A 72,089-nucleotide genomic window follows, 5' to 3' on the forward strand; every position below is an offset into this window, starting at 1 on the left:
CTTTATTAATCTGCACACACATATCTAAAGAACTGCAGAGCATTCATCAACACTTCTCTTCAGCCAAATCACGTAGTAACTCCAGTAAGCCATAACCCATTTTTTTTAAACTAAGGAAGTCCATCTGTCCAATACAAGATGTGTTCCATTTGGTTTGTACTCTAGATGAACTTGTGCCATAGTGAGAGGTCCTTGTGTGGGTTGGGAAGGCATACTCACAGACACTTAGCAGATGGACCCCACTTCAGCTCATCGACAGGGTGACGGGTGGGGGGAAATAGTAGGTCCAGAAGGCTTGAAGACCCCACAAGTCTCTGGTATCGGTGGCCATCGCACGTACACAACCCGCGCACACTGACAATCCCTTGTCTTGGTGACAAAAGTGAGAAACTTCACACTTGATCTCAGCGGATGCAGGACAGGTGGTGAGGAGGATGGAGGGAGGTGAGAAGAGAGAGGAAGAGAAAAAAAAAAGAGACAAGAGGAGCAGGAGCAGCTGAAGGGAAGGAGATTCTTGCATACAAAAACTGTCTTGGCGGTGATTTAAAAGTTGGCTGTGCGTAACTGTTCTCTGGCTTAACCACAGTTTGGCTGATCGACACAATGGCAGGAGCTCAACTTGCTCCCCCAAAGGTGGCAGCAGACGTTCAAGCCAGGTGGAGCAGTTACACTGGTGTCAGACATCCCACTTGGAATTCAAGTAAGGAGGGAAATTGTCATCATTCTTTTGCTGGCTGAAAACACCCAATGCTACAGGTCTGTCTGACTGTAGCCCGATAGATTGCATTGTTTTGATGTTCAGCCACAAGTTGAGGAGAGAGCCCTACATTTTTTCCAATGTAGTAAAAGAATCCAAAGCCGTGTGAAGAAGGCTTGTACAGCAGGGCCAAAAATAAATGTGCATTCCACCATTGACGCAGCTACTCAAAAATGACGATGATGATGATTTACATTTGCAAGATGAGTAATTGTACTCGAACTGCAAATACCTACAGCTATGTGTAATGGTCCTGCTGATGCCAACTGTTCTTCTGATGAGAAATTGTACTTGTTTTTTGCCTTTCAAGCTTTTCCAGGCCTAGTGAGTTGTAGAGCATATAAACAAGTGTTTATGAATATTCTTAAGTATGAATATCTTTCAGATTATCTAACGTAATCTGTGATATGTTGAGTGATGTAAGCAGATGTATATTTCAAAGGGCCTGCAGGCATTAATGCTTTCCCCTGATTAATCTTTGGTACTCATTTGCTTTCCCTTTCCCTCAATCAAACGAGTTGTGTTTCACACTAGCACTCTCGTCTGGGAGAATACACGACAAGAGTATTTCACCTTATCTCTGGCCAGGTTTTTCTCCAATCCAATAAACATAGTTCTCGTTGCCTTTTGAAAAGAGGGATTCCCCTGTTGAGCGCAGCCATAAATTGGCTTTGTGTGGCGTGCGAATGCCTAACAATGGTGCACACAATGGAGGTTAATTGACATATTCAGAGAATGGGAGGGCCGTGGGCATCAAAGGGTGGGCATCTTCTGATCACACCCCTTACTTAACAACCTCTTCACATCCTCCCACATAAATAGTGCATGCATGCTGTGTTAAAGTATGTGTTATGGCTACTGTTTGCTGTTTAGCAGATAAAAGAGGAATAGGAAACTGTTTTAAGAAAACCAACTTTGTAAAGAAATGTAGCTTGCTTCAGTTACAGGTGTCAATACTCCCCCTCCTCCACCAGCCCTTCCACCCGTCATCAGCACCATAACCACCAACAGCCCAAGGTGAAACCCTGATAATTGGTCATATGGGTTGGGGGCTGATATCGCTCTGGCAAAGCCACTTGGTGTGTCGCTGAACGAAGCAAGTGATGAAGCCACTGCCATCTGCACTGCATTTCCACCGTTAAGCACATTTCGATGAAGCGATTTTTCATCACCTCTAATTTGTGACACAGTATTTTAACGCATTTGTGTTGTGTCAGGGTTGGAATTGCAAGAGAACTAATCCCTCACTGATTGCACCAGGCTTTTAGTGCCACAAATTGCTTCTTTCGTTATAAAAGAGATGAAATGAAGCAGCTTTCTTTGCTTTATAATAGAGTAATTGTAAAGCTACTGTGCATGTTTTTTTGTTTGCTAGGTTAGTGTTCCTCCCAGGTCTCTCCCTCGCCATGCTTTGTTCAGTGAGTTATGAGGTTCAACAGGCTACCATATGGACAGTAAATGTGCTTCCTGTCACCGCGAAACTCTCCTACACTTTACTAGTGCTGTGCTTTCTTAATCATGAGCGCCATTATCATTATCGTTGATGTAGCATTTTGTTTTGGTCGTTAGACTCTGGGCTTTGCATGATTAAAAATAAAATATATGGCACGGTGCAATCTGCGGCGTCTGTTGTGCCTGCCGAACCAGCAGTTCTGCCGGCATTGTTATTGCTCTCATCAAACCCTACAAATGTATGTTTCAGACATAATGCCTCCACTGCAAGATTGCGGTCACATGGCAGGTTTTTATCATCTGGTTGGTGAAGCCGCGTATGAATATTTAATGCCCCTTAAAGTCAACAGTGTTTGTAGCAGCGTAGAAGACCTTGTGTAGAGCTGGTTTTACAGCAACAATGATGGTGTTGATGATGTCACCTGTCGGCTGATGCCTTTCAATCATTTCAAAGCAGTTCACTTGATGGGCTGAGAGATCTGCCCCGCTATCACACCCATCAGGCTACCTGAACGCTGCACAGCAGTCATGTGTCACCGACCTTTTACACCATCCGCTTCCCTAGAGTATTTTCCGCTTGCATCAAAACCTTCTACATTCTTTTTTCTCTCACTCAATATTCCCTCTCCCCGCATTTCATCGGAGGGGGTTTCTTGGTGGTGGAATTCTTCGAGCTCCATAAAGCCAGAAGACAAGTAAATTAAAATATCAAACTCAAACAGAGCGGCCATAGTGACAGGATTATGGCACAGAAAGTCCACTTGCGGATGAAGGAAATGAACTGAAAATAGGACAGAGGGGAGAGCGGCCACAATTCTCTTGGCAGAAGGGACTTACTGCATGAAAAAGCAGGTGCTAATAAAATAGCAGCTTCTGTTGCGGTGCCTCACTGTCTTCAATCCTGAAGCAACGTCCCCATACATTAAAGTGACGTCTGTTAAATATGGCCAAATATTCTTAACGTGCCCTATATGTTAATTGGATGTGATAGGATGTCAAGACAGCATGAGGCAAAATTATTGTCTCCTTTTCAGAGAGGTGCATCCCACATTCGATGACAATCATTGACAATAAGAAAGTTAAGCTAAAGCTGGAGCTCTAATGAGGTGTCATAGCCATCTGAGTCGCCGTGGAAACAATTGTAGGCACAATAGTGAGACAGAAGCCTCTGCATGTTCTCTGATATCACTCACTCTTCAGGAAAAAGTGGCTCACGGCTTAAGTGCAGGTTTCAAATGCAGAAGAAAATAAACGACTGATTGGCTAAGTTCACAACACTCTGCTCTTTTCGTTAGCATGCAGCACACACCCTTAATATTCCCGCTTTTATCAGTGGAGACCGCTCTCCCCAGAAAGACAAGAAGATATGCAAACGACCCTTGACAGAAGGTATTTGATATGCTAAAGGGTCCTAATAAATGGTATTAGCCCAGCTAGGCGCTTTCCAGAATATGAATAAAAAATGGATTTGAGGGGGAACAACAATATTCCATAACTCAGAGAAAGGAAAAAAAAGGGTGAAAGGAGCTAAGGCGCATATGGGAATTGTATGAAGCCAAATGCAGCTACGGATAAAAATCTTAAAAAGCCATGAAATCAGCACTTCATCTTCCTGGTATCTGCATGCTGGAGTTAGGAGCTGCACCACCACAGTCTGCATACAAATGTAAAATTACATTTCCCCAGACAATGGCAAACAGAGCCAGCAGAGCATGTTCTTAACACACTTACAAGTTCCTACGAATGCCCTTTGGATTCTAATATTTATGCCCTAACCAGGTGTTCGGGGAGTTAATGAAATCAAGGCTGGATCTAAGAAAAACCTTCCTTTCTTGTATGTAACCCAATACCCATGGAAAGGTTTAGCTTAAATGAAAAGACACTGTTGCCTAGCAGAGAGCACCATTTGGTCACCTTTTGTTCTAGCCAGAAATTGGTTGCCCTTTCTTATCTCAAATGTTACATGCCTTCTTGCCCCCACCACTCCACCCTGAGTACCTGTCAATAGGATATTACCATCTTACACTTGCTTCTTTTGTGTGATTCAAAGTGAGGTTGGAAAACCAGGGTGATTGATCCACAGCGTTTATCAATAGCCCAACATCGAAATACTCAGCACTTTTCAGTAAGGCTGCATTTCCGTTTTAATGTGTGGGCTTGAAAGCTGAGAGGTTGAATTTGGATTGCTGCACTGGTGCTTTTCCAAGTCTATTTAGTCATGCGAGATAACGTGAGTTTTACATCCATGTTTTAAGAGACAATGCACTTTGCTGTGTGTGCAATAGAGGGACATTTTGATCTGGTGATCAATCATTTCCCTCCTGCTGATCAAGGCGATTGGTTAAAGGGCAATGGAAAACTACACATTGACTTCATTGTCCTTTGTAATTCAGTCTGAACATGTTTTAATACTAAATGAATTCAGTCAATGGCCAAGCACTGAACCAAACAAATCAACAGTAAAATTCCCACTGCAAGCTTGGGGCAGCTGTGGATCAGTGGTAGCCTTGGTTGTCTCTCAACCTGAGCGTAGGGAGGATTGATACCTAGCTCCTGTAGCCACTTCTCCGTTGTGTCCTTGGGCAAGACACCTAACCCCAAGTTGCTTAACCCCACCTCTTCATCAGCTGCGGTGTGAATGGATTAGTTAATGCTGATGGACAATTTACGTAGCAGCCTATGCCATCAGTGTTTAAATGGGTTTGAATGGGTAGGTGTGACCTGTACTGTTAAGCTCTTTAAGTAGTCACAAGTCCATTTGCAACATTAGATATTATGAATAAATGTCACTTAATTTAACTTTTATATTGAGTTCTTAGTGGTTAGACTGATGCTCATACTAAAAAGCCAAACTCTGATTCAACAGTTTGACAGGGATAGATAGAGGAGTTCTGCAGTCAGCTCAGTCTTGCCTGTGGGACTTCGAATAAAATATGAGAGGATATGAGAGGTCTGATGTAATATTACCAGCCGGAGACAACATTCCTTTAGTGTACGATGTTGGAGAATTTGACTCAAGCGTTTGACCCACAATCTTTGAACAGATATGTTACAGTCTGGCCAGTTAAGAATCTTTGCATTTGCTCTAAATGATCTCCGGCTGCTGAGAATACATTACGTCTCTTTCTATGGACATACTCTTTATGCGCACTCATACATAAAGCAGCAGTGTCTACATAGAAGCCTAAATATTTATGGGAGGAAACTTGCTCAATATGCGGCAGGGCAGTAACTGGAGGAGGATATGAATACACTGCAAGATTCCATGATTATTCATGCCCTAAACCATACCTAACAATGTAGTATCGTCCGAAACTTTACAAAAATGCATTTTGAATAAGTCACACAATCATCTGCATAATGTATAAAGAGTGATGGGGAGCTGTGCATTAAATAAAGATTAACCTCCAGTTTGAGCATCGTTATGGAGAAATCTTGCTGAATTTGTCTGTATCTAAAAGAAGTAAGTTATCTAAGCTGTAATTTTATCTTTTTATAAAGCTGCTGTCGCTCAGTTGGTAGAGTTGTCATCTCTCAACTGGAAGGTCAGGGGGTTCGATCCCCAGCTCCAGCAGCCACATGTCCGATGTGTCCTTGGGCAAGACACTCAACTTGAGGTTGCTCCTGCTGCTTAGTCGGCGGTGTAAAAATGTGCATGAATGCAATTAGTTACTTTAATGGACACTTTACATAGCAGCCTCTACCATGAATGGGTGTGAATGGGTAGGTGTGACATGCAGTGTAAAAGCGCTTTGTGTAGTCAGAAGACCAGAAAAGCAGAAGTCCATTTAGTCCATGGATGAAGGGATGGATGTAAGGAAAGAAGGATGGATTAATGGATGCTCGATGGAAGGATGGATGGATGGATAGATAGAAGTCAAAAGACTAGAAAATTGCTATACTGTACAAGCTCAAGTCTATATACCATTTTCATAAATTGATATGTAAAATGGAAACATTAGCAACCTACTGACTATGTGATCTTCTGAACCAAAGTTAGGACTTAGTCTCTTTAGAGTAATGTGTGTCTACACCAAACTTTCCAAAGTAAATGCACTGTTGCATCTTGTTGCCATCCTCTCTCTGATTTAAATATTTTAAGGCGCTAATCGCCTGCTTAACAGAAGCATCAGTTCATTCCAACTGCATTGTTAAAACCAATTTGGGAATGTTAATTTTTAATGCTATGATGTACTCCTAAACTGATTGGCTATTTGTTTCTGCCTGTGTTATAGGTAGTAATGCAGTTGTATTTTTTTAAACACACTATTAACAATAAAGATGGCTTCTAGTCCGTTACCACTGGATGAACCATGCTGTGCTGAGAATGCTCTGCTGCACACCTAAAGCCTATGGCTGTGAAGTTAAGGCAGTGTAGTTATCCATGAGCATCATAAAGCGGGAGGGCCCCAGCTGTGCCAAATGAACCCCAGCTGATTTTGTCTTGAACAGGCGTAAGAGCAGTCACCTGTATACCTGCCTGGAACCTCAGGCAAGGGGTCCACTTCAGCGATCTGATGCTCCATTGGGGGTCATGGATCACAGAATCCATGTTTTTCTTTTCCGCCCTGCTGGTGGTTAAGATAGTATGGAGAGGCTGGCCATGGCGGTGGCACAGTAGGCATGAGGGTTTGTCCCCCTGTGTGCTTTAGGAGCCAGTAGCCTCATTAATTCCACCACCCACTGGGTGAGTCTGTACCATCACAGCAAGGGGTGTGGGTCCCTTTTAAATCTCATATCTTCATTTGGACAGCCTGATTTCAGATCCACATATCATGCAGGTGAACAGCTCATGTTGTTCTTAAACAATGAGGGATGCTGAAATTGAAAATAAATGTCTCTGAAATGTGACATGTTTGCCAACTAAAACGAAACTTCTTCAACTGCCAAACAACGTTAGGATGCTACACAGTAAAAACAATTAGTCATGATACTGTCAGGTTTATTGTCAGTTAAACTAGGAGATAGTGAAAAATGAAGTGATAACACTGTCAAGGTTTGGACTCTTTGTTTCTTTTGTAATTTTATAGTGTATTGTTTTTCTCATACATCTGGTGTTCTTAGGGCTTTTTTGTTGTGTGTTTTTTGGTTCTGTTCTTCCTATGTTTCTGGTTTCAGTGGTGTGGGGCGTTCCTGAGCGCTGGGGCCTTCTTTCACAACTGCAGACTATTTGGCTCATCAACGGCAGCACTTATACCCCACCTCGTCTTCCAGCAAGCTGCCAGATTGTCGTCGCAACTTTGTGGTATATCGGCCCTCTTAGAGTCTTTGGAGATTGATCCTTGTTATTTCTGTTAGGATTCCAACTATTGTCCTGTGTTTTCTTTTCCAGTGTCTCGCTCTGATTGTCCCAGCGCTCCTGAACGCCACCAGCCTCACCACCATTCCGAACTCTCACTTCAAGTCACTGTTTGCAACACTTGGATATCCTTTTCCCTCAAGACCCTTCAAATTACCTTCAGCTATACAGAGACTTTTTTCCCCCCTGTTTTCATTCATAGCCATAGCAATAAACCTTTTGAACATTTCATCCTGGGTTTCACTTTTGGGTTCAGGACAGATAAACCATCACATAATCAATATTTTGTGTTCATGTCATCTCAGTTAACGTACAATTATCCAACTTATAAACATGATTTGACTGGAATTAATAATAAGCACCAAAAAATGTACCTTATGTTATATTTGGCCCAAATATAAACATGTAATGAAGATATCATTATATGAAGTGGGCTAACTCATTTTTTTACATTTATTTTACATACTTTATTAATCCCCGAAGGGAAATTCTGGTTTACATTCTGTTATTGAGAGACATGCTTCACACACACATAGGCCCAAATTACACACATACACAAACAGGACCTGTGGACATGCATTAACCGAGAGATCCCACAGAGTGGGGGTACGGTTCCTTGCTTGGGGGCACCTCGGCAGTACCTGGGAAGTGACCTGGCACCTCTAGCAACCAGACCAACTTCCATACTTTGATCCCCAACAGGACTTGAACTGGTGACCCTTCAGTCAGAGGTGCTGCTTGTGAAAAGGCAAGGCAGGCAAATGCCCCAGAGGGCCCCAGAGGGCTGACAAAATGTCAACAAAAGCAGCGACCCATAATTTGCAAATGTTGCAATGACTAATGACAAATTCAGTCAATGGAAATTACAATTCAGCCTTGAGACTCATAAGTTTAAAAAACTTTTTTTTTTTAACCTTTGAAACTTTTTACTTTTCACAAGCTACCCATTACTTGAAAGTGATGGCATTAGTTAGACTACAGGAAAACAACCTCAGATTGAAAACTAGTTTGGTATAATAAAGCTGCTTTGGGAAAAAATATGTTGAAAATACTTTGAAGGAAAAAAAGAGACTGAATTCTCAGTAGCATGCCAACAAAAATGGCTTGCTGCCCACCTTTACTGGCCATGGATATTAAAAGAAGCAATTTTCTATTGGCATGGCTTAAAAGCATTCGGAATGGACAAGAAATGGTGAAACTGGTTGAGTGAAATTAAGAGTTGGAAACAATTGTAAATGAAAAATTAATTTGCCTCTTATCATTGCTTGATTTGGAATCCATTAATCGGTTCATTTATTGGACATTTTAACCTCATCAGTCTTTGTTGGCTGTGAAGCGCTAAAGATAACTGCAGTAATAATGACGGAGATCTCCAATGGGATCTATAAATTTCAAAAGATATCATCGTTCTTTATTTTGGTAATTTGGCTTATGTCCCAAAAAAAAAAAAAAAATCGGAGTAAATTAACACCCAGTTTCCTTAAGCACTTCAGTAGCATCGAACATTCGCATCAGCACAAGTGCACACACACACTTATACACACACTTACCTTCCTCAAGGGCATGAACAATAGCACACAAGAGAGCGGGCTGTGTGGAGCGGTGTGGCATATTGCTGGGACTAATTTACCAGCGGTGAGGGGAAGTGCTGAGTGGACACAGCTCGGCGGCTGATTCGGGGCCAGGGCTGGGGCCCCTCGGCGACAGGCGGACAGCGCCAAGGAGCTGATGCAGCGGAAAAAGTGTTTCGCACACAAACACTACAACACGTTTGCACGTTCTCCTTTCTTTCACACTCTCATCTTTCACTTCTTCATCAAGGGAAGGCGGGGGTGCATGTCAAGGATATGCCACCCTCAGGTGCCAGCTGCAAGCTCCTGTCGATCCATGTACTTTTCTTTTTTTGTTTTCGCTGTTTTCTTTTTTCCCTCTTGCTTTTCATTCCTTGGCATCTGTCGCCTTGCTCCTTGTGCATGTCCATGCTGTGTCCCCATCAATGACAAGGGCATCCCATGGCGCCAGATGGACCTCCCACCTAGCCAACCTACACTTCTTGACAGTTGATGTTGTCACAATTTTGAAAAAACAAATAGCAATTTCCCACCTCACGACATTCCATAAACACATTCTTTCTTTGCTGTGAATATTTTAGGAACATACATCATCAAGTCTGGGTTACCAGGGACACTCTCTACAACTAAAAGTATGGCCGTAAAATAGCATGTATGCATATCAATTCTGCATCATAGGCCTACACGTTTTCCTGCTATAGATTTTTCAGGATTACACACCATTTACCAAGATTTACAAAGGAGAGCTCGCTAAAACATATCTTTGAAGTTTATTTCCAAAAATCCACTCCCATCCTGTATGTCTATAAACCCCTCTATTTCAACCCTGCTCAGAACAGACTGTTTCTGTGTCTGTAGCTTTAAATATAAATGACCTCTGTCTGACCACGCCCCTCTCTGGAAGGGCTTGGGTGCCTTGGGCTTTCTTGCACTAGCCCTATAGTTAACGACGAGCAGGCAGACTCAGAGGTCAGAACAAACTACTAGCTGTGGGAGTGTCACGCACCCGGGGGAGGGGTTACTGCCCTTGGTGATGTCACAAATGGATAATCTCCAAATGGCCTGTTTGAGCACACATTTTCTGAAAAGTGAAGCAGGCAAAAGATGGAGAAGATGGACTTTTCTCACAATTGGGGGCTTTGTAGACAGACTATGGACACATATTAGTGTTTGAAAAACATGGTGTATTACGCATCATTTTGTGAGCTTTAAGTTCAAAGTTTCTAACTTTAACATTAAACAAAACACCTAACCATCCACTCAAAGGGACTCTGCTGCAGCTCTGACACAGATTCAGCACCATGGACAGCAACAGCCTGGCCTTCAAGGAATAGCAGAAACGACTTTCTATTAACTTTTCATTATGGCTTATTACATTTACTTCTGTCAGTTTATTTGAGTGTACAAAACTCTGCATTACTTTTACTCAGTACAGTGCCCTAAAAAGTCTCACAATGAAACTCTATTAAAGAGCATAGTGCATAGATTGACCTGGACCTTGTTATAGATCATTTTACCGTACAAGTGTTTTTAAATAGACATTGTAGGGACAGTTATGACACAATATTTTCAAGGTCTAATCTGTGTATGTCTGCTATGCTTTGTAGGTAGTGCAACACATAGTGTTGAAAGCCTGCCTAGTACAGAAAATCATAGTGATTTCTACTTTGGTTATTTCAACTTGAAAACATTTTTATTGATCCACTAAGGCCAACATGATTAAATATTTATTTGGGGGGCTTTTTGTGCCTTTATTGTAGAGATAGGAGCGTGGACAGAGTCGGAAATCAGGGAGAGAGAGTGTTGGGAATGACATGCAAGGCAGGAGCTACAGGCCGGACTCAAACCACAGCCACCCACTGTACATGGGCCGTGCGCACAAACCACCACGCTATCTGCGCCCCAGTCCAACATGATTATACTGAATGATGTGATATTGAAATTCATTGAGATTATACTGCAGAGTTTTGGTACAAACATTTATATTCATTTAAATCCATTGTTTTGTTCTATTTAATCATCATTGTGAATACAAATGAGGCAAAATATATGTTTTTTTAGAGATGCATCAGACTCTGGTAATTTAACAACGTACATTTTTTTTTTTTTCTGGTTTCAGTTTTACTTGCATTACCGCCTTTAATCAATGCAATTTCAAGACATGTCAATGCTATTATCATACCATACCATAGGCATAATAGAGGCATTGCTTAATAGAAAAAGAGTGTGTGATCATGTCATTTCATCTCTTTAAGTGTCTGCTCATTTTTTGCAGACAAACAGTGATATGACCCGAGTTTGGCATCATGTCGCTTAGTTGTCTTTATCTTCTCTGCGTGTCACTGTGCTCCATGCTGAGCCTGTAATCACAGCCGATCCTTGACCAAAGAGACCTTGCATACCAATTGCTTGTTTTAACTACGTTGGCACGTGTTGGTCTTTTTTGCATTTTAAGTCATATATCCATTAAATGTTAAAAGCTGCTCCCTGCCGTGCACTGTTACTCTCTGAATAGGAGGAAGTAGATCCCTGCTGTCACCATGATGATAAAAGCACGGTGAGAAAAAGCATAAAAAGAGAGTCTGCAGGTATTTTAGGCCTAAATGCAGCGTTAATTAGTTATGAAACAGATAGTTTCAGGCCAGGATGTTCTCTATGGCGTGCCAGCAGGGGGGGGGGGGGGTTCAACTCAGCGAGGTATACAGTATAGATCTGGAAAACTTGAGGATTGCGGGGAAATGGGTGCAAAGGGCCTGCCGTAAGCATTGCTGGTCTGAAGGCAGCTGGCGGCCCTTTCCTTTAGAAGCTCTGGGGAAATTTATGATACCTGCCTCCCACCTTGAGGCTTCAGCTTGTACAAACCTGTACATTGCTCACCGGGGCACAGAGATGTAAGACACACATGCAGAGAATTTAGTTCTCCCTGGACCACCCTGCTCGTCTTCTTCAACTTAGGTCCTGCTCCTGCTTGTGTAATTCCTCTGAGTTCTCTGAGTGAAATTTTTACCTACTTAACAGTTTAAAATTCTTCAGTGGAAACACGAGGGCCTGTTTTTGCTCTTCATTTGCGTTGCCTATATGACTGCATTATATATAGTGACTATACGCATGACTGGAGAAAAGTGTTAAGCCAACATAACAAGTGTGTACTCAATTATATTCTATATTAGACAACATTCAAGTTAATAAATTCTGTCTGTTATAGCAAAGCTGCTCAATTCTGTTTCGGGAGAAAACTTTGTGAAAGCAGTATCACGCCTACTGCCAATTTTCGCCGCAGTCCACCATTCGCTGCCACTCTAGTCAATGCTCACGTTTCCACGGAGACTTTTTTAAGATTTATTTTTGGGCTTTTTGTGCCTTTGATGGAGGGATAGAGTAATGACATGCGGGAAAGGAGCCACAGGTGGGATTCGAACCTGGGTCGCCCCACCACTTGGAGGACCAAGGCCTCCATACATGGGGCTGGCGCACTAACCACTGCCCCACCAGCACCCCCATTTTTTGTCTTTTTATGCCTTTATTTAGAGGTAGGACAGTGGATGAAGTCGGGAATTGGGGAGAGAGAAAGTGGGGAACAGATTCATACAGGTCAGATTCGAACCCAGGCCGTCCGCTTGGAGGACCTTTGCCTCTGTACATGGGGGATATGTACAGACCACTAGAAAAGAGCAGTTAAAGTGTTCTGTTGTCCTCAACATCGGCACACCTGTGACTATCTTAACCACGGTTGTGCTGCTTTTCAGTACAACAGCACAGCCTTCAGTGTGACGTCCATGTTATTAATTTATTCTCCAGCTCCTCTGCTCTCATCATTTGTATTATTTAAACGTTTTTGGGGTTCATTTCACACACGAAAAGACACAGAATCCAAGGCACAAAGAGTCACCACACGAACGCAAGAATAAAACGAGTTCTGATTTGGCCAGAGGATAGTTTCACCAAAGTGTTTCTGTTTGTCTCATACTGACTTCATAGAGGAGGAAAATGTGGCATCATCTACTATTAAATCTTACAAAAGAATGTATGAATTATTCATGGCCTTTTCGCCTTTGGTAAATTGAAACAAATTCACTGTTTGTGCTGCATAGATCTGTAACTTCTGTTAGAAGACATTTTTTCCGACAGTTGTTATATCTTTGCCTTTCTCTGATTTTGCTGAAAAGATCAGAAAAGGAGATACGAGGCTGCTATGAATATGGCCAAGTGGCCTTGTGGGAAATCCCTCACCGCGCTTTGGAAGCACAACTTAAAAAAAATAAAATAAAAAAAAATAAAAAATCACAGGATAATTTCACAACAGACCAGCAGTTACTTTGATAAATGGACACTAAGTCTGTCTCTCGCTGGTCATTTGAGGCAAACTCACATCATTATCAGGCACAATCATTGCTTAACAGTCCATAGACTTCGCATTGATCAAACAGCACAAAGCAGCAGCTCCACTTGTTAGTCACAAACTGCCGCCCAGGGGATCTACCTCTGGGAGTCCACAGCCCTGAGGGCAAGATGCTCTGCAACATTTGGCACAGCACATTTTTCACTCTGACACAAACGCACAATGTGGCAGTCTGTGTGAGCCACTGCTGTCTAAATCAGCAGAGATCAGTAGAGTTGTTTGCTTGCATCTAAAATTAATTGGTTCACATTTACACAGTGACCTACTGGCAAAGTGGCCTCGTCAGCTAGTTTCGACTGTGGCCTCCCTTTTGGGACACTTTTTTTTTGTGGTGAAAGCTTGGGAGGCATCCCGGCCAAAACTCTCAAACACGGCGTCTTAACCTTTTTCTTTGGGGAACAGGCTGCTGCTGAATGCACAAAAGTGGCTTGACATTAAGGAAACTGAAACTGCTGGCATCGATGAGTAGGGTGGGGGGGGGGGGGCTAGGCAATACGGTTTGAGGACCTTTAGCTGAGGAGTGAGTCAGCAGAAGTTCTTAAGTGTATAGATCTGACCTTAGAGGTCAGGAGAATTCCACGGCCTATACACCGTCTCTTTCACACTAGATAAAAAGGTTAGATAGCAGCTCAGGAGAGAGCAGGGGGGCTGAGACCAAGGCAAATCTGTATCACTTTTAGTATTCTATACAGCTGTTCAAAAAAAAAGTCAAAAGGTTCTTTGATAAAAGATTTTAGAAAGGATTCCCATTTTTTGCTTCTTTTTAACTTTCCCTAATAATGTATATGGCTTTCTCCACCAAGGTCACATTTGCTCAGTTAGACTTACAATGATACTTCAAAGTCACGCACACTTCACCATCGTAAAAATAAATCGAACAAAATAACATGTTTGTACTCTTGTACCTTTCAAAAGTGGGTTAATGCTTATATCAGATTTTTACATTTCAAGGAGAGGGTTTGTGGAAGACAAGAGGAGGACAGGGTACTAGGTAGATGTCTTTATTCAAGACACTCAGAGGTTGAAATGAATTCAATTCAAGATGAGCACGATAGAGAATATTAAATGTGCTAAACTGGCAACGTTGGATTGTGCTTTTCCTTGAACATTATTGAGGTGGGGCAAAGATAACCCTGGTTTGGAACAAGTGGGACAAAGCTGCATCCAGTTTATCTTTGACTCCACAAAAGTGCTCTCAAGTCACTTACTTCCTCCCATTAGCCACCTGTATGCTAGATAATCATGGCCAATCTCTCCTAACTAGTAAGCTAAATCTTCTGTTTTTGTGTAGTAAAACATAAACAACTCTTAATTGCGATAGATTGTAAAGGATGTTTTTATATCTCTTTTTTTTAAGTAAAAGTTAATCTTGCTCAAGAAGATTTACTCTTTCTGAGAGTTAGCTACTTGTTAGCCTTTGCTAAGCCTTCTTAACAGTCAACATTTTTATTCAAAGTCATTATCAGCTCAAAACATACATAGGTTTTTATGAATAAAGTAGTGATAAAGCTACCAATGTGAACCACATTTGCTACAAATTCTATTATTTTGCTTTTTAAATAAACCAAAATGTTGAAAAGTAGGAGTATGCCTCTTAGTATTTTGCCTTCATGACTTTGTTTCTTAAGTTCTTTTGTTTCCACTGGTTTAATTTATTCCTTTCCCGTCCACCTTGGGAGCTAGAAGTCTCTAAGTTGAAACTGCACTTGCTGATTTATGTGTTGGAAAATAAATCCTAACAAATTATTCTTTTGCTAGCAAAGCATTTTTTGAGGGTAGCAGATTTGGAACTCCAGAAAACGCTAACACAACATTTCTGCAAACAGGTTTCTAGCATATGTTCCTCGTCTAAATAAAGGCGCAGTATAGTCGAGGTGAGTCCTTTTCTATGTTGCATGAGGTGAATTCTGTATTTATTCTGAGCTGTAAATGACTGCAGCAAAAGTTGCATTCATAACTTGGCGCCAAGGGGACTCACCACCATCTGGACTTCCTTACTTGTAGCTTGCTCAGCTCCTCCTTCAAATGCTAATCAGCTATTTCAGTAGCCTTCAAAGATATTTTTTATTAATCAAAACCGAGGTGTGCCTTAAAACAAAATGTAGTAATTTCTGGTATATCCCACTCAAGAGTGAAAACATTCAGAGGCACTTACTTATACACACTTACACAACAGTGCATTGGCTATCCTACTCACACAGGAGCGTACTCAGTGGAACACTTTAAACCAGTACAGCATCATTAGCGCGCTAGGTTGCCAGAGGCTATGGGAAAGGGCTACCGCACACAGCTCAGGCAGCTCGCAGTGTCTTCTGCAAAGCCCATGAGGTTCATTACTGAAGCACAGGCTCCAGTAGCCAGCACAATGTGAACAAGAGGGAAAGTTATCATGGCAATGATTCACCTGCCTGTATCTTTCACTCAAAAATGGATTTCCTGAGCTAAGCTTGCCTTCCTTAGGCTCATTTAAGAAACAGCGGGGGAGAATCTTGAGGCAGTCTGTCACTTGTTGTAAAGGGAAAGTGACCACTTGAAATAAGCAAAATCGACATTTTGTCTTATATTGTTATGTACCCTTAAGCGAAAATATGTTATATATATATACACAGATAGTGCCACAGAGGTGGGTATTAGCACCTACACACATTTACACTCCAACAGGCAGACACGCACGCACGCACTGTTTGTTCCAAGATGCACAGTCTACTTGTCTCTAAAGCTCATCTATTAACGCTGATGCTTGGCTTTGACACTCAGGTAAAATTACACAGGAATATCATTATCTGTTAGCATTTGCTGACCTTGACAGTGCATGAAGTACAGCTCCTCTCGTCTCCTCCTTCCGAACAGGAGAACAGAGCAGTGAGAACAAACACGCCGCCAAATCCGTGCTGGAGTCAGCGCTCTCAAAGAGATGAAATGCAAAAAAAAGCAGAGTTCCCGAAACCAAAATCTGTTCACCCCCCTCCTCAAACTCCCCCATCTCTCTCTTTTTCTCTCTTCATCACCTTATTTTTTCTATTTTCTCTCCTTTCTCGCCACCTTTCCTTCTCAAGAACGGTGTCATTTTCACTCTTGGAAAAGTGCTGTCAGCGCTTGTCTCAAAGTGCTGAGAAATTTCAGAAAGTCTCTGAGAGTAACCCTACACGTGTCAACTCTTAAGTGGTACATATCCGGTACACTGCAGTCGGAGAAAGTGGGAAAACTAACACTAATGGGGCTCCTGCAGATTTAGCAGTGTCCGATGTCCAAAAACTCAAACTGTAAAAGGAGACTTGATTCAACTTCATGGCTGCAAATAGACAGAATTCTTCAGCTAAATCTAGTTAGGTTAACTTCATTTTGCATATTTGTATTTGCAGTGGCTAAATCTTACAAGTAAATTAGGAACACATTTATTTTAACAACTTATTTTAAGGAAACATTTTCTGATAGTAACTAAAATTGTGTTTTTTATTTTCAGGCTTAAAATACCAACAAGATGATGATTCTACATCCCTTGTTGATGTGCTGTAGCTTAGCATGTCCTTGAATTATCTCAAGACACTTCGCAAAACAATTGCAATAGAAATTCATTTATAGTAGACTATACATGGTGTTATATACTTTTAAATGCAAGCAACATCATGCTAACATGACTGATTTGCATCCGCCACAATAGGGTGAAGTAACCTCCATCTCATCAGGATCTCCGGTGGAAACTGATCGCTGATTGAGAAGTTGGATCCCCTCAATTTTCTGCCTCTCCTTGAATAGAAAGCTTCCTCTTAGAATTGACGACTTTGGCAACAATAGGTTGGTCTGCCCGATCCTGGCGAAGCAAATGGTTTCCAGCTCACTCTCGTCCATCTTTCAGTCGTCTTTCATAGATGACTTCACAAGCAGCTCCGTGGATTGGTAAGTTTCTTTGTTAGCTTCAGGAAGCCCATGGAATACTACATTGTCTCTCATACGCCTGCACGTATGTCATTTGACATTTTAAAGTCAGGACCCTCAGTGAGGCGTTGTCACATATGTTGAGTTCATCCATTGATATGTTAGAGTCATCAGGTTCACTCGAGCTAAGCTGCTTCCTACCACGCGTTTCCGTCGTGTCCTTTTGACATTTTGCTGTAAACTGTATCTATGTAAGACTCTAACTCCTCAATGGATTCATCCACAAACGGTTCCAGTTTGATGTACACAGAGTTGATCTCAACTCATGCTTAGTTTAGCAGCATGTTTGGGAAGGCTGGCACAGAGAAGTGCTCACAGAGTCATGCCAGAGGCAATCTTTGTATCAAGGATGCAGCCTGTTCATAGCAGATGATGTCTCAGATTCTACACTGGACACATGCAAGCTTCCCATCTCTCATTTGCAAAGATGTTCACTCATAGCACACCTGTTGATCCTGTATTGTCTTTTGTCCTGTCGTGTGATATTAACGTGTGTGTCACACAAGCTAGCATTGGTGAAGTCTTTTAATGGATCCCAGAGAGGCACAAAACAATCTGAGTAGTCAAAACTCACAGCATTAGAAAGATAATGGATGGAATATGAAAATCAGGAGAGAGAGGGGGAATGATATACGGCAAAGCACGGTGGATCAGAGTTGAACCTGGGCTGCTTCAGGACTATAAGCTGTGTGGGCCACACTATCTTACCGCTAGGCCAACATGCGCCCCAATTAGAACTTCAGACATTATCAATGAATATTTATTTGTATAGCTCCAATTCATAACAAATGTTATCTCAAGACACTTTACAAAAAGAATGTGAAAGACCTTACTTGGAGGTCCATATTACAAAGACCATAGCGTTAATCCATCATGAGCGTAGCACTTTAGCAACATTTAGCAAAGTTATTATGGCAAAAAAAAAATCTTCTTTTTAAGAGGAAGAAATGCTCGGCAAATCCAAGGCACAAAATGTTTGCTCAAAATGGCATGAATCACTGCATGATGCTGAATTGATCCACTCTGACTTTCTTAAACCAACCTTGATTTAAAAAGAATCTAAAGTCATACTGTAGTATCCTTTTTGTTCCGCATACAGAGTAGCAAAGAAATGTTCCAAGTATCAATAAATTGCAGCTCTCAACTTCAGCGTTGCCTAACCTAGCCCGTGCCTGGTCAACTACTTTGTTCATCCCTCTTAGATTACAATTCTACAATTCACTTAGCAGACGCTTTTATCCAAAGCGACGTACATCAGAGAGTAAACAGAGATTACAAATATTTGTCTAGCTCGGAAGTAAATCTGTTTAATTGTGAAGTCACACCCTCCTGAAAAATTACCAGAAGAACTTAAAAAACCTGATAAAAAAAAACAAGAAAGGGGAACATCTGTATTGTTTCTCCCTGGGGACTAACAACCTACAGATGTTTGGTAAAAACAAGGGTTTAGTGACAAAAAAAAAAAAAAGACTACACACTATCTGCATGACCTCTTCTTTCCTCCTCCATTTTGGCTCGTTCAACCCGGACTTGGTTTCATGTCTGTGCGGCCATTGGAATTAAATCGATATATGCAGCAGTAAAAAATATCACATAAGACATTTTCGGAAACAAGAAATTACCTTCGACAAAAAGATGTAGTTTAAGCAGAAAGATTCATCAGAAAAAAGAATAATAATTTGGATTTGTTAACTTTTTGCGTTCATGGTTATGCAAGACATTTTTTGAATTAAATTTCACTTGTAAAAAGATTTAGATTACATTGACTTCGATTGTTATGGTCCCAAGATTTAAAAAGTGTGTTCTCAGCATGCTCATTGGGGAATAACATGATTAATGTCGAGGTCAAATGAAAACAGCCCTCCTGAAAAATGCGTGTGTCACCCCACCTTTGGAAGACTTCCTGTACACGCCAGCGTTGGTCGCACCCTGATGAGTGAACGATGACTTGTCTGATGTCCTCCTTCTATAAATTTGCTCCTTTTCTTTTTTGGCTGGGGTTTTCTCCTAATTAATTTCCACCTCTAAAGGAAATTAAATGGGTTTTAGCGCTCCTACACCATCTATATACTTCTCATTCCCCGACAGTATTCCATAATCATTAATTAGTTTGAGTGTTTTATGCATTTGCTGTGATTTGGAAGAAATGCCAGCGAGCAAATAAGTAAGGATAAAGGAGGGGATGGAGAATGTGTCAATTATGTGCTATGGTATCTCGAGCAAAAGATGGCAAGTTTGTATATTATTTATCGAAGCTAACAGACGTAGCTCAAATGCAGCGACGACATGAGTAATCACGGCCCTGGGCATCTGCCGAACAGTAGATCCTAGACGTGCCAGGGTGCCATTCATGACACGGTAAACGCTCCTCTCTCTTTTGATATTAATCATTTCTTGCATTACTAAAGCAGATTTCCCCTCTGTTCTTATTCTCTCCCTCCCCCCCACCACCACCACCCGTCCCCTCTGCTACATCAGTTCTGCCTCTCACTTTCTTCTCCCAGTCTGTCTGAATTTTTTATGCTCCGCTCTCTTTCTTTGGCGCCTCCAAAAATGTGTAGACAAGACAGTTACGAGGCTGTCAAAAAAAACTAAATGTAACAACAGAGAGGGAATAAATAAAGTGAAAGAACATCAAGCACATGCTTTTATTTTATCTTTTATTCAACTGTAAATCAGCTACTATTTTCATCTGAGCAGAAGTACTAATTAAAAACAAGATGGAAAGGTCAGTGTAGCAATACCTCAGGCAAATGTCAGGGAAAACAGCAGCGAGCCACAAGCCCACATTCTTCCTTTTTTTTTTCTCCCCCGTTTCTCGCTTACAGCACACACTCATGCAACGATTTTTTTTTTGCCTGCTAACCTGTTCCCACTCTCACAAATGACCTCCCGCCCACCCTTTTTTTTTTTTTTTGTCGAATATAACGCACATCTCCTCACACTTTGCTGCAATTTTCTCATGTGATAGTGTGTTCCACTCCCTGAGCACCTTTTTTCCCCCCACAATGGCCCACTGAATCATGTGACAGAGCCCCCTTGAGCTTCTGTAACACCACTTCTTTAGCTCCCAGCCACAGAGAAAAAAGGGGGAGATGACTCTTTAAAGACCCGGCAACTTCAGGGAGAGGAAGAATATACCCCATAGATGGCCACTTTTATAGGCTGGAGCTTTCCATATCCCCCCCCCCTCCCCACTATTACCCTGACTGTAGCCAGAGACGAGGCACCGTTGTTCACCCCGCAACAGTGGCACCATGCACCTTAGTCTCAGAGAGCTGCAGTAAACGGGAAGGAGGGAGAGGGAGAGGATGAGAGAGGAGTCAAATGATCCATAACATATTATTCTGTCATTTGAAAATAGCATTATAATGCGCCCAGCCTCAGCAGCACCTAATGCTTTCCCTTCCCCGAGGCCCCTTAGGTGACATTTCTTGCACACTGTGTTCTCTGACGATTCCTTATGTAGCCCTCAAATTAAAGCTATTAATTTATAGTCACTGGAGATGGCTTTCCACCAATTAGTCCGGTTCTTTCAGGAGGTTTCTGCCTGATTTTTTTTCCCCCTTTGCTTCTGTTACCAAGTGCTTGGTCACAGGTGGATTAATAATGACACTAAATACTTGCATACATTTTACATCATTTCATGTCAAACTTTATTTCAAGCCTTGATGATCGTGGAGGTTTTGCTCATTTGCAATGACGTCGAGATTCAAAAATGAAGCTAGATTGCGACAATTGCACACTGCAATGAAGTGCCAGGTAGTGCCTCGAAATACATGAAACAATGTCAAACATGCAGATAACAGTTGTAAATGATTCCACATTTCTGGAGCGGAAACACTGAATCCTGATTTCCCCAGGTTCAGTAAACCTGCGGGACTTCAAGCAGAAGAAGGTCAGCAGAGCAATTCTGGTAGGGTCCATTGGTCAAATTCACCATAGATGTTATATTAGACAGCTATAGTATGGACCTGCTCTATACTAAAAGTGTTATCAGATTGTTATGAAGAATGCAGACAGACCCACAATACGAACACAAATACTTCTGGAGAGAGGTTGGGAAGTTATTTTGTACAATGTCTGTTATTTTGGATACTGGCTGGGAGTTTCATGTTTTGTGAGAGGGGTTCTGGTGTTTTAAGTCTTCAGAGTTAGAAGCAGTGTTGCAGAAGTAAGGGCTTGGATGCTGGCCGTCTTATAGCACATAAATCTGGACTGAAATCAGAAGATTAATATAGTCAATCAGAAGTTTTGCAAGATGCTTACAATAGCCGCCTGCCTTGAATAACACAATGGGTAGAGGGCTGATCTGGTGACCAGTGTGACTGAGGCAGCTTTTATACTGTGGAGTGTGTAGGTAGCTTGATTGCAGATGAGCGGAAGGTGTGCAGGCCCTAATGGTGGCAAGGTATGTTGATCCACACCTGTCTCACTGAACACACACACACACACACACAGAAACAGAACAAACAAGAAAACACAAAAGAGAGGGAAAAGAGGCAGGAAAACAGACTAGGATCCTCACATTGATAACTTGTACTGTAAGGCATCGTGTGTTCAAAAATATATAACCAAAAAATGTCCTCCCGCTTCCTTTTAACAGCTAAATGTATCACTCATTGAGAAACTTTGCTATTTGCTATTTTTTTTAAAAGGCTGTTTCAGAATCATGCTGTTAATCACCTACCCTGCGGCAGCAATTTCAAACATGAAGATGACTGTACTGATGAAATCAATCTTCTTGCTGATAGTTTGGTTCGCTTTGTAGGTCATAGAGAGACATCAGTATACATTTCAGTGCGTTTCATGAACAATTACAAACTCCTCACAGGAGCTTTAATGGTCGCCCCAGATGGCTATACACCAATGAATCTGGTACTGCTCAACGAATCTGCCCGTTAAAAGGATATTTTTTCTTGCCATTGTAATAAAAGTAAATTTTTCGCTGCCAATGTGGCCAAGAACATGCCCAATGCTGGATTTATATTGTGTCAGTAAGTACAGTCTTGACCCTCCCTATGTGCAGAGGTGGGACAAGTCATTGTTCACATGTGTCCTCACAGATCACAGACTGTGTTCTGATGCACTAAAAGTAAATGGATGCAGGTGATGGCTGGCATTCCTTTGTGTGTGTATGTGTATGTTGGTGTGTGTGTGTGGCCAACATGGCGCTCTGACACATGCATACAGCTAAGGAGCAGGAGGAAAAACTCTGCAGGTACACCAAACACCTAAAAACTGACTATATAAACATCGCACAAAAAGTAAGGAAATTTGTGTTTGGTAGATTATTTCTTTGTTGTAACAATGCTTCTTAGCAATAAATCGTATACCATTGGAAAGCCTGATTATTTCCCTTGTAAATGGTACCACATTTGTAAGAAACATGCATTTGTGGGATGAGCAGCAGAGCTGAGTATGTGGGTTGCGCCCATGAAAAACTTGGCAAATCTTCCCTGCCAATGCCAAACAGCTTATTCTGCTGTCGACTCTTTTTTGCTTTAGTTTGGTGGCTTGGATGACTGAAGTCTGAAGAAACAAGACATATTGGCAATTCAACAATATGTTTATATATATATATTAACCACTTAGATTAGTAGGAAAAAACAAGATTTGTTTTTAAATCACACAAACATTTAGGCACATTCAACGATATTCTGTGTGTTACGGTTGTTTCTCATGGACACATTACTTGATTTTGTGTTTTGCTTATCGGGGTAATCATAGGACCCTTAAATTACGTGCACACATTCAAATCCCAATGAGGCTCAAGTCCATGTCGAGTTGTAAGTCCTTTATGATATCGTCAAGTTGAGTCCAAAGGCAGCAAATCTGTGACTCGAGCCTGACTCAAGTCCACCCCTCTGCCTGATTTTAAATTGTCTCAGTTTAGTTTTTTGTGATCATTGGAACCAGTGAGCCTCTCCTGGAGAAGATATAGGTGTCTTACTCAAGGACACTTTGTCACGGTTGGACACTCACTTTCTTCCAATCGATTGAGTGACCTTTTGGTAAAGGGAAGAAAAAAAAAGCTCCGTCTCCACTGGCCCGTTCTTTTATTTCACACATCCATAAACAGCGTAAGAGGTGAACTTAAATGACATCTAATACCTTGAACACGATCCCTTTACTCCACCATTTAACGCCGGCTTCCACAAATGTGTACGAACTGTAGTTCTAGTGATCCCATTTGCACCAAGAATATGGTGAAATCTCTAATCCTCTTAACGACATCCTCCTCATGTGGCAAAAAAAGAAAAACTCTACACCCTTGATGTCTCACGTTCAGCCAATCAATGAATGTTTCCCCACCCCTTTTTTCCTACAAATAAATCTTTTAATGTACTCCTATTGATTGCACATACAAGTGTTCAAACGTAAAAAAAAAAAACTTCAGAGCACTTTGAGATTCCTTTGTGGGTCTTTTTCTGGTATACTCTCAAGCTGGAACAGATCTTTCCATCTCAACAGGCTGTATCCAATCATTTGTATGCGCTGGTCTGTTTTTTTTTTTTTTTTTTGCCGGGCTTCATCCGACACTGATCGATGGAAACGGGTTGTGAGTGAGCCAGGATTTCTTGTCATTCTGCAAATTAGATCTTCTTTCCGTCAGCACTTCGCCTGTTTCATCTCTGAGCTCATGTTTGGAGAAAGCAAGAGTAGGGTACCAGGGAGGCGGAGGGGGTGGGAGTTGGTAACATACCATTTGCAGGCGCACAGGTTTCCCATTGACGCTTTCCACCTACACATTGAGTATAGACGGTGAGAGTAGATGAGTGGCATTCGGCAGACAAGAGGCAAGCCTTTGAAAACAGAGAGGGAAAAAAGTGTTTACAGTTGCCAGGAGGAGAAGAGGCTTGAATATTAATGCGAGCCAGGGTCATCAATTTATTTATCTATCCTGTTAGGCAGGTGGATGAGGAGTCAGGGTGGGTTTTTGCATGGTTAATTATTCTCAGTTGTCCCAGTTAATCCTTGAGCACTGAGGTACAGGCAGATGCAGTGAAGAGTGCCGCTGCCAAAAACTCACATCTGTGCTTCAGGAGGAAAAAAAATAAAAAATACTCAAAGAGTAAAAAAATAAAAAAATGGAGGGAAGGGAGGATATTCATTGCTATGCACACACTTTTCCTAGGTAGACGTTTCTTGGCACTGGCAGGTGTAATTTAGAGGGGATTGCATATTGCAGACTCTTGGATTTGCATTGAATTGTGGGAAGTAAGCAGAAAAAGTGTAGAGGCGTAACTTATTAAGTATTGAATAAGACATGCATGTTTCGACTCAAAATGCACGCCTCAGTTTGGACATAATAAGTGAAGAATAGGCATTATTCTTATGAGGCTGAAGTTGAGAATATTACGATCAATATTGTTCTGATGTCTCAAGAGAAGAAAAAATTAAACAAGTTAACTGCTTTTTTTTTAATGAATTGTTGCGCAGCAATTTTTCTTCATTAGTAAGGATTTAATTTCTTGTAGGTTTATGACTTATCCTTACAAACAAATAATTACAATACATCCTACTGGGAATCGCACACATTTTAATCAGTGCAAACCTCAAGCTTTGACATGGAAAACTCATCTTGCTGCGTTTCTTTTTTCTTCAGAGATGCATGCATATTCAATAGTCATTTGCGTTATTGTCTTTACCCCCAAGATGAATAGCAAACAGCGCTGTTGGAAAGGGAGCCGAGGAACAGAGTCGTATGCACACAGTGGTTTATTCATTAGTCAATACTGAGCGTCATTTCTTTATGTACTGCTGTGCTGTCACTCATGGCATTTGAGGTCAGAGGCAGCGTTGTTTAATATTCTTAACCTCTTAAATCCTGCATAGAAGGGGAATGTTTGTGCACGCCGCAATACTGTTATACTTATTCAACTACTACTAAAAATCGTCAATTAACCAATAATACAAATAAAGTAGTAATAAAGACATTTTACATGAATTGTGTCTAACCCAGGACTTCTACTAGGTACCAGTGCATTGCATGTCAGCTCAACTCCAGTCCTGTGCTCTCTTGTCAGTCAACACCCACAGGCTGCGTTCTTAAAGCGCAACATGGTGCAGCACAGCCAGACAGCTGGAGTCCCGAGACCAAGAGGTTTGCACTGTAATTACTGTATCATGAGCAACAGCGTGAGATATTATGATGTATGTGGTGTAAAACCGTATAAAACCCTTATGAACCCATCAACAAACACACATAAGGTCTTTGTTCTGAACCGTCAAAACTGAGTGTCTTATTCTGAAAATAAAAAATTAACAGATGTGTTAAATTTGTTTCGATGTCTGACTTCCTGTCCCGATGGTCTGCTCTGTGGTAAATAGATGGGTTGTCTACAGCATGTGGCATATATAGAAGCCTTGCGTATCTGCTACGGAGGGCACACACACACTGACTAAAGTAAAAAAAAAAAAATTTACTACACCTGCTGTGGCAGAGCGACAGACCAAACACGCATCTGGTGAAATTCAGCAGTAAAAGGAAAGTCATCTAACAATACCATAAAGTCAAGGTAAGAACTGTAAAGCATTCAACATAAAGGTAAACTATGCTAAAACAAAACTAACTGACTTCATATAAAACAAATGAGGACAATCAGAAGCCGTTTTTAATGAGGCAATTTTAAGAAAAGTACATTTTGTCCTCTGAAGTACCAACTAGTGTCATTACAACTGTTCGAATTGTGGAATAAGAGGACTCTGCTTTAGAAAAACATGTTCTTGCAGGGTTTTTAATGCGGCAACTATGAAACTGTAAATGGACTTGAGCTTGTCTTCTTACTACTCAAAGTGCTTTTACACCGCAGGTCACACCTACACATTCACACCCACATTAATACACCGCCGCTGAAACAGCAGGAGCAACTATTGTTTAAGTGTCTTGCCCAAGGACACATCAGACATGTGGCTGCAGGAGATGGGGATTGAACCCTCCGACCTTCTGGTTGAGAGATATATTTTTCAAATGTATATAAAACCAACATTTTAACACAGCTCACTGTGGATCTATGTGAGAAAAAAAAATGGGGGCTCTTTTGTGCAGCTACTAGAGCAGCAAATAGCAGGCACTCGTATTATTTTCAATCTGTTTGCTCAGCTCCAGTGGCAAAGATGTTGACAGAACAAAGTATCGCAGTATGCTGAAATGATGTGCTGTCCAAGGGAAAATTCAGTCCACGGCAGGCCGTCTCACCCCAGCTGTGTGGGCACATGTGCATTCCCGCGAAGACTCTCTCTCACACACACACACACACATTCAGAAATATTCACACAGGTGGAAAAAGCGCCGTCCCCCGTGTACCTTTGGCGCCGTGAGATTTGCCCATCCATGTCTAATGCCATCAGCGTACGCTAGAGAGAGCTGATAGCATTTTGTCCTGTACTCGGCTCGCTGAAACTCTCCCCGGGTGCTGCCCAATGACCCGTCCCTTTTGCTCTGTCACCTGGAGACCGAGGGGGCCCCTCTGATGTGACATCACTTTTTTTTTTCCCCAGCCACTGAAACACCATGCCATTATTGATGAGAGAGGACGAAGCAACAGAGGACAACTTTTAGAAAGCATTAACTGTGGTGTAAAAATTCACAATAATTAACATGCGCTGTATCCATTAGGATCGAGTCTGGCTGTGTGGACATTGGAGCTTTTTCTATAGAATACATTTAGACATTTAACAGCTGGAAACACAAGGCTTAGGTCCTCAATATCAATGATGGCTTTTTTTTCCCCGGAAAAGAAAAAATCAAAGTTGTATTCATATATTTGGTTGCAGGTTTTGGGTCATTTAAAGAGGGGAAGTAATTTGCTCACATTTTTATAGTTAAGTTTGAATTAAGCGTCTAAGCATACAGCAAGATTAAAAAAATATCCTCCTTTGTCTACCTTATTGTTCGACAAATGGATGTTTGTCAGTTCTGATTTAACCTTATACATTCTGTAACTTAACAATGCCGTCTTTTCCATAAAAATCAGAAACAGGCAGATTTAACCTAAATAAAACACATAAATTGATCAGTAAATTCATTTGACATATTTCCGAATAGTTTGATTTCAGTCACCCGTTATGAAAGCAAAGCTAGCTTGGAGCCTTAGCTGTTAGCTAACTGTAAGTTAGCATACTGTACAAATTTGCATTTTGGCCTCTTAAGAGCGTTCCTGCCTCTTAAATTGGGTTAACAATTATTTTATTCTCATTCATCTACTGACAAAAGACAGAACGTTCCGGAAATAGTGTGACTAAGTAGCGCTAGCATCTCCAGTTAAAGCTTGTTTGCGCATGAGTTACAGCATAGGGAGCAATTCCAAGGCTTCTAACAAACAACAATCTTAAGTATTTTCTTTATCTCATTTTCTGTTTTGACTTGACCTTTTATGCATTTCATTTATTCAATGTAGGTGATATACTGGGAAGCAAACAAGGAACATAACCCTTAATGGTATACTTCAGCTTCTCTTAGCTTGTACAAGGACCCTCTCTTGAGATCTTTGATGCATTATAACAAATATGGCCCTTACGATCCTGAAATTTTCAGATGTGTTTTGTTGTAGTGTTTGTACGAAAAGGTTATTTCAAAGTGCTGTACTCTCCTCTCAGCCGTCTCTCTTTCTATACTCTCCTCTTCCCTATCCTCTCCACTCCATTTCCCTCCTCTCCTCCCCTCTCTTATCCTCCCTCTCTCCCCCTCCCGTCTCCTGTAGCATTCTGACCTGGCCTGTCAGGGGTGTCAGCTGTAACTCTCGAATTTGAAAAGCACCCATCTAGCTGCACACAGTGACGCTATGATTACCCTTTTCATCATAACTGTGAGGTCTTAACTTGAGCTGATTCCTCTCCCCTGAAAGAGCTGCATGGAGCCATGGGGCGAGTGAAAGACAGGGAGAGAGAGAGAGAGAGAGCCATGGAGACAGCAGCATGACAAAAGAGATGCTAATGCCAGGACGCACGCAGACAGAACTCTATAAATAAGAACAAACGTTTAAGTATAATGACCTATGTACTGGTTAACTATTCATATCTCTTAGAGGGAATGATTGGGCCTTTAGCCTAATACATCCATCAACAACTCTTTGAAGCACCTTCCATTGGAAACATTCAAAAGTTTTACAGATTTGTTTTTATGTTTTTAAGAGCCAAACGCCACAGTACAGATTTATACCTTCATTCAGGTAATGAATAGAGCAGTCTAAATATTTTCAGCCAGAAGGTGTAAGCCAATGAAAAATCATGGTGATAATGAAGTGTTAAATATTTAACACAGGCAAAAATCACTCACATGTGGAAACACAATGTATCACATACTGTCAGAGGCAAGTAATTATTAAAAACAAAGTGTTTTTAAAGTGTTGCCACTATTCTGAGGTGCTAATAAGTGGTTAGTTCAGAGCTACTCTTGAGTAAGAGGTGACGGTTGTAGTTTTGCTGAGATAGATGGGCTTTGATAAATCATTTTAACGTCATGCTAGGAAGTGTTCAAGAGGTCAAACTAGCACACTTCCCATGTAGGGAGCTACTAAATCACATTGATGCATTTTCCCTTAGCACTTTGCTGGTGAGCTAGCTAGCATCCATGTCCCATGAGGTTTAGCACGCCATTATTCTTTAATTGGTGCTAAGCATCCTGGGCTGGAGGGAAACACAGTAATAATGCAGATTTTTGGGGATGAACCAAAGTGATGGAAAACATGATGTCAATGAAACAGTAGAAACAAGAATATTGTTGGCGGCGTGCTTCATATCAGCTGTTGAGTCAATTTCCATCAGAGAACTGATTACTAAAACACCTAAATATTAAAAAATGACTTTGAAATGTGTGACTTTTCACTGCACAGTTCTACCACAGCAACGCCAGAGAATGTGAAAGTTAATATGAGAATTAAGGCAAAAACTGTAACCCTAATGTACTTTTCCAAGTAACTAATTACTTTTTTCATGCTGTAACTCTGTTAGTAAAACAGTTACTTTTTGATAGTAGTAACTAGTAACTACAATAAATTAAGAATTTTCAGTAACGTGCCCAGCACTGACTTTGACTCATTCTTATGACCCAAAATGGGGCAAAAATTCATGGATTCCATCTGAAAGTTATTGAAATAGTTTAGTCTGCAAAGTTGTAGAAAGTAGTAGAATAACCACAAACAATATATCTCCATCCCTCGAACCATTACATTGGATTAAAGTCTTTGCTACTGAGCCTTTTTTTACTTCACCATTTTTTTTAAGAAGGCAGCCTGAGGCTGAGAAAACTCACAAAGTCCCAGTTCACACACCAAAACCAGTGTGTTAAAGTTTTAAATTTAGGGTGCTGACACACTACTGAGATACCATGTGAGCACATAGTACCCCACCATCCTCTCCTCTGTTTGTCTTTCTCCACGGATTGGGAGCATCATTAGCCCAGATTCCATCAGTGTCACTAGATTTTGTCAGCTGCCATCTGCTTCACTCAGTTACAGTCGGGATTAATGGCCATGGGGTGAGACGCGACCAACACCCCTCCCTTGCTACCAATCTACAGCTGCTAATCTACCGCCTCCTCCTAATCCTCCGCCACCACCTCGTATCCTATCAATCTGATAAGTGTGGGTTTATGCATGGGTGCCCTTGTGGGCATTTCCACATCATAATTTAAGAAGAGTCAAAGTTGACAGCCGTCCATTTTCTGTATTGGACTTAGAAGCAGTAAAGTGTAAAAAAAAAACATTTCCAGAATGACCTCGATGATTCCTGTTACAATCTACTTTTTGGATTGGAGAAAGCATTACGTTTTGTATATTTCTACTTCAAACATTCAGCTGACAAACTTGTAAAAACAGGAAGGAAGAATGAAATAGTTTGGAATTCCACTCACATTTTATCGAATAAAAGTTGTTGAGTTTCCTCCTGGAATGGCTTCTATTTGGAAATGAATGGCTTCTGGCTCTGAAAAACCCATTTCCGGCGTGTAATGAATACACTTGAATGTACATTGTAATATCTGGTTGGTAAAGTCAGTGTAATAGATCTAGTGCCTGTAGCAGCTGACACTGAACCCAATAGTGCGCTTTAGCCACACTGATAATTAAAAGACGCATTGATCTCTTTTCCCATTGCGTGGACCCCCTCCCCTCCGAGATCCAGTTCCCATTTCCTGCTGGATTTATTTATCACCCACAATGCCACTGGGGTGCTATCACTCACGGCATAAAAAGGGGAGAGAGCTCTAGAAACAAGTCGAGAGAACTGAGAAAATGGTGCTCTTTGTGCTCCTGCGTCAGCATACAGATGGATGGGCCATTAGTGGTCATGGGAGCATGGTTCAAACCTTGTTATTAACACAGGTGAGAGAGAGTGGAGCATGGAAGGAACAACTACAATAGTGTATCGTATCATACTGCACTTGTATCAATACTCAACCTGCTGTGGAATGACATCACTGTAATGTTAATGTATTCACTTTAGTTCCACTGGCTGTTACACACTGAAAGACAGATGTAGTATATCATTGCTTTACACTTTAGGTTTGAGGATTAAACAATATTTGTCAAAACAAAAAGTATTTTTTTCTATAAGAAAAACACGCAAAAATAGCTCTATATTTTGGTTCCATATCTTTAGACAAAACTCTTGATGCCTCTTAAGCAACTTTTCAATGTTCAAATTGAAGTAATAGCATTTAGGTTTACATTCAGTCGATTGAGTCATAAATTAAGTGAGATTGAACAACAAAAAAAAGTTTCTATCTATCTTCTATCTAGATCTAAAGATCTCTATCTATGTCAGATATCAAAAAGAAAATCCACAATCATCAGCTATGCTGAATGTATGAAAGAAAACCAGGCCAAGGCCAGCTTCCTGTGTGATCTGTTATTAATTTTAAATCTGTTCACCTTTTTGTTTAGATGTGTGAAGCTCTATGGTACAAAGAGATAAATTGGCAAGCCGGCCTTGTTAAATTAATTGGATGAAGCTACAATGAAATAAGGTTCATTATACAACAGTTAGTTCCGACCGCGCAATCAGATTGGACAAGAGGCATTCCATGAGTAATGATATAGGAGTACAACATCGCTGGGACTTATTACAATATGGATCACTCGTCCTAAGCCAGAAGTTCTGATTACTTTTAATTTAAATTTACAGCTGATGGTGTCTCTCGTACTGTAGAATCACACAACAGACTCTAATTTCACTGGTTTCATGATCATGCTTTCTTTTTAACATTACAAGTAAACTCCTAAAACCGCCAACTCCTTCATGAAATTTGTGACCCAAATGTCTGATAATTTTTCAACCAATCAGATTCATTGAATGAAAAACAGTGCACCTTGATGGACCTGAAATGGTATGAAACATACCAAACACAGAGCACAGAGAGGGAACAAAACCAACACGTTTTAAGAGCGCATCATAGACTTTTGACACTTGTTTTCCCTCTGTCACATGTCCGTGACCCACTGAAAACAGCTCTGTGGCCCACTTTTGGGTCCCAACCCAGCAGTTGGGAACCACTGGGCTAGAGGATAATCTGGCCGATTTGAGGTCTGATTCCCCCTTTCCGACAATCGCAGGATTGTCCCAGAGCCGAGGCTGCTCAGAATCGATTATCTTGATGGTATAAAGATCCAGTCTTAATTTCCCCGATTTGCTTGGAGGTCATGGCCCCGATTTGCATCAAACATGTTTGATATTTAGGACTTAAAACCTTGAGGATGATGTCATGAATTGCCTGGCAGAAGTCGTACATGACTACAACGACCACTAGAGACAAAGGGAGGACAGTAATACATGGACAGTAGTGGTGACTGGTGGCAAGACGTAACACAGACAGGTGTGCTGAACATCTGAAATTCATGTGAGAGTTACAATCCCCCCCCCCTTTGCACATAGAATTATAATCGGAAATTTAATTGCCGGCTCATTTGTTTTTGTGAGGTCATGTAAGGTAGTGCGTTCTTCCAGTAGTATGAAATTTGCCATTATTTTTATAGTGTATGCATGCTTGAGATTATGGAGAAATATATGTGTTAAGATTCTCCCTTTGTGTGTGATGCTACCCCATTTCAAAATCGTCTAGGATTTGTATACTCCTCTAGTCTGAGTTTTTTTTTTAACCACTATTTTCTACTTGTATAACTCTTGTATGGAAGCAATATGACACTCGAGGTCGAGATATTGTACTTGATATCAGCACATCTTGACCTTGAGTGTCATATTGCTTAACATTGCACATTGTTTTGATAACTTACAAATCCAGTTTCATTTTCCAAAGCAATTAGTAAGACACTTGGATGACATGTGAATGTATTGTCATCACAAAAGCTGCCGTTTTGTAAGTGTAACGACTCATTTCTACTCACAATGGAGAAAAAAAATATTTTTATATTCTAAACCGTTCAGGCTCTCCAATTAATTTACACGTGGCACAAACTGTATGCAAAATAAGAACATAATTCAAATGTGTCAAATATGGCATAAATAGAGTGTAAATACAGGAACATATGCATGGATGCACAATGGCCAAGTGCACATATAAAGTGCATGCAATTGCACACAAAATGCAATTATGTTAATGCAATGGTAATCAGTAGTTAATTAGAATCACTTCAGTGCCCCTACAGGAACTCAATACAACTAATCCATCAGGAGTTGTCTTGTTTATCTGTTGTAGTGGGCGGATTTTCACACATTTTTACAAAGACAGGTTTAAAAAAATCAGACACAGAACAGTTTAGAAATTCCAATTTTTATTATTCAAATTTTGATTGTGGATTTTTATAATGAATAAATGCATTTTTATATCTCTCTGACCTCTTAGTGGTTCAGGTTTCCCCTTCCTTTCTATGTGACGTTTCCTATGCTGATCCTTTAAAAAGAAAGATATTTGATCTTTTATCTGTTTTGTAAGATATTTTGCATTACATCTGTGAACAATGTTAATCTTCTTGTGTTATGCAAGGCGAAAAGAGACAAGACAACTGCACTACACGTTACAAAAACATTCAAATACACGGTTATAATTTTGTATCTCCTTCCATTTGTATTTTAGTTGAACTACGTATTGCTTTAGTATGTTGTTCACCAATTCAGTTTCAGTTAGAGCACTATATGTAATTTCTGCCCCATGGGGTCCCTCAATGAAAACCATTACAAGTGGTTTATAGTTGTGAAGAAGCATGGGATCATGGGAGTTGATGTCTCCATAAAAAGTAATCAAAATTGCAGGACAAGTCTATCTGACTCAGGCCTGAATCTGTGTTTTTTGGTGTCGTAATCCATTAAATGTACCTTCATGACATGGAGGTTATGCTAAAATAGCTCCGACATGTGTTAGCTAAGGTAACTTATTGTGCTTCAACACTGATCAAAAATTGGGATGCATGCGTGAACACTTACCGCCATTTTTTCTTACTCTGACTTTACCCAGACTATTGTCTGACATCCCCCTGTTAAATTTTGAAATATTGGTGTGAGTATGCGGTGGTAGTAGCAGTGATATAAAAGCAAAAATTCTCACTGGAGCGTCAGAATTTGTTGCTTCCTCCACCTCTTCGGCGTCATTCTTTTTTAAGTCATGAATTGCATCCCGAGATCAGACGCCACCCCTCCCCACCAAAAAATGTCAAGAGTGCATGCGTGAAAACAGCTTTATACAACTGCTTATTTCCTTACTGTCTGACACATTATCCGGTGCTTTCCATTTTCCTTTGCTCCCATTGCAACTGCATGACAAGCATCATTACTTGAAATGTAAAAAAAAAAAAAAAAAACGGCTCTAAACTCCCAAGTACACAACTAAACTGAATATTTTAAAATATAATACATAGTTTATTTCATGTTAATGCAGATATAAGATGTATTATACGTATAAACCAATATACATTGGCATGTAGCATTGGAAGCGTACACTTGAATGTTGCATCAATGAACACTAATAGGATCTAAAGTGACCCTTCCTGCCTTTTATTGCTGGTGGTATATATTTCTCCTTTCATGCTACATCAGCTCGTTCATTCTTTAAAAGAATATCTGCCCAGTTGCACGCCAAGTACTCCAGTGCATTTCAGCATGATGGGCTTCAACTACAATGGTTGAGCACACACACACACACACACACACACACACCCATTCAGGGCTGATGAGCACTGGCTCTCTTGAGACAGCTTGGTGAGAACAGCGAGGTGGAATATTCATGCCACTGAGCAAGGGCTGGAAATCCATTGAAATGCAGTGAGTGGTGTTGTCGAGTCATAATGGTAACAATTACCAAACTGAGGAGGCTCACTTTTTGAAATAAGGCCCTGCTTCGCCATCCAATTAACGCTAGGATGCTCCCACCAAATTCCCAGTGTTAGCACGGCTGAAAGGTTATTCGTGCAGTTAGGCCTGATGCCCGCGCTTTTCTCTAACACTCCTGCCACATTCAGAGCCCGCTCACTCGCCCCGACATTGAGATGGATCTCAATGCAAGCCAGATGAAATGGGCGTTATGCAGAGAGAGCCATTTCTGAATGGGAGATTGAATTACCCAGGAGCCCTTATAGGAGGTTCATTACAGTCAGGCTATCCAAGATCTCCTGATTCATGGCTCCCTTGCTCTCTTTTTTTCCCCGTGTGTTTGAGGAAATGTGTGTGCGCCAGTGATGGTAACATTTGCAGACTGATGTGGTAAACAGTCCTGATGGACAGGGCCGAGGGTAATCAGGGGTAGACACCCTCATGAGCCGTGCTGCATCTAATTAGATTAGTTCAGGTTAAAGAGCATAAAGGTATGACTAAAGCTCAGCCCTCCACCAGATATACTGTTAAAAAAAGAAAAAGTATATTTTTAAAGCGATAGTTCATCTGTTAAACACGTCTGCTCTCTCTACTGTGAAGGATGGAGTAGCTACAATGCATGTTTCCAGCATGGAGGTTCCATGGTTTATATCAGAATAGTAAAAACATTGCACCACTAATACTGGTTACATGGGTAATCCCTTGCATGCAAAAGTTTGCTTGGGGATGGAATCAAAAAGTGACTCATAGATGTACAAACTTGGAATCCCAGAACTTGCTTATGAAACAAATATTTCCCATAGCCGCCAAGGTTCAACCAACAAGAGAAAAGGGAATGAATTAAGTGTTTGACTTCTTGGTTTTTTTCATTGATGCTAAGGGCCTGTGTCCACACACATCGCCTAGGTTACGAACGTTAACTTCTGCTACTCTCTGTAATGTCCATTAGATGTATTTAAGATAGCTCCATGTGCCTTACTTTACGTCAAGGAAATATCACCAAGAAGACATGAACAAGATGTCATTGAGTCGTGTTGTGGCATCAGCAGCAGCTCTCCACCTGGAAACTGTGCCCTCGAAAAAGCATGTCAGAGTAACATCTCCTATGCCATTGTTGCTGACAAAGCTGATGTCAGAAGTCCCGCCCCTTCTTGCTTTTGATTGGTCGGTGAGGGAGAAGTGACATTGACAAGCGTGGCTCGGTTTCAGATGTTGACCTTTTTTTTTTTTTTTCCACCAAGTGCACTGTGAGCGCAGCGACCGAAAAGAGCTGACGCGGAGGATGTTTTAGGGCTGAAAAAAAAAAAAATTAAGCTGAAATATATTTGTTTTTTCGATTGCGCTACCAGCACACAAAACGCTGTCTGTGCACACAGGCCACTAAAAGAAAAACAGGCTGTTGATAATTCCAATATTCACACTGTTTAAATTTGTACAGTGCTAATATGATGCCCTCTCATATCCGACACGTTCTTTTTTATAAACTCAAATATTATAATTTAAGTCCTGAATATGATAATTTACCAAAGCAAACCAAGTCGTTTCGGTGTGCCGTAACCTAACCCAACTTTGACTGATTTGCCAAACTATCACAGGTTGTCTAGGATAAGGCTCCAAAACGACTTGGTTGTGTTCCAGAAAAGATCGTGGATTGGTGTAAAACTGTTCATTCATTGTGTAGTTTGACAGTCAGAGAGCTTTGACAAAGCTTGTGCTGAATGTAATAGTTTTCTTTGAGTTCATGATATTTAAGTATACGCATCTTTCACATCTCTATTGCATCTCTATATGTATGGACAGATTTGCAGTATTGCCCTGTAACGTGTGCATTTCAGTTCAGGAGAACCTGTCAATTCTTGACTTCCTCGAGAAGACATGCATCATACTCAAGCACACACCTGTCAAAAACAGAACCTTTGACTTCTTTGTAATGGGATGCATCTCTCTCTCTCTCTCTCTCTCTCTCTCTGTCAACTCGTACAGCTCACTGTGCACCGAAAAGTTTCAAAAACAAATTTGTTGCAAGCTGCCAGCATGAGCACAGCTTAATATAAAGAATGCCAACAGGTAAGGCTCCGACATATGGCCGGTAAAAGATGACAAGCAATAGCAAGACCAAACTCTTGACAGTGCTGGGTGCAGAGCGGTCAGGGCACTCCTTGACCGAGCACCACTACACCCAGCATGCTCCTCTTCCAACCATCCCTGCCATTACCACTGGCTCTATCAGTGCTATTTATAGTTGGCTAACCTTTTGTTACTGGGCCCCCATCCAAGCACACTCTCTCTCGCTCGCTCTCCCTCTCTCTCTGTCACTGAGTGGCCTCTGGATCGCCACATCCCTTCTAGCCTGGGATTGGAAGGGATAATTATGCCGACTCTTCACTTCAGAATACCCATTGTTAACCCTCCGGGGGCCACATTTCAGGTGGCCAATGAATATGTCTGCCAGAGCCATGGCTTTCGAGAGTGAATCACCTTTCATCATGCTATGTTTCATGCTTTGCTAGGTTTAAGGGACCTTTATGACAGCTCCTGCAGTCATGTAGGGTGGAACTGGTGGATTGTTCTATGGCGCATAAAGGAAAGAAAAAAGAGCTTTTCAAAAGTTTGACCAACAAATGTCAAACTTTATACTGTTATCTTTTTGCAGCGGGACAGAAGGACGGTGTAGAATGTCTCTCGGAACTGGCTCCAACCGAAATGTGCAAATCATGGATTTTGAGCTATGCGTAATTTTCAATACTACGCTTTATCATTCTATAGAGATCAATTTGTCAGAGAAGTACACACTATTACACAACAGGAAGTGCTGTTTAGTGTAGGAGTCGTAGTGTAGTTTATCATTCTGTGCCGGTATGTGTAATGTCACAACCTGGCTCAACAGTATGTGACAAAAGAGAGTCCACGCATATTTGGTTTAATTATGCAATCTATTTTAATTAAATGATAAAGTTACATGGTTTTACGCTTGTGAGAATGTCAGGATGTGTGCAGTGTTGCGTGTATGTGGATGAATGAGTATATGTCTACAACACACGCAAATGCTGACAGCAGTCTGCAGGCCAGGGAAGAGAGTGAGAAAGACTCAGTAGGTCTGCTTTATAGCCCCCTGAACCCAGCATGCTCAGGTGTGCCACATTACAGAAACCTCTCAGACTCCACCCACATCTACCTGCAACAAGGAAAACAAAGACAGCTAAGGGGAAGAACAAACCGGTAGAGAGGCAAACTCTGAGGCTGTCACCGCAACTAGAAACAATACACAATATTACGAAAGAGGGAGTTCTGGTACACTGAATATCAGCACAGCTGTGATTAGCTCATAAAGTTAGGGTTTTAAGATCATCACTGACAAAAGCCCTATACTTGATCGTAATATTGCTTTTATATAACAATATCAAGCAGCAAAGAGCTGAACACAGTAACAAACAACAACTGATCAAGTTTTTTTCTGTGTTCATTCATTTTGCTCACCTCATACAACTAGTTGCTCTACTTGACTGTTACTGGACTCTTGCCAAGTAACACATTCTTAATCCTTTCAATCAAAGACCATGTAATATTATTAACAGTATTCAGAACATGTAAAGCATGCATTAAAGAGGACATATTATGAAAAATCTGAAAGAGTTTTTGAACATATATTTGGGTAGCCTGAGTGCCTACTAACCCAAAAATCCACCCAGTCCTTTGTTTGTGGTCTGCATAAGGATTTCAAAACAGAGAAAAATGATCCATTTCAAATTTGCTCTCCATGTGATGTCACAGTGGGATTCTGGTAAAAGAAAATCCCCTCCCCTCCACTCATATCTCCACCCATGTACTCTACCCACTGCCTAGAGCAAAAGTATTGCGCATGTAGGCCATTTTTATTCTCGCTACAGAGGAGTGTTGTCTAGAGGGAAAACTCAGGTGGGGCTCATTGCATTTAAAGAGACACACACACCAAAACGGAGCGTTCTCAGAGAGCTGGTTTATACAGGGTCACAAACCTCCTCTGATGCTTGATTCATGTTATATTTTGACCAAAGCACAGCACAGATGTTTCATTTAGACCCCAGGGGACTGTTTTACAACATGGAAAAGGGGTATAATATGTCCTCTTTAAGGTAAAAGTCCCAGTGATGTTATACTCATTATCATCACTCATGGAAAGCCTTGTGTCCAATTCAGTTATATGGTCAAAAGTCACTGTAATATTTATAGAAAACACTTACAGTAACTTAGAGCATGACAAAGATCTCAATAGTTTAACTTAAAATATATTCCCCCGAATCCATTTCTGCTAAACTGAGCAAAAAAAAGAGTCCGGTGGATATTCCTGCTGCAAAGTCCTGGTGATGCAGCAGTTTTCCCTGGCTCGCTCCCAGTCCAGATGCCTTTTTTTTGCCCCCGTGACAGCTGCACTTGTGGATGATCCATTTAACTAATAGACCGGTATTTAAATGCATCTGTTCAGAGGAGGCAGTTGTGTTCCAAACAGGCAAATAGTGAGCTGCTGACATTTTCACTGCGAGAGAAGGCAGGCGATGTAAAAATAGGCACTTGACGTTCTTTTAAGCGCCTAGCTGAGGCTGATGCAAACTCAGAAGGGATGACATTTTAAAAGCTATGTTTCATATTGTTCTTTTATTAGAGGGAAAATCTAATTAAATTTGCTTTACCATAGCACAGAAGCGACAGGGTACAGTTGTTTTTGCTTGTATATATTTTAAGCGTGTTATGGACCACTGGAGTGTACTTTTCCATCCTTTTCTTTAGTGTGCATGTGTTAGCTTGTGCCTTTTTAAGACTTAAGGGACCATCGTTAGAACAAATTTATTTTGATTCTAGCTCAGGCCAAATATATGCAATTTTCTTTCCAATGCTTCCAATTGGAAGACCTATTGAATTACTTTTAAAGAGGGGCAACACTTAAAAATAATTTCAAGGGGTCTGGACATGAACACCACTGTTTCAGGGACCATTAGCAAACAGGTCAGCTAAATGTTTTTGGATGCGTCCGTCACAGTTTACAGCTTTTACCTGCTGAACTTGAATGGATTACAAGCAGCCAGTTAAGGTAAACAAACCAACTTGTTTTTGACCTGTTGGATTGTATAATATATCTTTTTCTTACATAATTATATATTTTTCAGTTAATGGAAATATTCCGGACATCTCAGCCATTTCTTAAAGTCAGTCACCTATTACTTGTACCATATTATCTGCAACTGGCAAGACCAATGAACCAGAAATGTAAAGGTCCCATACTATTCTAAATAAACTTAACAATGTCACTAGCTTGTCTACACACCCTCCACTTATGAGAAAAGTTCATCCTCTGCGTCTTTTGCCTGTTCCACTTTCCAGAAAATCTGTGCTCAAACAGGTCATTTGGAGATCTTCCCTTCATGACATCACAAAGGGCAGTAACCCCTCCCCCAGGTGGGTGACACTCCCATAACAAGTTTTTGTTCTGCCCTCCGAGTCTGCCTTCTTACCATTAACAATTGGGCATTGTTCAAGAAAGTCTGAGCCATCCAAGAGAGGGTGCGTGGTCAGACACAGCTCATTTGCATTTAAAGCTACAGACACAGAAACAGCCTGATATAAGCAGGGCTGAAATAGAGGTGTTTATATGCATGACAAAATATAGGATCAGAGTGGATTTATAATGAGGAACACCTCTGGGACATATTTAAACTGGTTGAAAAGGAGGATAGTGTGTGACCTTTAAGTTTAAAAAACAGTTATGCCTATAGCGTTTCCAGTTCCTTTAAGGTCTTTATAGTTAGGTACATGCAGATGGAGCATTACCAAGGAATATGTTAACATGTACGTATATACCTAACATGCCAATACATAAACATTCCTGTGACTCCTGCTAAACAAATGCATCTGTTTATTTTCCCACACCTTTGCAACATTAGTCATAATGCGTTTACCATCAGCATATTTTCCTATTTTGCACAAGTGCTGCCTCTTTGTTGTGTTTATGGTATTTTTGGTATTTTCTACCAATCATCCACTTCATTGCCTCTCCGCCATCTCTAAGTGCTATGTTTTACCACACTTATTACCATTTTTGGATGGGGGTAAGTGAGGTAGGGAGTAAAGAAAACAGTAGCAGAGTGAAAGGCAGTACAGCCAATACAACAAATCAGCATTACTTGGTATGCAAAGAGCAGCCAGAGCTATCGTGTTATAAATTGGCGTGTGGCAGCAGGCCAACAGTGCATTGCATTAGTCAGATGCCCTCAATGTAATAAAATGCAGTAGAAGGAAGGCGGCTGGGGGGTGTGGGGGAGGGGGAGAAGGGGAGAAGGGGGAGAGGAGTCAGGGCGCTTTCTGTAGATTGAGATCTTGAAAAGGGAAGCTGCTGAACAATATATCTGGGAAGAAGCTCAGACCAGTGGAGGAGATCATATCAGCATGCAGGATTATTCCAGACTAAATGAGATGACATTCACTTTGACAAATAATTTTCTCCTGTTGTATGCATATAAAGAAAAATCAAATTGGAAACCTGCATTTGTACAGCGGCGCGAGGAAACGTAAAGCTACAATCAGCCTTTTGTGCAATTTCTCACAGCTGTGCGGAGAACAATTTATTTCCCAGAATATAAGATTTGTTGCTTTTTTGGTACCACATTTGGGCCCTGTCAGCTTATTTCTTATACAAGAGTAATTCTCTGATTTATAGAGAAAAAGGCTTTCCTTTTTTTAAAGACTAAAGCTAAGAACTGCACAGTTTGAGTTATAAAAGGTTGGAACAAATCGTGTATTCTGGAAATATATTTGCTTTTAGAGTACATTCTGAGTTAACACTGAACTTCTATTATTTTTTTCCTATAGCCTGTCTTAACCAAGCTTGACGTTTATTCAGGTTCATTGTTTCCATTTTCTGCCTCGTCTTCTTTGACATAATTACCTGCTCAAGCATTATGTAGAATTGGCTATTTCGGTACATATGTTCTTGTCTTTCATTAGACTTTAGAAGATTTTGAACTAAATACGGCTTCTTTCCACTTTGTTCTCTCGAGTGCTCGTCAACTCTTTCAGAATAAAACTCACAAGATTCAAGCCAGTCAATGACAAACCAGACGAAACCAATCAAAGAACCACATTGACGTGATCCATCAATTCATCCATGATGGATTTGAAGCTCTGTCTTTGTCATATGTGACTGTTTTATCATCCTTTCTTTTAATGTCCTTACTTAGAGGATGGAAAAAAATGATGGACAGCATAGATTGAGTGTTCCTAACATCTCATGAGACCCACAGGAGTGTTTTCTTCTTGCGACCATTTTGATCTGTCGACCAAAATAGAGACAAACCAATGGGCATCCAGACTGTTGTCCAAATATGGTGACTTAAATATCCAGAATACTGCGATAGTAATGGCCAAAATGTAGACTCCTAACAGAAGTTTACAAATCAGTGGGCGACTGTATTAATAATGGATGTAGCCACTCTGGTTTATTTAATGCGTAAATGGAGCCTCATTTGTGGCAGTTGTCCTCTGGCATGTTGGTTTTCTGGAGCCAGAAGTTATCATATTTAAAGGCTGGTGCTGGAGAGGAGTGATGGGTTGGAGAACGCCAAGTTATCAAAGCTAAACAGTAGACGACCATGGCTAATTCATTAGCTGACGAAAGAGCTAGTTTACCTGTGAATTTCCCATAAATGAGATTCCAGTTTTGGTGGTAGCTGACTGCTAATGTGTTTGATTTTTATCACACCAAAAAAGCTAAGGTAAGTGCCATGAGTCAAACAGAAAGCCATGTGGTTTTTTCAATATTTGGATGAAGAAATCCTGCCAACAACACAAACACTATTTTTTTTTTGCAACAGGTTTTCAACATGTTAACTTTCACTGTAAAAATGAAAAAAATTAGGCACCTTGAGGACTTTTTTTGCTTTTTGGGGTTAGCCTCAAGTGGACAATTGGTGAACTGCAGTTTTTTGCCTTTCGACATTGGTTTAATTATGGTGATGGATTACAAAGAAGGGTGTGCTTAAGGTGGTTGCTACTTGTGATATATGAGTGCTACATTGGCGATCTGTCAACTTGGATTTAGACAGAAATGTGCATGAAATCTGTCATTCACTCATGGTCACGTTTGGCTCCACAAAAACAAGATAGCAAATGCAAAATTCTAGGCTTTTGTCTACAAAAAAAATACATGTAACAGTGCCCCAATCCCCTTATTTCATACATTAAATTATATAAACATAGGCTACATGAAGAAATTGTGTTTCTGTTGCACATTGGACCAATGGAAAATCCAATTAGAACAAACAGAAGAGCCAACAATGCTTGTCTATTGGCATACTGTCAAAAACTAGCATGATAATAACATCAAACACTAAATTATGACTTATACATGAAGCCTGTGATCTCTGCATTAGCCACACAAAGTTCTGTCTCTTGTCTCCACAAAAACAAATTATGAGTTCCACCCTCCCCTAACCTGATGCTGCACTATTATGCAGATTGCACCGGAGGAAAAGATGAGGAGAAGGTGTGATGGTGCACAGGATGATTTTTATGGAGATAAGAGTACATGAATTATGATAATATAAAGAACCCAGTTGGATGGTAAAGTTCAAAATAATATTGTATGTGTTCAATCTCGTGGTAATAATCATCACTGGAGCCGCTCCAGGCTGTATATCAGCTAGAAATCACTGATTAGACATGTGGTTCCTGGTCTCTGGCTTTAGGAGAAGGAGGTTCATAAATAACTGGCTACAGAAGTGAATTAGTCCATTAAAATTATCATATTTTGATTTAACACTGAAGGAATTTTCCCGGACAGGCAGAGAACATGTGTGGAATAATGTGTGTAGCAAGCTTATCTTGTCCATTTGCTCATTTATGGTCCTCAGTTGAGCCGTGAAAGTTTTTTTTATGATACAAGCGCTGACTTTTTAGCCCCTGTTAAAATTAAGTGCTTTTTAATTTGTAGCCTATAGAACAACCTTTTCTGATCAACAGGGGGTTTATATGGTAAACCAAGGGCTAATTTAGAAATTGAATACAATGCTAAATCATAAAAGTTGGAGTTCCTTGTCTTACATTTGCAGCATATTTCATTCAACTTTAATTATCGGTAAACTGCCCAACCGACATCTGGAAGTCTCATTTTCCTCTTTGTAACAGTCAGTATAATAAATAAATAATGCATATTTGCTACATAAAACATTTAGCTCTTTTGGAGTTCATGCACATACATTATATGCAGAATTGCTGAAAACCATAAGCAAAAAACCTTCAAATGTACAGAACATAATTCTGACTTTTAAAAAATTCAATCTTTTCAGCTGTTGTCTTGGGAAGGTGCATATACTTTTCCAGCATTTCATTAGTAAATCCATTACATGGCCACAGACGATTGCTTTCTTCATATTAAGTGCATCCACTGGCGGTATTTGAAGGATACTGAAGAAGTTGATTTGAAATGTCTGCTAAAAAGAAAGAAAGAAGTCCATTGTTGCTTCAGGCAGTGGTTCCAAAAGTGGGGAACGCTTGACCGTGAATGACTTGTGTTCTGCTTCAATTATTTCTAACTGGAATTTACTAAAGTAAAATTACACTGTTTTGGCCATTGTGTGTGACTGTTTTGTGTTGTTCTAATGCCTATGTTTGGATAGGCCTATTAATGGTCCTATTAGTGTAAATTGACAGTTGGGGTCCCAAGTCTCTAACACCTTAAGCCCTGTTTCCACCATGCAGTCCGGTTTGGTTCAGTACAGTTTGGTACAGTTCGTTGAGGTACGCTGAACTTGCTTGCGTTTCCACAGCCAACCGTATCCTTATTTGCTAAGTGGAGTGTAAGACAGATGGAGATAGCCTCGTCAGCTATATAATAGTGTGACATCATAGCAGCCCAACACAGTGTTGCCCTCTATAAATTCAGTTAAACATTCAAAAAGAACAGGGACACAGTAAACAAGTGACCCTTTAGGGTCGAATCAGTACCCTTGACAACCCAACAGAAGGGTACCAAAAAAGTAGGACGGTACGGATCCCTTATTTTGGTACCATTCCCAACTTTAGACGGTGGAACTGCTAATAAATGGGCACCGTACCAAACTGAACTAAACCGGACCGCTTGGGAAAAACAGGGCTTTATTTTAGGGATCTTGGGTCAAAAAGTTTGGGAACCCCTGGCTTAAGGCATATTTTCTTTGGTTGGTGTTATTAATAATGTTTCTCATTACTTTCACTTAAAATAATTCACTTTTCATTTGTATGTGTAAATTTGTAACTTTCCTATAAAAGAACCTACAGCAACCCTAATTGCTTATGTTTGCTGCAGTGAGATTATTAAACACACTTCTTGTCCAATGGTAAATGATGAATGTAATCTCTTCAGTGCTGGCAGAAGACATCATGCAAATGTGGGAAGCATTGCAATCAATATGAGCCAGTATACTCATGAATGATTGATATCAATATTATATACAGTGCATAATGTGTTATCCTCCTGCATCAACTGAATAAAGGCTTGGCTGATGTAAAACAATATTCTAATAACTCGTGCCATTTTCTCAAAAGTTGAACCAGCAAGAGTAGTTACAGACTTTCTGCACCAAACAAAACTTTGTATTGTGTATTAGAAAAGTCATCACATATTTTTCGTAGGAGCCATGCCATGTTTTATACTTAGGTTTAAGCAAGGTACAGCGTGTGCTTTGAGTTGTGTCTATGCTCTCCAAGGAACTGCTGCACTATTTATCTGCCAGAAAAGAACTAAAGACCTTCCCTTATTCATAATTTTCAGATTTCTATAATCATTTAGTATCTGTTCTGTGGGAACCAAGCAGCAACCTCTGTGGAAATGCAGTTCCTCAAGTTTCCACTTGAGGCTGGCTGCAAAATAAATAAACATGTTTAGACCTTGGGTAAAAAAAAAACCGAATAGAAATGTCTTTATCTGAACACACTGAATGGATTTTTCAGTTTCAAACCTTATTATGTGATTATGTGATGATATAACGTCCAAGAGTTATGCATAATCAGGAGTGCGTCCTGATTATGCATATGCATTACTAAAATTATCAGTAAACTATACGGCCTACATCTGGAAGTCTCATTCTCCTCTGTATTATGTTATGAGACAATGGCAAAAGAGTTATGCATAATCAGGATCATGGCTGATCTGACTGACATGTGGGTGTGTTGTAACTATTTGTCAGGAGGCTAAAGGCAAATGGTAAATGGACTTGAGCTTGTATTGAACTTTTCTAGTCTTCTGACTACTCAAAGTGCTTTTATACCGCAGGTCACACCTACACATTCACACCCTGATGGCAGAGGTTGCTACGTAACAGAATCTGCGTTGGGTGGGAATCCAGTGGGTGACATCACGGAGAACCTAAGAACCATTTCTTCACATAGCCCAACATGTTCAAATTACCTTCCAAAGTTTAGATGTAGGAGAATTTGAATGAACCAGAACATTTCCTTGAACTTTAAGTTCTCATAAGCAGAAACATAGCAAAAGACATACTTCAGACAATGTTTGTGCCGTGGTTTGAATTTCAAATCAAATGTCTTCTAATCGTGAACCGAGGCCTCACACTCAAGTTCAAATTGAACTTTACTATTTATTTAACAGATCATTTTGCAGTACTATCATGCTGTTTATTGTAAAATTGTGTATATTCTGGAGTTTCCTATACGGTTGCAGTGCCCTTCATCAAAATAAGGATCATACAATGAGAAAAAAAGTTATGTCTTAGCTTGTCTTAGCCTAACATATGAAAATCCTATAACACATCTCGTAAATTAAATGCCATCAAAACTGACATTGGGCGCCATATTTTGTGAAGCTATTTGCTGATGATTCTGTTTTTTGCCTCTAAATAACACAACATTAATTAGGAATGGGGAAAGCCCTTAGGTGTATGCATATTTTGCAATGTGATAAATAACACAATAAGTAATTGGGTTCTTTTTTCTTTGGGATCTTTTTTTCTCCATTTGAACTTGCAGTTGAACACACAGCCCCTGCAAGTCTACATGTATTCTAAATTGTGTAGGTCTGCTGGATCAGCAACAGTAAAAAAGCATTCACTTCAGTCTGGCCTCATGTCTGTGATTGCACGTTTTCTGATGTATCAGGACATTTTGGAAGCTTAGAATTCTGACCAACCTTGTGACTCTCCTGTGAATGCAGCCTTATTCTGATACCTGCCATTCTGTGTTTCCATCCCCACACTGAGAACATCTCCATTCAATGTGTGAGAAAATAGTGTTTCACACACAAACAGACAGCTTCTGCACTGGTGGGCCTTGGTCCTTGTAATAATGGATTTGGACATGGAAGATTTTTATTGTAAGATGGTTTTGTTTCAGGATCTTTGACTATTGGAACTATTAGACAACGTCATCAAATCTTAAAAAAATACAAATCTGGGAGTTTTGTGAGGGACCTAAATTAAAACATAATCATTTTTTTTTCTTCACGACAAACCTCAAATTAAATCATCAACATTTTTTAAATGATTGCTGTGATGCAGCATATCTTTAACTTGTCACAACCCAACTGTTAAGGCCTTTCAAAATACGAGAAACGTAAGGTTATTAAACAATGTTTTAAGGTTTATTACTCAAAATTTCCATCAACAAACAACAAACAATTCAGTAAGTGTGGTAATGGTGCTACACCAAGGATGGATGCCAGAGAGAGTGAGGTTATCAACCCGGTCTTCAATAGCCTGCTCCAGGGAGACTGGCCACGTCTGCCCATGTGCGGCGGAACACCGCTCACCAGCAACCTGCAGAAAGTCAAACTATTGAAACTACTTGATTTACCAAAATTACCGCGTCTGGTATGTACATAGAAAATCATATTCCTTTCAAATTCCAACACCAAATATTCCAACAAAAGGGAAAAGGAGATGTGAGGGGAAATATCTGCATTGCAATAATTACAATATCTTTATAAAATATGGAAACAAAAGAGCCTGGAAGAGTCCTGGAAGTCATTGCATATCCCACTAGGACATTTGACCGAAAAACAAAATTACCAACCTCCAAGATGGCGCTGTAGGGATTGTCTGAGGATCAACTTGTAAAGTTTATATTTGTACTGTGATTTATAACATTCCATCCAGTTGATGAGATATTTGGGATATGTCATGATGAAAGAAAAAAAAAAAAAAAATATATATATATATATATATATATATATATATATATATATATAAATAAATCTGACACCTAGCATCTAAAATGGGTACTGCAGTCCAAATTCAATGCAGTCCCCCACCCCCCTCCACCCTAGAGTCAGTGCACATGCAGGTTGCCATGCAGCAGATAATGAAGCTTCAGTGTTTAGCCAGCTCTGCATCAGTCTTGATAATGATATAGTAAGGCATGTTGATGATTTAATTCAGTAGATAACTTACAGATTGGACCTTTAAATAATCTTTTTACTCATGTACTCATATTCAATCATACATTCCGGAGTGTATCTGACACCAGTATACGGCTTTAGTAGGAAGACAAATTACATACTTATATATTTTTTTTGTATCTAAGCACAAAAGTTGGACTGTAGAGTTTGTCTCAGCAAATCATAAGGTAATATTTCAACGGCCAATAGAAACAGGGGGGAGGGAATACATGAAACACATGTTCTTATGACCAGCTACAGATTATTTGAGTTATGTTTTAATGTAAGACAAAAAGGGGGAATGATTCTGTTGCACATAGGCATTTGAAGCAGTAAAAAGAAGAATGTAAGCCTCAGACTACTGCGTCTTAAAGTTGATGTGATTTGCAAACGCACATACTCTAACACACTCACATATTTACCAGATGAGCAATATTGCAGGCACATTAGATTGGCCGTGCCGTCTGCTGCACAGTTATGGATTTATGCTTCATCACCGTGGCATCTCTTTTAGCGTTGATTATAATTCCCAGAAGCCCTTAATTAAAGCGTGCGCTGTAAAGGCCTTTTGTTTTGGTTTTTATAATTATTTATCTCTGAATGAAAGTGAAGCCCCCAGATTTACTGATCTAGTCTCCCGATGCAATTGAGAGATTCAAGAGGCCAACTAGCCAGTAAATTACTCAACCCAAACGAACAATTTGCTCTAACTGTAGTCTGCTTATGAGGCACATTTTCTATTAGCTTGTTTTTGTATGTTTATTTATCATCCTCCCTTGCTTAATCACAGTTTGAGGGTTGTATTTCCACAGGACCCTGTTGACTTTGATGGCTTTCTGTGGTATTTGGCCAAGGCGCAGCTTTTTTCAGGGGGAGATTTCTGCTCCCCCGCTGCAGGGTAACGGCCCAGTTGACATTCAGTGGATGTAATTTGGCTTTTAATATATCGTGGAAGCTTGTTGTTTTAATTACACCACATTTCAGTGTCAACTCGGGTGTTTAAATGGCTGTAAAATAACAAGATAAGTTAGAGGTTAGTACAAACAGTTTTATAAACAACTTAATAAACAGTGAAAATTATATCATTGCGTTTCTTCTTTCAAATAACCTTTTTAATGCCCTTTTTTTTAGCTGAATTGTAGAAAAATGCTTTGGCAAAATCAAACAGATGAACTGAATTCAATTTTCAGGCACACAGTTCCTTTTGAGGGGGTTGATATTTCACATAATCTGGTAGGTATTGATTCAGCAAATCATTTGAGCACTGCAGCCTCTCTTTTCTCTCTCCTCACTCTGCTGACTGCTGTGACCGCACTGACGGGATTGCTGGAAGAGAATGCACTTATCACTTTCCAGTATGTGTTTAAAAGTAGTCCACACATGCACAATTACAACCACTAATTTGGTGCCATGGGAACATGGTCTGACGTATCCATTGTTTGTTTTTTTGAGTATTTTTTGACAAAATGGCAAAATAAGTAGATCTATTTAGAAAGAAGAAAATGACAAATTTGTTTGGTACAAGATTTCTTTAAAGAGGACATATTATACTAATTTTCCACCTTTTAAAACAGTCCCCTGTGGTCTAAGTGAAACATCTGTGCTGTGCTTTGGTCAAAATATAACATGAATCAAGCACCAGAGGAGGTTTGTGACCCTGTATAAACCAGCTCTCTCAGAACGCTCCGTTTGGTGTGTGTCTCTTTAAATGTATTCCCCTTTAAATACATGTTTGCAAGGATTTTTGTCTTAAACTATCCAATAAGTTTACAACATGTAGCCCCCATAAAAATAACATACTATTAAAATGTATGTAAGTTAAATATATGTTATAGTTAATAATGCAGTTTGTCAAGATGTCCACTAGGTGTCGCAAAACTCCTGTTCGAAAAGGAGAGGCTGTTTGTCTCCCAGATGAGCAAAAAACAGGTTGGGAGGGGCCGAGAAGAGAGAGGAATACAAAGAGAACGAGCGGAGTCCGTCGTGCGTGCAGCTAGCATAAAAAATTGTTCAGATAAAACTTAAACATTCTTGTTAAAATGATGTGAACGCTATCAAAAAAGGATGGTCAAGATTACAGCAGGATTAAGGAGGACCACTTTTGTGTGTTTTTAAGACCTTTCTCCGGTGAGTGGCTACATTTTGTGTCCTGCTAGCTTAACACTGTACCTCGTGTTCATTAAAAAAAAAAAAAAAAAAATATTAAAGTTTTTTACTTAACTGTAGTGCAGGTTAGAGTTGAATGTGTTATAATAAAGCACATTCCTCTCACATTTCTATAGGAAAAGACAACAGCACAACTCATGCTAGCTAGCACATGGATGCTAACTTGCAATATTACAGCAGCTCCTTTAGATAATCTTTCTTTTCTCTCTCTTCATCCTCTTAGCTATGATAAATTGTATTCCAACACAGCATCTCTAAAATGCTATTAGCTTCATCGCTGGTGGAATTAGCAGTCTGTGATCAATGCCACTTGCGTCATCAAATCCCCCTTGTTTATTATGGATAACAACAATTACGTGTTCAATAATCAGTTGATAAGAAAATAAACTATATAGGGATACAAACCAAACAAATCATACAAAGATCAGCAAAGGTCTATGGCATGTGGTATCAAAGTCATCTTGTGAATGTTGTTAGTTTTCTAATATGCCACCTGGAAGTCTTGCGTCACAAGTTAATCAGGAGTAGAAGCTTAGGGGGCGGTGCTCAGTCTTTCAAAGGAGGCTTAAGACCATGCTAGCAATCACCAGCCTCACAGCTGTTGCTACCACTGAGGCCACTATAAGCAAACCTACACTGAGATCAAACTTTAATAAGATAAAGCAGAAGACTCAGCCAAAGTGCAGCTGACAGTAAAACTGAATGCAGACCTTTATCCATCTTCAATTGGCTGAGTTTTTATTTATAGCTCTGCCTTAATTGTTTTACTAGTCTGCTAACAGCACTGCATCAGCACCTCCTGGCCTTTTAGGAGTTCACTGATAATGCTTTCAACATTCGATGCATAATGCTGTGGAGACTGCAGGAGGAGAGCGTACCGGAAAAATAGTGCCTAACCTTTCCATTAAATTACTGAGGAAGTTTGGAGTGAGTGAACCCTATTAACCGCAGACATGCTGCAATATTGAACCTGAGCCACTGATAGCAGCACACTTTGATCCTCAGTGACGACTGCATGTACTTCTCTCTATTGCTTATTGATTTGATTTCTCGTAGAGAGCTGCACATCTTCTTTGATAGTGCACTTTTCCAGCGTGTTTACCAAATACATAAAGGTGAGGTAAGGTCAAGGTGACTCATACATGTTTAAAACCCATTCTTGTACAGCTGCACACTGAGTTTAATATACATTTTGAGATCAAATTTGATGGATGAAGTGTTTGTGATCGAGAAATAAAGCTATAAAATGTGGCTCGTATTGATGAGCCACAGTTTTATTCCCTGATTTTCAAGATTCTGCAGCCTGAATTTAAAACAATTAACCCTTTAACCCCAAAATACATAGACAGCTATGTGTGTGGGCATTCCAAAATAGATGTGTGGGTTATCCCAGCTTCAGTTTCACTTTGAAAAATCATGAGGGAGAAGTACATTTTTCTGCATTCATGAACTCTTAAAATGTAAAGACTCCCCAATCCGTCTCCAGCTGTTGTAAAAATCCTCAGAATCACAGAAAAAGAAATATATCAAGCTTTAGTCGGCCGTTTCTTGAGCGCCCTGTCGGCTTGTAAGTATGTAACATTGACTTCATCCTACTCTCTATGGTGTGCACTATGAGGAATTGTGTCGAGTAAAAATGCTGGACTACATCAAATTCTATACACTTCAACAATGGCAACCTTCCAAAAGCTGTATTACCTTTTTTGTAAGTTGATGTTGCAACAGGTAAACATGCATTACAGGATCATCTTGTACTCCTATAACTATATGCGTACAGTAAGGCTTCGACAATGTGAATTATGTATTAATGGAGCGATTTTAGAATGAGGGGGCTGCACTTGGAGGAGGGCCCAAGCAGTTAATGCCATGCTCAAGAGAACCCCAAGCAGGATGTGGGAAGTGAAATGGCACCTCTCCAGCAACCAGTCCAACTTTACATACTTTTGTCCAAACCAATACTTACCGCCAACCTATGGTTTCCAACCCCAGTTCCTAGAGACTGAGCTACTGACATTTGGCTAAGTTGAGCGAACCACTAGAATCGCTTGCCAAAGACTATATTTAAGATTTAGGACTCTACACAGCAACTAACAGATATTGTGTAGTCATTCCTTTTAACAGTGCACACAGCCATATGGACATAAAGTCTCAGCTGTTACATTTAGTTAGAGATGTAACTTCTGGATCCTTGCTTTCTGTTTGTTTGCATGTACATCAAGGCATCATATTGCTGATGTTATTCATGAGATAGCAGCACAAAACCCAATAATTATATTACTTGCGGCTTCTGCTCTATGCTTTGTTTTCATTGCACAACACCAATAAGGCATGCAAGACTTGGATCTGATATGATCAATTTCTAGTATTGTGCAGTCAACAGAGAAAACACAAATACACACAGATGCAGTATCAAAGAAGAGCTTCTGTTTTGTATACATCAATGAAAAAGTGTAATGAGAATCCAGGAACAAATTTAAGCCCTGATCCAACAGCAGGAACTGAGACAAGCACCATAAATGTTTAGGCAGCCCCAATGTAAATACACATTCTGATTATGGGCTTCATCCCCAGAAACAAATAGATAGACTGATACACGCTTATGTTCATTCCTGGAAACAGTTGCTTTAAAATAATATGAATCTCCATGTTTATTTAGCATTTATATTGAAGCGGAAGTACCTTTACATGCACAGGCAATAGTGTCAGACTACTTTCATGTGATGCACCTTATGAAGCTATTCTGTTGCATTAGAAGATCATTCAAACAATACACCTGAGCCAATTATGAATAATGGTAAATGGTAAATGGACTTGAGCTTTTCTAGTCTTCCGACTACTCAAAGCGCTTTTACACCGCAGGTCACACCCACCCATTCACACCCTTTTACACACTGATGGTAGTGATCGCTATGTAGTATCATCCATCAGAAGTAACTAATCCCATTCATACACCACCACAGACGCAGCGGGAGCAATTCAGGGTTAAGTGTCTTGCCCAAGGACACATCGGACATGTTGCCCAGCTGGGGATCGAACCCTAAACTTCCGGTTGAGAGGCGACAACTCTAACAACTGAACCACAGCCGCCCCTGAATAAGCATTTCCAATTGATCCAATTTTGACCGTAGGCTGACCTGAGTGACATCCCCCATCTGTTCCTGCAGGGGGCTACGGAGGCTCATCGATGGCAATCTCCATGCTGGAATACTTGTCTCAGCCTAACTTTCAGTCAACCTAATGCCAGGCTGGAGCTGAGGCGGGTTCCCTCCTCTAAAACTGTTACAGTCTTAATATAGTTGAGGAAGAATTCTCTTCAGATAACTTCTTGTATTTGCAATGACTGTTAGTACTAACAATCCTGTTCCATAGAACTGTACAATATGAATCAAAGCTCTGACTCTACTGGGTAACTTATATCTTGGTTAAATGTAGAGGACACTACTTCTATGCTGTGTCTCCCACACAGAATAGCCATAAGATTGTTTGTGGATGTCCATTGGCTGCTGCAAATGTAAGGGCATGCAAGGGTGCTCTGCAGGTCCAAAGCCTTGGCCAAATTAATGAATTGTATTTTCCATTAAGTAAGCTCAACTTTAAGCCCCCTGTTGGTTTATTATAAAGTCAACAAAGCAATATACCCCCTGAGGCTCAGTGAATTCACTCCAGTATTTTAACAGTTGATCGGTGTCCAGTTAAATTACACGAGTGAGGTGTTTGGAAAAACTAGTGCAGTATTCCCATTCGTCCTCATTGTACCAAAACAGCAAATAACCTGTCACTTACAATCTGGGGAACTTGTTAAATAGCCAGAGCTTATACATTAGGTGGAATTCTCTGATGCTTGAGAGTGACTGTGCAAGTGATTGGAGTCTTGCTGAATGGTAATCCTCTCCTAAAATAGAGTAGTCCCAAAGAGATGAAGAAATGTAATTTGAGATGGAAATCTTCCTCAACTGAGGCAATCTAGAAGGTAATCTTACTGAGAATGGATGCAGTGGTACTGTGTAGAGGAGGACACAAAGGCATGGTGGGATTGGTTTCACAGTTTAGTAAGCATAGAGGGTAGGCAGTTCATATCCAACAATATTTAATTATATATAGGCATACTATGTATTATAGTTAAACACTATGACACTTAGCAATGCGAGCACCAAAGTTCAATGGATGGAATTTTTCAAGTTGTTTAGTGAAAAACAAAAACTTTTGTAAAAATCGTAGTAATCTAGTAATTCACTGCAGCAAGTCATGGTCCCCAGATAATTAATTTCCTATTGACTTTGGAGATCAACTGACTTTCCACTGGCGCAACTGTGTTGTTCATGTTGTAGTTTTGGGAAACAAATCTACAGGAATATTGTTATATTATGGAATATGGCAAATATACTAACAATCTAAAATCATGAAAACACATTTACTGGAAAGATATATACACAAATGTCTTCATTGAAGAATGTATGTGTTTAGGCCTATTCTGTTGGAATGCTAAAAGGAAAGAAAAATGTCAAGCATCTACAAAAAACAAGACATTTGCTAATGAAAACAAAAGGAATTATGGGAATTTTTGACAGCAATGTATCACTTTTTCCATGTCCTGGAGGTGAGGGGATCAGCTTAAAATGAGGGGGATGGGGGAAAATATTTGTCACAAATTAATTCACAACTCAATATATCTTATCTATATCTATATTAATACTTTTTAAAATGCTTTTTCTTTTTTTTTTTTTTTTTTTTTTTACACTTTTTTAAAAATAACTTTTGGGGCTTTTTGCAATCAATTGATAGCAAATTTTCCATCTACCAAATGAGCTAAACCAATGTCCCAAAGGTAACTTTTTTTATTATTGGATATACAATACCTGTTTAATAAATCCTGAAAGCATGTTGATGTTAGAATTGAGGTCAAAGCCTATAGCCTTGTGGCTAAGTACAGCCTTACAGAGCAGAAAGCTTTTGGATGCCAGGTTGTGACCCAACCTTTTCTTCTTTTGTTGATATGTCTTCAAGAAGACATTTAGGCTGCATTAATAAATAAAACCCGTCCATTGGACCAGCTCCTCCTTTAAATTTCTTAATAATTAATAACCCCACCAATAACCAAGGGCTACACCTGTTTGGACGTATTACCAATCATTACATGAATAACCCATTCATACTAAATTATCATTGGGACTATATATATATATATATATATTTGTTTTTAAAGATTTATTTTGGGGCTTTTTGGGCCTTTTTTTAATGTAGGGAAAGTGGATAGAGTCGGAAATCAGGGAGAGAGAGAGAGAGGGGTATAACATGCGGGAAAGGAGCAACAGGCTGGATTTGAGCAACAGGCTTGATTCGAACCTGGACCACCTGCTTGGAAGACTATAGCCTCCACACTATAGCTCGCGCACTAACCACTGCGCCACCAGCGCCCCATTGGAAATATTTTTTAACACAAGGTTAAAGCAAATGATATACCACTTGTGATTATGCATTTTCTTCAGCTGACTTCCTGCTTTCCCAATCATGCTCCCAATCCCAGTTTTTGTCATAATTTGAACTTTATTGACAATACTTACCCCCTAGGACATGTAAGAATTACATCTGTAATATCCTGAAATGGTCTTGTCAAAGCTGTCACATTCAACAGCCTATTGTCAAAGTATTATCTTGCTACATTCATGTCTTCATGTTCATGTGTGTGTGAGCACTTTTTGACTATCCACATGTAGGGATATATATACCAGTGTTTGTGACCTTAAGAGTGGGTACATTCGATCCAGTTTAAGCTAAATTCACCACAGGTCTTGTGAAGGTTAATGTTGGTCCTGCCATCTGCTGTTTTCTAATCATCCCCTGTTATCTATGAAAAACTGGAGCAAAGGAATATGGTTGTAGCGTGCAACAGCCATCGTTTTCCATTTACCCCTTCACTCTCATGGCCATTTCACCATCATTTGTGAAATCAGCTGTAGCAGCGGGAGGAGAGTTTGCACAAAATGTACTTCCCGGAGTGTCTATTTCATGCCGAGAGGAGAGGAGACGGCGGCGGCAGCTGAGGAGAATAAGTGAGAGAGGGGGAAGGTAATGAATAGAACAGTTGGAAAGCTAGCTGGGGATGGCCTCTGAACATTTGTCACTCCAATAGGAGTTGTCTCTGTTGCGAGATTGGATTTTGGTTTATTATTGTTGTTTTGCAAAAAAAAAAAAAAGAAAAGGGGGTGTCACTGTGCACCCCGGATGCCAGCAGAGCTTCGCATGTAAGTGGCAAGGTGCAGTGTTTTTGATGGGATGAGAAAGTGTGTTCTGCCCTCACACTGTATCCAGCGGGAATCCAACAATAATATGTGATTCCTGCCCTTTGCTTGCCTCATGCATACGCACAGAGGGAAAGCAATCTCATCCTATTCTGGTGGGGGGGCCGTGGAGCAGACACGCTTCCCTCTGGTTCCCTTTGGTTGTTCCTCTTGGGGACAGAAATCACAAGTGGTGGTTGTTGAAACATCACGGTGCAGCATTTTAAATACTTTGTAACAGGCCTCACTGATCCAGAACGCCCTTTTAAAAAAGCTTTTAAAATCATATTAAGCTGTTTAGAGTCCAGTTCTATGTCATGCTTGTGTACCACGTTGACTATATAAAGATGGACGATGCATCTCTCCCTCCTCGTGTTGTGTCAATCATGGCATTTTACATCTTCTTAGAGCATGAAACAGCTAACAGTAGACATAAGTAATACAAAAAATTATACATGGACGACATGAACCGGTATTTATGAAGTCAGTAATTTGTAGTTATTTTATACAAAATTCAAATTTCCTGATCTCCTGGTTTAAAGTCCAATGCACGTTTGACCAATCCCTCCACACAACCTCCTCCTTATGCTGACTTACATACTCTTCAGCATCCAGTCATTTAGCTTTTGACACTTATATATTTTTGTTGCATTGGCCCACAGAGTACGAGAATGGTACGTTTGTGTTCACACTGATCAAATGAGCTGGACTTTGGGGTGAAGCGAACTCGAATCAGGGTCGAGGTCCCCGAATGTGAAACCACCCTAAATAAAGCTTACTATTTGATGACTATAGAGCTAGAATCGATTGTCTGTATGGATAGCTTCTATACATTTCAATTAACTTCAGTATCTTCCAACCTTCCAAGCTGATTACACTTTTAATAAACCATCCGTTTTCCTTCAAATCTAACCAGAAACAGTCCACATTAGAACATTTGTCTCTTTACTTCACTCTGATTGGATCATTTTTTAATAATTCCCTAATAAAATAATCATATCTATATATCCCTCCTCTATATTCCTCCCTGCAGCACACCTCTCTTATCACTCTCTCTCCATACTGCCTTTTTTTCTCCTTCTACCCTTGCTCTCTGACTCCCTCCCCCCTGCCTCCTCTCGTCCTGCTCTCTCGGGAGAAGCCCTCGGCGTGAAGCACTCTTGAGAAAATGAAGGGGGCAAATATACATGTGTGATGTTCAGAACTGGATAATGGTGCACTTGTTCAATGTAATTGGCCTGGAAAAGCACTGTAATTTGTGACTGGAGAACCCTGACTTGACTTGAGAAAAATGTAAATGTGCAGCAGAGGAGCCCCTTGGTTAATCAGTTCTCACAAAGAGAATACTTTAAGTTCATTAGTGTACCATTTGCATATTCGCCCTCATAAAGGAAGAGTTAATCCCAAATGAAATTGCATGTTTCTATCATAAAAATGATCTCATTTCATATTCTCCGCCAATTATCCCAAATGAAATGTGTTTGTGTACGATCATATTAAAACGTGACATCTCTCTAGTTTTACTGAATCAACTTTATGTAGAGTTCTATGTTCTTTTGCAGTTCTAATATGAAATAATTTCACAAACTAGGCCTGCAAGATTCATCAAATATTTCACCCTTCTCCAGAAATATCGTCTGAAGTACTACTTGTTCTGCAAGGCCAAACAACTCAAACAGCAACTATCACACAGAAAGAGAGATCTGCTGGATGTCAAGACAGCAGCTAGAGTTCTTAATAGTGCCCCCCCTCCATAAAAAAAACTCCTCCAAATGGAGTCTAAATGGAGGGAACAAAAGAAGCATGTCTGTGAGGATTAACGCTGAACAAAAAAAGCTAATTTGCCTGCTGATGATGGGCATCAACTTGGTAGATTAGAGAGCTTGAAGGCAGCGAGCAGAAAAAGCTTTGGACAAAGAGGTTAGAACTAAGAGGGAAGTGAAAAACAATGAATGGGAGGGGGGGGGGGGGGTTACGGGTTGTAACTGTAGTTCTATGAGTTTGCTTTTAATGAGAGTGCTTTAAAAAGTTCTGTGAGCCTTTCTATCAACTTTTCAGAACGGCCACTGCAATGTTACCTTGAGAGCCAATCAAGACACAAGTTCAGGGGGCATGGGGTTCATGTTTACAGTCTTTCTTGAACATTTAGCTCTTATTTATGGTTTGATATAGCTATGTAACTTACACTGTTCTTTTAGCTTACAGGGTAAAGGTGATATACACTGAAATATAAACTCTACTAGCATACCTAATGATCTATTGATGGTACTGACGCAACAGACTGCAAACTACGGTCAACAATTCCCGCCTGAAGCCACAGCTCTGAAAAAAGTTCCAAATTGAGACACGACAGGTATTAATGGGCTTTAATCACAATAGTTGAATTGTACAGGCCTGTCAACAGATATTGAAACCATTTTTCACAGAAAGAGATACTTAACATGGATAAGGATTGTTGTGGACAGAGAGAATCTGACCTTTAGTCTCATATGTTGGTGAAATAACAGAGACTTCAAATAATTTAAACATACACCCAGGGGTGTATCCAAACTTTTTGACTTGGGGGGGGGGGTGGGGGGGGGGGGGGGGGACTTTGGCACTGACTTCTGCAGGTGTGGCATTAAGTTTTTGTGCACAGAGAAGCAACTAAATTACATTTGTAAGGGTCACCGGTAGCCTAGTGGTTAATGCTTGCACCCCATGTACGGAGGCTATGTCCCCGCTGGCCACCCCTCTGGACATGCCCCTGATTCAATCCATAAACCTGTGGATTAAAATGATATTGCTCCTTGAGGAAGTAGAGAATAATATGGTGTTTGCAAATAAGGACGTTTACAGTTTTGTGATTAAAAAAAAGTACATTATTCTGGTGAGTTTTTGTTCTCATTTAGTTCCAGGCCACAATGAGTAACTATTCAATTGTTGTTATATTATTCAATTAAAAAGTTGCTTGACACATTTGGAGAAAAAAATCAAAACCATTGAATTGAATTATTAAATTCAGTTATATTGAATATCATTGATCACCAATAAAGATGTAGATAGATAACAACCACTTAAAATGTCTTATTACACCTATTGGTTTGGATTTTAAAATCCTTTTTAAATAATTATCATGCACTTATAAATATAACAGATGCTTACTTTGAACAGAATCTCAAAACTGAAATCATCTAAAACCCCGAACCTATATGTGACTCCAATGACAATTCCATCCGCGCAGACTATTCTTTGCTGATTCAGGACCATTGTTAGGTTGGGCTCAGGTTGGCTCGGCAGTGCTGGCTCTCTCCCAAAACATCTCTTTGGATTCCTCGGCCCTGGATTCCTGGATGTTACCCACACTGCAGGAGGAAGCGATGCAGCGAGGGGGTGGGGGGGTGGTTTGAAAGAGTTGAAAACAAAGCCATCAATGTGATTGGTTGTCTGGACAGAGGCCAAAGAGAGGACAGAAGGAGTGTAGGGAGGAAGAGACAGAAGGAGGGAGGGAGGGGAGAACAGAAAGAGGGCGGGGGAGATTGTCTTGAAGCCTTTTAAGTGCCCTCTGGAGGGGTCAAGAGGATGCCAAATCTGCGGGGTATCTCAGTTCTGGCTCCCAGCATGTGTGTTAGCATCCTTCTGTATACCTGTCTGTACCGATCTGTGTGAATCTATCCATTTGTCCTGGTTTTGCTCCTACATGTCTGGTTGGAGGAGTGCATAATGGCCCCCAAGGGTATTAGTCCACATACCTTTTTGAATTTGGCTTGGGTACACTATGTTAGTGTACCGAATATTCATAAATGTGACACACTCAGTCTTGTCCACGAGTGTAGCCAGTCATCACAGCTAAAGGTTGATTTGGATAACACTTTTTAGTTGGAGATTCAATTATACCATTGAGAGTATGAAGAGCTTCATTACTATGCTAACATTCCACTCTATTTTTTGTCTCTATGGCCAAATGGATATTAAGAGGGTGAGACTGTCAGTCAGGCGATGACCTTTGTTTTTTTTTTTAGTTTTTCAGAATTTTCTGAAGAAGAAGGGGCAATCAGAAAGGCAAAATTTTCAAGCAAATATCCACTAGGACGGCAAGTTTTCTTAGTTGCACATGTTGCTAAAATGTCAGGGTCACTTCCTGATAGCTTCCTTCGAAACCGAAACTCAAATTGAGAATCCTTCATTTCATTTTCATTAGTGACAGTATTCATTGTGCTCCACTTCATTTAAGATAAGGCATATTGACATTTCAAGAGAACAAGTTTTTCATTTAAAATCATGAAAATGAATCGTTTCCATTTGGTGTCAATTTACTCCAAGCATGCTTCACCTTATTGTACTCAATCTCACTCAGTGATTACGTTTCATTTAGTGTTGTTAGCTCTGAAAAAGGATCTCTTTATTCAAACACTTGGATGGAATTAAATATGTGGCAACCGATTGCAGTGTCGAGAATTTTTTTTTCATCAAGTACTCTGTCCCCAAAGCAACATCAACCCATTTTATTCATTCAATTTTACAATGTGTGAGCTTTTGAAATAAAACCTGCTTTTAGAATAGCACATGCTTACTCATGCTCCACAGTGGTATTCAATGACAAGTCATCGCTATCTGAACGAACAGAATAAGCTCAACATTTGAAGTGTGAAAAAAACAAAGTATGACACAACAAGACTTTCTGTATCTAGCCAGGCTTATGACACTTTAAGGCTGTACTACTTTTTAATAAACCATTGTAAAGCAGGTAGGTTTTCTGTATCATATTCACCGTTTATGCTACACATGTGATATTGGCCTTCTGTTGGCACTTAAATGAAAATTATATAATCTAGTTATTTAGAGTTCATCCTGAATGGATTGTGCATCCCCAAAATCATTGAAATAAGATAGTTGGTGAGATATTTTACAAAAAGCCACACAAAAAAAACGAGGCTATATATATGAGTAACTGGAATTAAATCATTTAAATAAATTGCCTTCATCCTTACAAAACTTGAATATATTTTTCCAACTTAATAGAAATTCCAACAAAATTGTGGTTGGGATTGTCTTGGCTCAACCAATGACCAACACTCAGTACATTTACTTGCAGTTAAAGAAAGGCGATGTGTGAGTCCGACTAAATCGGGACTTAGGGGCGGCTGTGACAGTGTTGGTAGAGTCGTTGTCTCTCAACTGGAAGTTCAGGGTTCGATCCCTAGCTTCTGCAGCAACATGTCCGATGTGTCCTTGAGCATGGCACTTCACACCGAATTGCTCCCCGCTGATGGTCACTATACAAGGCAACTTCTGCCATCTGTGTGTGAATTGGTAGGTGTGACCTGCAGTGTAAAAGCACTTTGAGTAGTCCGAAGACTAGAAAAGCACAAGCTCAAGTCCATTTACCATTTACTTTTAAAATCCATGCATCCATAATATAACAATGAGTGAGGCCTACTTCCTGCTCTTCTGTATGTATGTCTTGTGCCAAGTGTCTTGAGATAAGATTTGTTACAAGATTGATTGATTGATTGATTGATGTCAACATGTTAGTCCGACTTGTAAAGAGTCAAATTTATCAAAGTCAGGGCTTATACACCTAGAAAATTGATTTCTAGAACGATTTACTCTTGAATGTATATGCCTCCATCGTACCCAAACTGGCCCTGGCATTCGGCGCATACTCCACACTTCCGGGCTTTGACGTGGAAGTCAAACAGCATAGATGTGTAACACATCAGAAGTTACACTGTCATCTCCAATATAGATGTTACTAAACTGAACTGAAATAAAAGACGGCACATCTCCACCTATCGTTGCAGTGTTGGACATATAGTACTGTACATCCGCCTCTCAAGCGATTCTACCCCAATGCTTGTAGACTGGGACCAGTGGTCATCCAATAAAATGGCCTAATCGAGCTATAACTGCAGCTCGACTTAATTGTGTATGGAAACATACTAATTGGTACCCCTGAAGCAATGTCTCTGATGACAAAAAAAGCCAGACTAATACCTTTCAAGTTGGTATTGTTTTATATATGCCATAATTTTGATAATGTGCCCTTTGATTTAATATTTTATTACTAATTTTTGACTGCTGTGTGAATTTTCTCCAGTGTTGGGTCGATGACATCCACATCTTATCATCTTATCTCAAACTTGATCACATCAGCTCAACCAGATACCGCCTTCGTTCCAATTAAAGGAATCAACTTAGAGATAAAATGAGAACAAACAAAACAAAATGTACAATGAATCATCAAATTACATAAAAAGTACGATGGTGCAAGGCTATCTCGTATTTTCTTTCTGGCTTTTTATCTGGTAGAAATGTCTGCAATTTCATGATACATTTAGCTTTCAAACTTTTAAAGGAAATTGAAGCTACATCGACTATCTAATTGTAAATTAGCATAAAAACATAAAAAGTGGTCGACTGATTCCACACAGCTATCTGCAGTGCTTTTCTCTTGCATTTTCTTTGTCGTTCTCTGAGTCTCCACACAAGTTAACTTACTCACAGCGTACTTGGCCAAGAGTAGCAGACAGTCCATATGTGCTGTTTCGCCACAGAGCTCTGACATCTCCGTCACAAGGTTTGTCACCATAGACCCTACTGTCCCTGTCAAAGCCATGCCAAAGAAAGTGGCGATTCACAGCCAAGATTGGTTTGTGCTCACACTTGTGTGTCCTTTCTGCCACTTTCACCTTCACTTGTGTTTCTCCGCTCACTCTCCTTCTGCTTGTCCTTCTGCCCGTCTCCTTTTTCTTTGTCTCGTCTCTCTAGTTTTCATTTCCCATAAATCACGACTTTCTACCTTGATGTTTTTCTCAGCTCTTAAAAACTTGATTTTCATGCATGCCCAGACACTCCCAGGATAATGTGATTGACCACGGTGAAGGTTTGAAACACTGCTATGGGTGATGAAGTCAATGCAATCCATTCTGCTCTAATCAGAATTCATTACATTACATTAGACAGAGGCATCGCTCAGGCATCCATTTGTCATTTTCTGAGAAATGGCCACAATGGGCCGAAAAAAAAATGGAGAAGAAAATCAGTATTCACACCAAATTAGTTTAGCTACAGTGAGTAATGGCAATTTCCATCAAGAGTTTTGTAATGAAGAAATGGTTACGAGGCGGCGGTGATTCAGAGGTGTTTCAACAGGAGATGCTGGAAGTAGAGAAAAAGGCATGAAAGACAAAGAAAATGAAACGCACACACTCGTACACACCAACACGAGCGAGACAGATGTGGGCTGCCACGCGCGGCCTCCAACTGTTCATAATGAAGGGCATTCACCGTTCTGTTCCGGCTCTCCCACTGTCAACACAATTCTCTCACACTGGGCCTCCTTCCCTCCCCCTTGTGCCTCCCCGTCTATCCATCCCTCTTCTTTCAACATTTCTCGCACAAAGTAGTTTAGGGTAAGGCAAGACGTGAGTATAGATGAGAGAGGGAGACATGGTAAAGTGAAGCAAAAGGAAGCAGATCCATAGGACAGCTTGGAGACCAGCATGGGGCTGTGCCTGTCACTTCTACCCGTCTACTGGCAGGAGCGCTTATTGTACCTGGGCATCCGCGGAGCTCCACTTGGTAGGGAAGAGGGAGGATGGGGGAAGCACCACAGGCCACAGCACCTCTTTAGCGGCCAGGCAATCTGCTCCATGAGTCCTGGCCTGCCTGTTGGATTGCGGAGGACACACACACACACACACACAAGGCGCCCATCCACCCACCCGCAGAGGAGCATGGTCAGAGCCGAGGCATGATGGTAGATGAGGCACAACAAACACATACAGGGATTACTCACTAACGTACAGTACATACCAGAGAATCCCAACCAGGGGAACTGTACTCCAGGGGGTTCTTCTTCATTGGTGGGTTGTGTGTATAAAGATGGTAGAGAAACTTTTTTTTTTTTGTGAAATAAAGAAGAAAATTAACATATTGAAAAAAAAATCAATGTGTGACTAGGATAAATACAAACATTCCAACCTTAACATCAGGCAGTGCCTTTTGCAAAAAACACTGAAACATAACAACAGTGAGAAAAAGAAGGGTTGAAATAGCTCGCTGTATGTTATGGGAGAGAAGTTAAAATAACTACAGATAGCTAACTGTCATAAATAAGAAGTTAAGAAGTTAAGAAGCTAAACATTAAAGGCGGACTAAAATGCATAAATAAGTAATCTAAAGAGCTAATGAATAAGTTATGAAATAAATAGTAAGATAAAACTAATGAATAAATAGTTGAAAGAGATGTAAGAAATACGTAAAGAAGGTTAATGTAGCTTGATGAGGCCAGTAGTTCTCATGAGGTCTCGCTTTAGGACCCACCACCAATTTCTTCATGAAACACCACAACCCAAATTTTCTCCAAATTTTCTGATATTTTTCAACCAATCAGATTTATTTCATGAAGAAAGGTGTAGTTTGGACTTCAGACAATACAAATTCATGTGACAGAACAAAGGAAAGGAACTAATCAAACATATTTAAAGGGCCCTCTGTAGAGTTTTTGGCAGACTCACTGAAAACCGCTGAACGACTCACTTTTGATACCCGGCCCACCACTTGAAAACAACTGATTTAAGCCAATGAAATATTTAAAAGAAAATTGGTTTCAGCCACTGCAGGTGGTAGCAGGAATACAAAAATAAAGGAAATACACTCAGAACCAACCTTGACAATGCAGTTCAGCTATACAACAAGTGACAATGTCCACCTTGGTGTTGTGCTTTAGAAATTAAACAAAAAATGTTTTTCTCGTGTTTACTTTGTATTTTCTCGTGTTTAAAATGAGGACTTAAGCAATGTATCAAATTGAAAAAAAAAAACAAGGGCGCTAAGTCAGTATAAAAATGTTTGAAAAGAACTGTACGTATCTCCTTCCAGTTAAATACATAAAACACAACTTGCATAAACATCCTGCAAATAAAAAATTCAGCACTGGATTAACATTGATTGCGTATTTCATGCTCTAAAAAAGCAGGGGAGACAGCTGTTGAGGCCAGAGCAATTTGTATGCGAGTCAAAAACAAAACAGCCCAAATGTGATGCTAACTAGCAGTTGACATGCTCATGTCCCTCGAGGTCACTTCCTCCCACGCCTCCAGAAAGCATTCTACAGATACCCCCCCACCCCTAACCCTTTCTCTCCCCCCTCCACTTCCCATTCCTCAGTGGAAGTGCTCAGGGCGTGTGGAGTAAGGAGTGAACAGCTGTTTGAATTAAATCTGCAAGAGTGAGTCTAGACGGGGCCAGGTTTATTGAAGCGATGTCGACTGTCAGATTGATGGAAGACAAGGGGGAGACGGCTCGGCTCGTTACAGGCAAAGCCAAACTGGATTCTCTGCCTGTAAGCTGCTGTAAATCTTGTCTGTTTGATGGGGAGATTAGTTGTAATTCGGAGGACATAAATGCGGTGTTAGCTTGGAAGTGATGCCGGCCGGAAAACATGAACATAAGGATAGAGAGAGTTCGCCTAAACACGTACTGTAGCGGTTTGCTTTGCTTCAATATGTGACAAATTTGACCAGAAAATCTTCACTCTGTCTGCATTAATCAGTGCAGATGTCCTTGAGCAACTTATTCAAAAACACAGACTTCCTTTAAGGGATGTAGTTTTTCCATGTAAAGATAATCTTGTATTTGTAGGTATTACAGTCTTCAAACTTTTTTAGGACTGTTTCAAACATGACATTCTCTACATCGAAATACTTCCCATATTTGATGCATTATTTTTGCATTACACACGACTCTAGCTAATCCCTAAATAACTCTATACGATATACTATCCTGACCTGGCTCAGGAGATCACAACAAAAAGGGGAGACAACTCCAAGTTAAAGTTTAAATTGTTCCTTATTGAACCAGATAAGACCAAATTAAATATCCAAACAAATGTTAATTAAACTATTAGACCAAATTTGTTATATTTTATTACCTCCAGATAGACTAATAAATTAAATATTTACAATATAAGGTGTGGAAGTCAGTAGTCAGTGGTGTGTGTTGTGTATGAGTGGAGTAAGTGTGTGTTGTTGTTTTGGAATTAAAAAATAGCAAACGGTAATTTAGGCCTAGTCTACACGTAGGCGGGTATTTTTTTTTTAAATGGAGGTTTTTCTGTGCGTTTTGGTCTTTTGCACACATGCAAATGGATTTTTAGGTCACTGAAAACGCACCTTTTGGAATAATCCTTCCAGGGTGAAGATTTTCAGAAACTGTTCATGTGTTGACGGGGCTTGTCATGTCACACTGTGCACAGGTTTCTCCTCCGTTTAATTTAATTGTGCGACGTTCTCTCTTATGTTTACATGAGATTAGTGCGATAGAAGACCAGTTGCTAACTGGACTTTTAACATGTTTAGACATACATGACACAATTGCTTTCCCACTATGAGGCGCCTTAATGGACAACTTTGCAAATGAAATGGTCATTGCAGAGGAATGGCGAGAACATTTTAGCATTTCAAGGACATCGTTTTTGACTTGGCATGCACATGACAGATGTTCGTTTTCATGTGGACGAAGATGTTTTTGAGAACTTAGTCGGGAATTTAGTGGTCAGGATTATTTTTTGCAACGGAGTAGGAAAATCTGGGCTGTATCCGAATTGCCAAGTACCTACTCAATCTTTCAGTAGGCAGTAGGCAGTACCTACTATCCGTGCTGTATACTGTTTAGTACCTACTATTCAGTAGGCGTGGCACAGTAGGCAGATATTTGTTCCTACTTCATCTGATTCATTCAGTATGGAAGTGATGTCATTAACGTTATCCAGCCCGGCCGCATTCACCCGTTTTTTTTTTGTTTAGCTTTATTCAAGAAGAGTAATGCGCATACAGTCAGGTAAACAACAAACAATATCACAATGTAAATCAAGTAAAAGATTAAATAACTAAATAACATACAGTAGGCTACATAAAGGAAAGTAGAAATGAAAGACAGTAATATACAGAATATAAAGTAAAATAAACAAATAAAGACGCATTTAAATAGTGAAATCATTATTTAAATAGAGGGGGAAAGGTTTCATAATAATGCAGACATTTGTTATATTTTCTGTTGTTAATTAAAAGTAGCGATTTCAGTCGGGACTTTGACTCTAGATTAAAAATTGATCCAATTAATCCACGCTCGTTTGTTTTGATTTGGAGGCGGACGTGAAGTGACGATTTATGTTTAATTTCGCACAGCATTGTGGGTGGTAAAATACAATTCATTTCCTGAAAGCACGCATCCAATCCATACTGCATGAAACCCGGAAATTAGTATCCATACTGAAATGTTCAGTATACTGAGGTGGACCCAAAAAATGCATACTGAATGACCACGAAAGTTCAGTATCCTGAAACTCCATACTGAACTGTGACTATTCGGAAACAGCCCTGTTTTCAAAAATACCCGCTTATGTGTGGACTAAGCTTTAGATTAACATTCTCAAACCAATTGCAGTACACTTGGGGTGAGGGTCCGAGCAGAGTGTTATAGTGTGTGTGTGAGACTGCAGGAGCTTAAGTAACTCAGCACACTGGGCCCAGGTGTGCTGAGTTACTCTAATTAGAGAGCTGCATTGAGATCACAGGCTAGAGACACCACAAAGACAACAAGGCGATGAAAACATACCTGATGACACTACTGAGGCGTCACACTGTGTAATGAAAATGTTTTGTTTTGCTACATTTATACTCAAGTTAACAATAGAGGCAGGAAATTATTTTCACAAGTGCTTTCTTTTGATTAGTAACAAACAATTTGGTTCAATGACATCAATACACAGAAGCTTGCATCCTTCTTCTCCTGACTGCCTTTATGGTCTTGTCTTGTCTTGTCTCGGTCTCGCCCTGCTTTGGTCTTGACTCGGTCTCGATCCCTTAATGTCTTGGTCTTGGGTATGTTTTGGAGCACTCTGGTCTTGGGTATGTCTTGGTCTCAGTTACTTTGGTCTTGACTACAACGCTATACAGAGGTTATAGTCATCGTCGCAGTGGTCGTGGGTTCGAATCCAGCCTCGGCCCTTAGCTGCATGTCCTCCCCCAATCTCTCCTCCCAACATTTCCTGTCTCTATTCAGCTGTCCTATCTAATAAAGGCAAAAATGCCCAAAAATCTAAATAGAAAATACATTTTGGCTGTGGGTCTATCTAAGGTGACAGACATTTTCATATTGTTCATGTTATTAAAAAAAATTAATAACAAGTTTGGGCAACAGTATGTTTCCTCCATGTGCAGAATGTGTGTGGTATCCTATTTCCACTGCATTCGCGTGGTCGCATCTGCAGCAGTGTGTGTGTGTACAAGTGTGTTTGTGTGTAAGAGGTGTGGACACCGATCGTGTCTCACCAACTCTTTTTGAAAGTGACTCTGACAGTTTGGATAACAGTGTTACCCTGCTTCCTCACTGCTGCCCACACACATACAGACACACCAGAGCAGTCACATTGCCTTCAGATGGCGGGCTCCTCAGACGGCAAGTGTTAGGGGCCAGCTTATAATTAACTTGCCTGCCAAGTGGCATTATATATCATCAAGGGCTCGACATTGGCCCAGAGGAACTCCAAAAAAAAAGTGCCAGCGCTTTTGTTCACCGCCTAATAAGGTCAACGCAGTGGCATGGTAAATTACTGTAATTTCAACCATCCAGGCAACAACTGTGGTCAGGCGTCAACTCCCGCTTTCTCGCACAGGAAGTTTTCCGGGGCCCTGAAGGAAGAATCAACCAGGTCCTTATTTGTTGCGCAAAATCAGCGATCGAAGAGTGCTCTGCATGTTGTGGCGAAAACACGAGTTGAATTACGAGATCCAGACGGAAATAGATTGAGAAAAACGAAGGCGGAAGAAGCAGTACCGGAGACTTTCCAGGCAACTGATGGCAATTAATGTTGTTGTTTATCAGCTCGAGGCAGATTTTTCTTCTTCTTCAATTAACTCAGTGTGGGCACACTCATGTGGTTTGATGAGTGCCTTATCCATCTAAGTGGACACACTCACACAGGCACTGCTCTGCCTCTGGTTCGCCCTGCTTATGTCTGGCTCTTCTTGCTCCATATGTGTGTCAAATGCAAGCTGTATACTACCACTGCAACATGTCTACTCTGCACAATCTTTATCATAGGGGCTGGCTAATTAATGGAGTTTCAATTACAATTTTGAATTCCTACGGTCATAAAGATAATCAAAATTAAATGATTACTGAGCCACATTGGCATGTTGCGCTCGTTTTGTCTATAGGTTTATCATGTGAGGGAAATGATCAGTGTTGTTATATTTTGCCCACAAGAGTACATCACCACTACTTCAGAATTGTTGTACATTTATTTGTATTTATTTAATTAGTATTGTTTTATTATTGTTAGATTTTCCCCCAATTTATTTCCATTTTTTGCTTGTTTTTCAGCGTTCAGAATGTTAAAGGAAGAACGTGCGACTTTTTGATACAGATTTTCGCGCTCATTGATCCACATTCTCATTTGAGCTTAATCACATTGTTAAACTATTCATCTTCTAATCTTGAACATAAAGATGCATGCTGTCATTTTTTTCAGTGTTTTTCATTTTGACCCTTTCCAATCTGACTACTTTGAAGTTGCATGCAGGTGAATATATTAAGTACGGGAAAGAAAGAGGGCTTTGCACACTTGGGTTCTCCCGCACCTGTCCACTAGATGTCCTCGCTGAGTTTCCCAGCTCTTGGCATCACCTGACTCTTTTGTGACCTTCTCCCAGCTACCTAAATAAAACAGTTGTTATGGAGACTTAGATTAGAGAAAACCAATGCTGCAACACATTGCAAGGCAACCGGTCAAGCCTCAAGAAAAGTTGAAGACGTTGAAGACAAGAAATGGTTTGATAGCAAATTATTGATTATAGAACTTGGCTCTTTTTTGTATTGACAAATAAGATAGAAAATGTGAACTGGTTGGATTTAGGTTAACTGTTCTACTTATTTTACCTTTTGACAGAACCAGAACAGACAAGATAGGAATGCTTATTTGCAATACAACTAATAAACAAACCTTTCCAAAATGTCTACTATTCCTTTAAGATTGTTTTATTTCCCTTTGCATAAATGCCACCTGCTCTATCCAATTTGCTTGCTGCCTTTAAACTGTTCTTGATTTCCAATCTTGTGCATTTTCATGTCTGCCTGTTTAGCCTGATTATCGACTAAACCACTTTTTTAAATTGTCCTTCTTCGCCTACTAAGTTTGCCTTAAGGTTTGGATTCGACCCAGACTCACAAAGCCATCTTAATAATCTCTACAAATCCACTCTGTTCCAGTGACACACTTGGCAATTTAAAACTAGATCTGCCAACTTTGGAAAAATACTCCCTTAACTAAATATGGTTCAGATAAAGACCTAAACAATGCCAACCATTTAGATCAAAGACAATATATGTTATTGGAAACAGCACTGACTTAGGGACACATTGAAAAGGAAGGTTTGCGTGATTGGCAGTTGGTCGATGGATGTTATTGGACCTCATCCTGGGATCAGCTGTGTCATTCCCTCATATATTGAAGTCAGGTTGGTGCAATAAGTTGCATGACAATAAATGTGAGCGATTCTCAGAGACTATAAGCTTTGTAAAGTTGGTCAGACGGAGGCTACAGTTGTCCCCGCTGCCTCCCTTCTGTCTGCAACACATTCATTATGACGGTGTAATAAGGTTGAGGCGATTGATTGATTCCCAGGGACAGATGGCATGTACCCAGGGTGGGCATTTCAGCCTCCATCCAATAATGTGGTGGCTTTTCTTGGTCTGTTGCATTTTATCACAATTTTGAATGTGGTGTGTCTACAATACTTGATTTGTCTTGATTCATTGAGAAAAAAAAAGTTAAATATGAGTATACGCATGCAATTATACCATCCTTTCCTATCCAGGTGGTAGCTGTATTCCATCTGGAGTCCTTAACACTTTTTAATCTTGGAAATTATGACATTAAGGGTAATAGAGATCTAAATTACATTCATCTACTATTACCTTTGCCTATGATAATTACACACTATGGATTAAACGAATCATTTAAGTTGAGGCATACAATTCAAGTTGAATGTCACCTCAGCAGGTGTCGCTCCCATAAAGTCCAACATTGATTGAAAAGGTGTATTATCTCCGCTACGTGTATGGGCCCACTGTGCCCATACACTGATACACACCTTTGTGTGATGGATGCTCAAGGCGCACTTAAGTTGTAATCATCTTTATATGGCGACAAGGGTGGACTCCAGACCAATTGGAAGGAAATGAGCAGAGGGGGTATTTCACATTCTAACCTTGCTCCTTCTGAATTAGGCTCGTGCACACAAATGCCTCCGTCTCAGTCGCCCGCTTTGTCCTCTTACAGCTATTCCCCTTGCATGACTCAGTTCTAGAATTACAATTAACAAATTCCCGCCTGTTTCGCACAGACTGTGAATAATGGGAGTGACAAAAAGGGTCGCTCAGAAGCAATAGTCGTACAGGCTCTAAGCACTGTTTTGTTAGGCTTGACTAACTTTTGTAATTATGTTTTCCCCCGCAACCTCCCCTGACCATGTATAGCCCCAAAACCGAAACAGAATTCAAGCCACTGAAGTATAAAACGCATTC

Source organism: Labrus bergylta, chromosome 22 (assembly GCF_963930695.1).
Source record: "Labrus bergylta chromosome 22, fLabBer1.1, whole genome shotgun sequence".
NCBI classification, from domain to species: Eukaryota; Metazoa; Chordata; class Actinopteri; order Labriformes; family Labridae; genus Labrus; species Labrus bergylta.